The sequence below is a fragment of the Malus sylvestris genome, chromosome 3, assembly GCF_916048215.2.
Source record: "Malus sylvestris chromosome 3, drMalSylv7.2, whole genome shotgun sequence".
Classification (NCBI taxonomy): domain Eukaryota; kingdom Viridiplantae; phylum Streptophyta; class Magnoliopsida; order Rosales; family Rosaceae; genus Malus; species Malus sylvestris.
The window spans coordinates 15,154,119-15,226,207 of record NC_062262.1 but is presented as its reverse complement, the minus strand read 5'-3'; the positions used below and the strand labels follow the sequence as shown (position 1 = coordinate 15,226,207).

The 72,089-nt window shown below is 38.3% G+C and overlaps 3 protein-coding genes, 1 long non-coding RNA gene and 2 pseudogenes across 5 annotated transcripts; 4 read left to right on the top strand and 2 right to left on the bottom strand.

The window, feature by feature from the left end:
• Positions 1 to 11,928: 11,928 nt before the first annotated feature.
• LOC126616715 (uncharacterized) lies at positions 11,929 to 14,282 on the bottom strand (annotated as a pseudogene).
• Positions 14,283 to 31,469: 17,187 nt separating this feature from the next.
• LOC126617012 (uncharacterized) lies at positions 31,470 to 31,988 on the top strand (annotated as a pseudogene).
• Positions 31,989 to 38,797: 6,809 nt separating this feature from the next.
• On the top strand, positions 38,798 to 42,650 carry LOC126615663 (zinc finger protein WIP3-like). Its single transcript, XM_050283529.1, has 2 exons — positions 38,798 to 39,455; positions 41,605 to 42,650. Exons 1-2 carry the CDS (start codon positions 38,946 to 38,948, stop codon positions 42,031 to 42,033), a joined length of 939 nt encoding a protein of 312 aa, XP_050139486.1. The 5' UTR covers positions 38,798 to 38,945; the 3' UTR covers positions 42,034 to 42,650.
• A 5,886-nt stretch (positions 42,651 to 48,536) lies between these two features.
• LOC126615664 (uncharacterized) lies at positions 48,537 to 51,003 on the top strand. 2 transcript variants are annotated; one of them, XR_007620878.1, is made up of 3 exons: positions 48,537 to 48,871; positions 50,084 to 50,235; positions 50,746 to 51,003. It is a non-coding gene; the product is annotated as an uncharacterized LOC126615664 (long non-coding RNA). The 2 variants fall into 2 exon arrangements; XR_007620879.1 differs by having other exon boundaries at positions 48,537 to 50,235.
• Positions 51,004 to 63,177: 12,174 nt separating this feature from the next.
• LOC126615661 (protein ADP-ribosyltransferase PARP3) lies at positions 63,178 to 69,104 on the top strand. Its single transcript, XM_050283526.1, has 18 exons — positions 63,178 to 63,554; positions 64,593 to 64,876; positions 64,979 to 65,174; positions 65,270 to 65,383; positions 65,469 to 65,526; positions 65,615 to 65,684; positions 65,937 to 66,111; positions 66,211 to 66,344; positions 66,424 to 66,661; positions 66,731 to 66,858; positions 66,938 to 67,014; positions 67,091 to 67,251; positions 67,337 to 67,546; positions 67,646 to 67,748; positions 68,006 to 68,088; positions 68,185 to 68,328; positions 68,421 to 68,603; positions 68,680 to 69,104. The coding sequence occupies exons 1-18, from the start codon at positions 63,549 to 63,551 to the stop codon at positions 68,755 to 68,757; spliced, it is 2,442 nt and encodes an 813-aa protein (XP_050139483.1). The 5' UTR covers positions 63,178 to 63,548; the 3' UTR covers positions 68,758 to 69,104.
• Positions 69,105 to 69,153: 49 nt separating this feature from the next.
• On the bottom strand, positions 69,154 to 71,253 carry LOC126615662 (beta-1,6-galactosyltransferase GALT29A-like). Its single transcript, XM_050283528.1, has one exon. The coding sequence runs from the start codon at positions 70,638 to 70,640 to the stop codon at positions 69,357 to 69,359; it is 1,284 nt and encodes a 427-aa protein (XP_050139485.1). The 5' UTR covers positions 70,641 to 71,253; the 3' UTR covers positions 69,154 to 69,356.
• Positions 71,254 to 72,089: the final 836 nt, after the last annotated feature.

Here is a 72,089-nt window from a genome sequence, read left to right as displayed (position 1 = left end):
AAAAATAATATATACCTCTAACTTTGTCGTTCATCATTCACCAAGCGATAATCGTACACACCAACCCTATACACAACAAATTTAATGGCGTTAGTTTGAATTCACAACAAAGTTTTGAAAAATATAACGGAAACACTTACTGAAAACAACACTGAGGAAGGATGGCAGAGGCAGCGGCTGCAAAATTTGCAGTTTCTGCCTATGCGCCTGAGGAATCTGATTATAAAGATAAAGAATTTTTGCGACAAACAAGTTTTTGCCCAAAACATATAGGTCCGAAATATGGAGCCAAATATACCCGCGTTTTTTTACCAACTTACGTGACGAACAATTTGCCGCGCAAAACATATAGATTCGAAATATAACGGTAAACTTAACTGCTTTTTTACGCCCTTTGCACAACGAAACGTTCGTCACAAGCGTATTTGTGGGAGATCGTCGCATAAATTCTATGTGACTAAGTTTTGTCACGCAAAATTTATAGCAACGAACAAATACGTAATTAATTATAATTATGATGTTTATGTAAACATAGATCTTTAGTATCTATATTTACGTAAACTTCATAATTACAAATAAATATTCAATTATAATATTTATTTTAAAAATAATTGAAAACTTAAATAAATTAAATTAACCCATTTAATTATTTAAACAACAAAACATAAATCAAAGCCTAATTAAGTCCAAATACATAACTTAGAATAAAACCTTAAAATAATATATTGTCCTAAAAAACATAAATTTAAAACTACTGCTCTACTGGTTCTCCATTCGGCTCAACATCATAACACCACTACTTGTAACACCTCTTCGACGCCTTCTCCATCAACTTCATCAAGTCTTCGTTCGTATCATCATAAGTATAGTTACACTGTTACACATATATGCAAATAATTAATTACAACATATAACAAACAATTTCACAAAATTAATTGTTTTCAACATTTGCCACACTTACTAATAATTGATCCATAACCACCTTCTTCACGTCCTTGGACACAAATTTCCAAGAGCGCGCTTAGTAATAAGACCATTGTTCTGCATTGCTAAACCAATTGCATGCACAAACTCCACATATTTCATCATATCATGGAGCCCGGAGGGCATGCTCTGCTGCTGGTTTCTTTCCTCGATCCAAGCTCGAACCATCGCTTTCCTACTGTCATTATTATCTGCCATCAGGTCTTCAAAAGAATGTGAAGAAAACCGCAACATAATCTGTACTTATAAAGAACACGTAACATTTTACGCGACGAACTATTCGTCGCGTGTTGTGGACTACATACAACCTTTGCACGACGAACCTTTCTTCGCACAAAGTATGAAATAAATGTGCAATAAATGACACAACTTAAACACCACCAACCATCGCTTTGTGCGACGAAATCTCGTCCCTCAACATTCTGCGCGAGCAAACTTTTGTCACGTAATTAAACAATAAATATGCAGTAAATACAACAACTTAAACGCTAAGCAACCCTTTTACAATGTTTTTGCATGACGAAATGTTGTCTCGCAAAGGTTTTAGTGACAAACATTTTGTCGCATAAATCCTTGCACGACGATTAGAAATATTTATTTTATTCTGTGCCAAAAACAGTTTCTCAAAATACTAATGTCAATATTATAGTATTTTGAAAATTTGTTCTCAAGACGAAATAAAAAACATACAGTCCATATAAATTTATTCTTCCAAATTAATAATAATTCAGTGTCATTATTTAATAAACCATAAATAGACTACTAAAACAAATTACTCTAATCATCCGCTAGTCTAGCCACTCCGGGTCGCTCTGCATCACGTTCAACATCAAACTTCAACTCCCGGAAATGATACTTGAACACAACGTCAATGCACTTCATCAAATTTGCGTCACTTTTGTCAATATCCCAATTAGGCTGATATGCAAAAATAAATAAATTATACATATCACTATTATATTTTATCTAAAGAACAAAATTATTATTTAACTAATTAATAATTTACACGTACAACTAACAAATCGATCATGACCGTCTTTATCTCCTTGGGGACGTCTCTCCAAGACTCCCAATTCACTCTGCATCTATCACACACCAATACCTCGACGTCGCCCCTAAACTTTTTCACCATATCCGACTTCTCATAACCTACTAATGCATGAACTGATCAAACGCATATCGCATATCTCTTCTTTTTCTTGTCTACCAACAAAATAAAACTTATATTAGTCTACTTAAATATTTAATTAGTTTACTCAACCAACAAAATTTAGTACATATTAACTTTCTCTGAACCTTCGCCTTGAACTCTCTTTGATGAAGGACCACCAGAGTCTGCCATTGCGTACGAAAAAACAAACAAAAATTGGAATAATAATTCGGTGAAAGTAAAGAGTTTTCGAATTGAATTGTGTTGAGACTGAGCGAAATTGTCAATTTAAATGAATTATGGCTTCTTTGTGCGACGAAACCTTTGTCGCACAAAAACATGGAGTAAATACCGCATTCAACACTTTGACTAAACAACTCACTCTAGTAAATGTGTGAACCTTTGTGTAACAAAATATTGGTCGCGCAAAGTGACACACGCTGAATCTGTTTTTTGGTGCCAAAATACAAGCATTCATGAAATTTTCTATGAACCTTTGCAAGACGAAGGGTTTTTTTTTTTGTCATACAAAATGGTTTTGCACGACGAAAGATTGTGTCGTGCAAGTTGTTTGTCCCATTAAATTATTTTCGTCGAAGTGGCACAACAACCTGTTTTGCGCGACGAGTTAAAGTTTGGTCGTGCAAATAGTTTTTTCTACTAGCGTAAATAAATGTCTAGGAACATTGTTCTTGTCAACAGACGAGTTAAAGTTGACTATGATGAACGACATAGGCGTCCGACATGTCTTCAAGTTCAGGTTGTGTTGTCTAGCTCCATAGGTGCACTCCTTTGTACCCGGTGCTCATTACTACCCACAAATGGTAGTATGTCCCCCTTAATGTGAAGCACGACCTAATGGAAAAACTCTTGGTACGTACTTTATTTGTTTATATAATATTTTTATTAAATTTAATTATATATATAATTAGTAATTTTTTTTTATAGCTAACATTTGTTTTTTTTTTCTTTCTATTTCAGACCGAGTTCGATATTGACTGTGGTGTATCACAAATGTTTGACATTAATTCATTGTGGATGGCACATATTCGAGCTACGCAACTACTATGTTGATCAAGGAAGTCGTCAACAAGCTTTAAACAATCCTCCCAATGAATTTGAGGATCGAAGGGAGCAGTGGCATGGCTATGCAAGTTTTTTTATGGGTATTTTTTAAGGACAATTACTTGTTTTTTTATTTATCTACGAATGACAATTACTTTTGTTTGTACCATACTTGACCAATCCCAAAACTACTGAGCACCGGTCAACGTTATACCGTTAAAGACCCAGAAGAGCTTCCCTTCAACCAGGAGGCCAATCACAATGCGACACGTGTCGACATCAAAAGCCAATCATAGCGCGACACGTGTCAACATCAGAAGCCAATCACAACACGACACGTGTCAATGTCAGAACAAAACTAGAAACTCTCTTCTATAAATAGGGACCATTCTCCCACAATAATCTCGAATGTCATTTTGTACTAAACTATTCACTAGAACTCACAAAAGGAGAGCTTGAACCTATGTATGTGTGTAAACCCTTCACAATTAATGAGAACTCCTCTACTCCGTGGATGTAGCCAATCTGGGTGAACCACGTACATCTTGTGTTTGCTTCCCTATCCCTATTCATTTACGTACTTATCTTCACTAGTGATCGAAGCAACCAAGCGAAGGTCACGAACCTGACACTTTCTGTTGTACCAAAGTCCTCGCTGATTTTGTGCATCAACATTTGGCGCCGTCTGTGGGAAACGACACTTATTCCCACTCTCTTCAGCTCTGTCAAGCTAGTTTCCACCACTCGTACACTCTCTTCTGGCCAAGCATCTCTCTCCGACATGAGGAGCGAAATAAGCCATAGCACACAGAATGACACCCCCCTTGGACATAGTATGAAGCAACGAAAACAGGAGGGAAATAGAGTTACTCTTCAAGCTAAAATCGATGAGCTAGAGGTTCAGAACAACAAGATAGCGATGAAGAATGAGGTCCTCTAGGAACAATATGAAAAACTTTTCGAGATGCTTCACGAGGCTAGGCATGCTCAAACACACAAGCTCGTCGCCCCTGTTGAGGTCAACAATCATCTGAATGCCCCCCAACACGAAGGGTCACCGATATCCAACACGGACATCACTGATAGGGATCGAGCTACACATCAATATGATAATCAACATGAGACTTCTCTCAACCCAGCTGTTTCAACCTAAAGCAGAAGAAGTAGAGGAAAGCACCTCTTCACAGAGGGAGTGGAAGGATCAAAAGCCGTCTATCGCGATTGTCGAGACTTCCTAAAGCAACGTCGAGAGAATCTCATCCACATAAGCTCGAAGATCAATGACCCAAGAGTTTCTGAAAGACTCGGTCCTCTTCCACGACCCAGGCCAGCAACCAATCTAGGGAATGGGCAACAAGTCCCAGAAGAACATGAAGGTACAGGGGACTCGGAAATATTCCGACATACTCACTTAGGAGTTAGTGTGGCGAGTCCAAGGAAAAATCATGCTATCTTGATCAAACTTTCCTACTTACAAGAGGCGATGGGGACTTACGGAAGAAAACTTCAGTGGTGCACGACTCCACTCAAGACCCCCTTATCCTACAGTTCCTGGAGGAAGTAAACAAGTTGAAGGCTAAACGTCAAGGCGAGATACCTGACTGGAACCAACCCAGGCCTGGCCTCCTCACAAGAAGGATCATCAACACCCCCCTCCAAGCAAAGACAAAGCAGAAGCTTGGCTTACAACTCTATACTGGAAAGGAAGACCCGATTGAACACCTTACCGGAGACACACCGACAAACAACGGTGTCTTCTCTTCCCCTCCACCCTCTCTGGCGAAGCTTTAAACTGGTATTGTCGTCTTCCACCCGAGACGGTAGACTCATTTGAAGAGTTGAGGAAGCTGTTTTGTCTCTCAACACATCTTCCAGACCGATCGCTTGCATTCCGCAGATGACTTGTACACTATTCGCCAGAAGCCGAATGAGTCATTACGAAAGTATGCTGGCCGCTTCAGCCATGAGTATTCTCGTTGCGCTGAGGCAGATGACAAGACCGCCCTCAAGGCCTTCACGGCAGGCTTACGTGACTGTTTCTTCAAGTACATGATCAACGCCAACACTTGGAAGACTTACTCTGAGGTGATGGCACAAGTTTATAACCATGCCTCCGCCGAGGCAAGGACATATCAAGGGAAACCCCCTACAGTCACCCCTTACCTTCCAAACGGTAGCAGCACACCCCCTGCCTCATTTAATGCTTCGCCAAGTCAATAGACATATCAATCCCAAGGCAAAAGGAAAGATTTCCATCCTCATCAATCTCATTTTAATAAAAAGAATAAGGGGCACTATCGCGATAACTCAGGATATCGTCACAATAACGCCCGTCCCCAGGCAGTCAACGCAGTGGGCCAATCACGTGTTAAGACAAGCCCTACCCCGAGGTATGAGACATACACACCTTTGAACGCTACATGCGCGGCCATCTACCCCAGTATAGCTCACTTGATACCAAAGCCAAAGCCAAGACAACCAGATTACAAGTCCACGAAAAACACGGGCATGTTTTGTTGCTAGCACGAGTATAATGGCCATGATGGCGAGAAGTGCATCATCCTCCGTGATCATATTGAAGCTTTGGCATGTGAAGGAAAAATTGATCAGTTCCTCCTTCACCCTCTAAGAGATAACCGTAACCAACGCCAGGTGAATGTGATATATTCCATAAGCGGCGACACACCCATGTCTGAATCTTCCAATAGGGCCATGAAAAACAGTGAACGAACTTTGAGACCTGGCCATCAAGTGTTTCACGTGGAAGACATCAGGGGAGGCAAGTATCAAAAGCCTAACTGGGATCCAATATGTTTCTACCCTGAGGAAGAAAGAGGTATCATTTACCCTCACAACGACCCGCTGATCGTGGAGGCTCACATAGCAAATTTTGATGTGAAACGAATCCTGATAGACACAGGTGCTTCAGTCAATATCATGTTTGTTGAAGCTTTCAAGGCACTTGATGTGAAAATTACTTGACACACAAATTAAACCCTATTGATGACAATTGTAGTAATGATGTAAGTAGGGATCGTTCTAGACCGGGGATTAACTAGGGATGCTAATCAACAAATATAAGACTCAAAAACACTAAACTAGACTCTATAAACTCAAAACTAACTTAAAACACTCAAAACAGCAAATAACAATAAAAAAGATTCAATTCTAGACCTAACAAGTGATTTGGACAAAAATATAACTTTAAAAGACTCAAAAGATTTAAAGGAAACAAGTTTTGACTCTAAAAGCAAGACTTAAAAGCAAGGGGTTTTGTTTTGACGAAAATTGAACTTTAAAACTTTAAACTTTGAAAATAAACTTAAAACAAAACAGATTGTGATGAAATAGAATGATGAGAAACTAGTTAGAGGGTTCCTTATCCACACATGAACATATGCATATAATTTGATTCCCAGTTATGACTTCAACAAACGATGAATGACAATGTTCCAAGTTAATTAGGTCCGCTTAAATTAACTCTTAGATTTCCCTAGATTCATTGGATTGAATGGAATACGCATTACAACCAAATTATTCCTCATCAAAGTCCCTAACTATGGAATACGCATGATAGAGACATTCAACAAAGATCATTAAGTTCAACGGAAATCATAAACATTGACTAGGCATTCATAACTATGGAATACGCATGTTAATCCAGCCTAGGGTTTACTTAAACACAATCGTGACTAGCGATCTTTACTACTCATGAATATAAGTTCATAACGATTAGGTGAAATTCCCTTATATCCTAGCATCAAGTTTAGGCATGCAAATTAAGTGTCGACCCTCAACCCACATACATAAACAAGTTCTTAATCAAAACAGAAAAATAAACCACATCTAAAGTTCATGAATTCATAACTGGAGTAAAACAAATCATAACCAACATATGTCCATGGCTTCAAATTTGCCTCTAACTAAAAAGAAATTAGTTCCACATGTTTAACATAATTGAACAGCAAGTTAAATTAAACATGAACATAGAATTAAAAGAAGAAAGAATTCCAAACACTCTAATAGTTGCAGATTGCATAAGCACGGCACTACTCCTCCTCTCCTTCAATGGTGGCGGCACAAGGTGGTTATGGTGGTTGAATGGTTGGTTATATGGAGGAATGGATGGGGAAGGTTTAGATATGTAGGGAGAGGCAAGGGAAGGCTTGGAGAATGGTTAATTTCTGGATGATTTGAATGAGGTTGCTGCCATGGTATTTATAGGAAAAGGATGGACTTGTTTAACACAAAATTCTGGTGGAATTGAGTAGGTGAGCACGGCAAAGAGTGGGAATTGTTGGTGGGTTAGGTATTGAGTCATCCATTCACATGTCATGGTGAGTTAAGCATTGCATCATCCACTCACATGTCATGGTGATTTAAGCATTGCATCATCACTCAAATTTCTGGTGAAAGTGAATCAATGCCCACGGCATTGAAGAATTTCTTGGTTTTGAGTGAAGTTTTGGTCAATCCTTCTAGAAATTTATCCCTTCTTGCAACTTGTATTTGTTTCACCAGATTTTTAGCATGTTCATAGCCTCTTTTGTCTTCAAATTCGTCCATCCTCATGCCTCCATGCTTGCACAATCCAATCTTGGCCCAAAAATGCTCTAGAATGTTCCAAATTGCTTCTTTTTGCATACTTTGACACTAAAACCTGAAATTGCACGAAAATAACTTTAAACACTATAATTATCATAGTTTAGCTAATTAAAAGCAAGAAAACAAGCTAACTAAGTCGTATAAATATGCTCCTATCAGCACTTAATGTAGCTGAACACTTGCTCGATCGCTCGATTTCTCCTATGATAAGCTTCTCTGGCGATATCGTGCAACCTTTAGGGAGTATACACTTACCCCTCACCATTGGTATAGGCCCCTACGCAGCTACTATTACCACTAACTTCCTAGTGGTTAATTGCCCGACGGCATACAATGTCATCTTTGGGCGCACAGGCATCAATGATCTCAAGGCCATGGTATCCACACATATGTTGTTGATGAAGTTTCCAACCCCTTTCGGCAATGGATACATCAGGGGAGATCAACTTAGTGCTCGATCATGTTACAACACTTCAGTTAAGCAACAACACCTGCCTGTCCCCAAGGAGACCCTCTCTATACATAACCAAGTAGTAAAAACCAGTCTAGATGAAGCCAACTCGGATCTTCATAATGGCAACAGTCAACCCGATGACCCTCGAGATGACTCCTTCACCCAGCAAGCACAACCCGCTGAAGAGTTAAAGAATGTCTTTATCTCTAAAGACCATCCAGATCGCATGGTGAAGATTGGCACCACTTTGTCACCACCCCTTCGGTTGTCGCTGATCTCATTTTTGCAAGAGAACGCCGAGGTCTTCGCTTGGTCATTAAAGATATGCCGGGCATCTCTCCCGATATCATCTGTCACCACTTGAGTATTGATCCCAAGACCAAACCAGTAAAACAGAAGCGAAGATCTTATGATGTTGAACGATACTAGGCGATGAAAGCAGAAGTTGAAAAACTCAAGGACATAGGCTTCGTCCATGAAGTCAATTACCCAACATGGGTAGCAAATGTTGTCCTTGTTAAGAAAAATCCGACCAAGGAAAGTCTCCTGCTTCAAAAGGTCTTATGAAGAATGTGTGTCGACTACACCGACCTAAACAAAGGATGCCCGAAGGATAGTTTCCCCCTTCCTCTCATTGATAGACTTATAGACTCTATGGCAGGGTGTGAGCTCTTGAGCTTCATGGACGCTTATTCAGGATACAACCAAATCCTCATAAACCCCTCAGACCAAGAACATACAGCTTTCACTACTGACAGGGGACTATATTGCTACAAAGTCATGCCTTTCGGCCTAAAGAATGCAGGAGCAACTTATCAGGGACTGGTCAATTCAATGTTCACCGAACATATTGGGAAGAGCATGGAAGTTTACGTTGATGATATGTTAGTCAAGAGCAAACATGCTGACCAACACATCACCAACCTATCTGAAACTTTCACCATTCTAAAGAGGTATCGAATGAGGTTGAACCCCAACAAATGTGCCTTCGGCGTGGGCTCTGGCAAATTCTTAGGCTTCATGATTAGCCAACGAGGCATTAAGCTAACCCCGAAAAGATCAAAGCAATCCTCGACATGAAAGAGCCAGTAACTTCAAAAGACATCCAAAGCCTTACTGGCAAGGTGGCAGCCTTAACCAGATTCATCTCTAAGGCCACAGACAGATGTGCTCCTTTCTTCAAAGCACTCAAGGGAAATAAAAAGTACATTACATGGACGGAGGAATGTGCCAAGGCATTCAGGAACCTCAAAGAGTACATGAGTAAAGCCCCTCTGCTCTTCAAACCAAAAGTTGGTGACACTCTTATTATCTATCTATCGGTTTCGCCTTCAGCAATCAGTTTTGTTCTTATTCGAAAGGACAGTAGTGTCGAACGGCCCGTCTACTACGCTAGCAAGGCCCTACAAGATGTGAAGACACGATACTCTAACATTGAGAAATTAGCTCTAACATTGGTCATGTCTGCTCGAAAACTTCGCCCTTATTTCCAAGCACACGTCATCATCGTGCTTACCAATCACCCTCTTCAACAGATACTCCAGAGTCCTGACACGTCTGGGCGAATGATCAAATGGGCGATAGCATTGGGTGAGTTTGACATCTTCTACCAACCAAAACAGCCGAAAAGGGTCAAGCAGTAGCAGATTTCATCGCCGACTTCACATATCCTGTTGACATTGCTTTTACACCTGAAGCAGTAGCTTCATTACCATTGAAAGCTCAGAAGATAGAATCAACAACCCCAGCATGGAGTCTGCATGTTGATGGCTCATCCAACCAACAGGGCTGCGGAGCAGGATTAGTCCTCACTACCCCTGACAAAGTGGCGATAGAATACGCTTTTCATTTCAAATTCAAGGCATCGAACAACGAGGCCGAATACGAAGCCCTTCTAGCAGGCTTACGTTTGGCCAAGCATCTTTGGGTTAAACAAATTTATATTTTCAGTGACTCCCAATTAGTGGTCAACCAAGTCACGAACAACTTTGATGCTAAGGATAGCTCCATGGCAGCATATCTTGTGCAAACACGACTTTTGCTCAAGCACTTCCACTACCAGATCACCCAAGTTCCTCGAGCAGCAAACAATCATGCGGACGCTTTGGCTCGCCTCACCTCGGCAGTGGAAGACAAGATTGGGAGAAAAATCCATGTCGAATTGTTGGCAGCACCAAGCACCATGGTCGCGGAGGTGTGCAATTTACAACAAGGAGATGGTTGGATCACCCCAATTTATAAATTCCTTGCCCATGGCACCCTCCCAAATGACAAAGTCCAAGCTAAGAAGATTCGATACAATTCTGCCTGCTACTTGATCATTAATGACCAACTCTACAAGCGCGGTTTTACCCTGCCATACCTAAGATGCCTTACACCTGCGAAGGCGAAAATTGTCCTTCAGGAAATACATGAAGGAGTTTACAAAGATCATGCTGGGTCTCGATCCCTAACACACAAGACTTTTTGCCAAGGATACTATTGGCCAACACTCCACCAAGATGCCATCAGAATATCTCGCTCAAGTGATAAGTGTCAACGCTACGCAACTATCCCTCACTCCCCTCCCGAGCTGTTCACTCCTATGATCAGCCCTTGGCCTTTCGCCCAATGGGGACTTGATTTGATCGGCCCAATGCCTGCAGGGAAGGGCAAGGTCCGCTATGCAATCGTTGCAGTTGACTACTTCACAAAGTAGGCTGAAGTAGAACCCTTGGCAACCATTACTGAGGGAAAAATAGAAGACTTCGTATGGAAGAACATCCTCTGTAGATTCGGCATTCCCAATGCAATAGTCACGGACAATGGGCGGCAGTTCGACAACAAGAAGTTCAAGATGTTCTGCTCTAAGTTCAACATCAACTTATGTTTTGCCTCTCCAGCCCATCCCCAGTCTAATGGACAAGTCGAGGCCGTTAACAAAATAATCAAGCGCACTTTGAAAACTAGCTTGGACAAAGCTAAAGTTTGTTGGCCATAATTCGTACCCCAAGTTCTTTGGTCATACCGCACTTCATATCGGACTTCCATAGGAGAAACTCCATTCTCACTTGCTTTTGGTACAGAAGCAGTTGTCCCGGTTGAGCTTGAGCAAGCAACATACCGAATCCAGAACTACATGCAGAGTGAGAATGACAAACAACTCACCCTCAACATGGATCTAGTCGAGGAACACAGAAATCAGGCTCACCTGAGGAATGTCGCCTACAAGCAGCGCATCTCCAACTACTACGATTCAAGGGTCAAACCTCGCTCTTTCAAAGTGGGAGACTGGGTACTGAAGAAAATATTACTCTGTGATAGAGTTCCCGAGTGAAGGAACACTCAGTCCTAACTGGGACAGACCGTTCGAGGTCGTCGGCATCAGCCGCCCTGGCTCCTACAAGCTCAGAAGCTCCGACGGCAAGACCCTTGGCCATCCATGGAATGCTGACCACTTGAAGTACTATTACAAATAGACTCACATTATACAAGTGTTAAGCTATAGTCGTTCGGCATCCTATGTAACAAAGACCATTTGGTATGAATTCAATAAAAAGGTGATTTAGCCAACTTGGCCCTAAACTCTTTTACATTCTGAGCAATGAAACACTCAAGTGTTGAAGCTTCAACGCACATGTCAACAAGATTATACAAAGGATCTATGCAAACATAGCCAAACATTCATCAATGATAGGGCAAACATTTTAAGCTTGATAATGCAAACACTTGAAGCTTGATAATACAAACACTTGCTTGATAATGCAAACACTCATAAACACGCAAAACAAAAAAAAAACTCTCAAGCTTATAACATGGCACATGCCATACAAACAACAAACTAGTGCAAGTAGAGTACATGCAGAAAGTGAAAGCACTTCTAGTCATCCTCATCTGAGGTTGAACCCCTGATCATATCACTCTGAGTCCTACCGCCATTTTCTGCATCTCCAAACTCATCATCACCCTGATGACTCTGCTCATCAGCACTAGCCTCATTGCCAGACTCATCTGCACTGCTAGAATAAACTGCAAGGTCGAAGGTTTCACCTTTTCGATGATGCTCATCTATTTCTTCACGGTATTTTCGAAGAACGCTTCCATCATCATAACGATCAAGGACAACCATCCACTTTCTTTTTTCAAAGTGAACTTCCTGGGTACAGCGAGGTCTAAGGACATGGAGAAAGGCCTGGGAACCAAAGAACTCATTCACAACAGCTTCCTTCTCAGTCGGGTTACTACTCTTCAGCTCAGAAACCTCAACCAAGGCACTATCCAACTCCCATTTAACCTTGGAAACCTCGAGCATAGTTGTCTCCAACTGTTTCTTAGTCGTCTCCAATTGTACCTTGAGTCTCAAGTTCTCACCATTCCGCCTCTTCAAACTCTCAAAATGTTGATCCTTGACTTGGATGGCCTCAGCCAAAGCTTTGCTCGTCTTCCTAGCATCATTCACAAGCTGTTTATTCTCTTTTAATTTCACCTTGCACCGCTCAGCCTCTCACAGTCTGTCGTGATACTCAGCCATGACCTGCATGACAAGACGATCATCACTACCAAAATAATGCTAATAAAGAGGAGAAAACAAGGAAATGACAAAGTAACACTCACATATGAAGACAGCTTCAACATCCGGTCACAATCCGATTCATCTTTAGCTAAGGGCTCTCCGAGCTCATCGAAAGTGAATCGACGCCCTGCCAGGCAATTGTTGATATACCCAAAGTCCTTTGGCCGCATGGCAAACTTCAAATCCTTCCAAGGGACACTGCCAACCTCTTCCTTATCTTTACCCTCGCTGCTAGAACTAAGAGTACCTTTCTGCCCAATGTGTTCCCTAACTGGAGGAAAGATAGGATTGATAGTAGGAAGAGGAGGCAGCAATCGCCTATCTTCCCCAGCAACTATGGCAGCAGCACATCCAATGGCCTCAGCTTCAGCTTTCTTCGAGGTAGCAACCTTGAGGACTTCTTCTCGAGACTTAGTTTTAATGATTGGTCTCACTCGATGCTTGCGAGCTTCCTTGTGAAACAGGATGTCTTCTGAAGGAACTAACATGGGCACTCTCATTTTCTTGGTGCTAGTCTCCACTTTCTTGCCTACCTTCTCCACTGAACAAGGAAAATCAAAGTAAAGAATACCACATTATATATCTATAAAAAAAATAAAAAAAATAAAAAAAAGGAAGAACAAGGATCAAGTGAAGGATACAACTTACTCGCTCGTCTCTGGCACTCGGAAACTACGGGCTGGAAACCGTACTTTCGAAACAAGGGTCGTAGCTTACCCAAATGTCTATCTTCTTTGGGCACCCTCAGTACTTTCTCTACATCAGCTAGCTCCTGTCCGCAAAGTTTGATGGTGCCTCGTGTCACTGCATGAAGAAAAATCTTAGAAGCAAGAGAAAATCACAACAATAGCAAATAACGAGAAAATGGATACATTACAACCTACAGTCTGGAAGTGAGTAGGAACACGTCGCTCAGGCGTGACACCCTTAGCATGCTCCCAATCATTATAAAGAAAGCACCAACGTTTCTTCCATGTGCAGTATGCCTCTCTCTTATCAAAGACAACACGCTCTATCTCGCTCCGACCTGCACATTCGACATAACCAGTACATGCTTTCACCGGGTGCATCTTATAACAGTAGCGCCACTGATGGAAGGAAGGCTCACCTAATCCACACTCCATCCAAATAATATAAAACCCGATCAAGGTATCCCAGAAACCAAGGTTGAGTTGCCCAGGTGCATAACCAATAAAAGACAGCATCCGTTGCAATCACGGATGCAAAGGTAAATTTACCCCCAAGGTCACTAATGCTTGGGTATAGAACATAACGTGACCCTTGGGCGGCTCAGAAGGCAATTCTTCATAACTCACCAAACGTATTCCTACACTACGGGGGATACTACATGATCGCTTTAGGGCCTCAAGCTGCTTTTCGCTATCTAACAAGTTATTTTCTAAATGGTCCGTTGTGAACTCAGAGCGAAATATGGGTATGGCGTCACAAATAACCCCCTCACCCACTAGCATGGAGGAAGAACCAATATTGGCTAAGGTTTGACAATTATGAGAATCAGAACGAAATATGGGTATGGCGTCACAAACAACCCCCTCACCCACTAGCATGGAGGAAGAACCAATATTGGCTAAGGTTTGACAATTGTGAGGATCATCCAATGTTTCTTTCGTACCAGACTCTAACAAAGGCCATGAAGACCCTGACATGGCAGGCTCAAACCTAGAGCTAGAGCTAGGGGAGCCCTCATCACTAAGACTTCCAGACTTTGACATCTACAACAAACAGAAACAAACTCTATCACTACATGAAGGATCAAAACATAAGGAAGCTCATAGGGCTTGAAGAAAAGCTCAACCAGTTCATTATGTTCCTAACAAAATACATGAACACTCAAACAATTCAACAAGAATGAAAACATCCGATCTAGTGGAGAAGACTACCAACCTGAAGATGGTGCAGCAAAGCAATGCTAGAATCCCTCTCAAGTAAAGAGCACTCTGTCTTCAAAAATCACTACAAGATGAGCAAATGAAGGTAAGGTAAAGAATGGAAACTTATCCTTCTTATATATAGTTCAACATGGCTATTGACATTCAAAATTCAAATTCAAACCATGAGAAAGCCCCACATGGAAAATCTTCAAACTTCTAACACTAGGGAGTTTCAAATTTCAAGTGTTTCAGTTCCCCTCTTCAAAAAAAAAAAAAAAGGGATGGGGGAACACAGCAGCTTCATCAATGGGATTCAACTACCAATCTCAAAAAACTTCGCACTATCTTCATTAAGATAGTGCGAAGCACAATCAATTTATGGTGCCAACAAAAGCTTCATCAATGGAGGACAAATATCAATCTCAAAAGCTTCGCACTATCTTCATCAAGATAGTGTAAAGCAAGATCAATTTATGATGCCAACAAAAGCTTCATCAATGGAGCACAAATATTAATCTCAAAAGCTTCGCACTATCTTCATCAAGATAATGTGAAGCAAGATCAATTTATGGTGCCAACAAAAGCTTCACCTATAAAGCTTCAACCCTTCAACATCAAAGCTTCACCTATAAAGCTTCACCACCAAAGCTTCACCTATAAAGCTTCAACCCTTCAACACCAAAGCTTCACCTATAAAGCTTCAACACCAAAGCTTCACATATCAAGCTTCAACCCCTATGCTTCACCTACAATACAAAATTTCAACACCAAAACATATAAAATCTTCACACACTCTTCATCAAGATAGTGCGAAGCTAATTCAAGTTTTGTATCCTAAAAATAGCTTCAACTAGTCACGCTATATACCCAAGCAAAAATCTATAGTCAATAAACCTTACCTATTAAACTATTTTCCAAACACAAAACCTTGTGGCAAATAAACAAATTTTGTTCACAAAACCAAGATTCCCTTGAACCTGTACAAAAACACGGGTCAACGCAAACATTTGTTTTGTTCTACACCCACAACATCCCTGTCATAAACAAACAGGCAATTATGTATATGTTTCCAAACATATTATAATAAATCAAACAACAAGCCAAAGTCCCAAGTTTAACTAGAAATCCAATCCAAGCAACCTCTTTCCCTCTCTTCCTCTTCTGCCTCCTTTCATCTATCAAATTTCTGCAACCTTTGTTCTTCTCCAGTGCAGCTGAATTTTGGACACCCTACAGTTCTTGAGCAGATGAACAACTTTCAAGAAGGAATCGTTTCTTTTTTAGCAACGAAAATTAAAGTGTTGAGGCTCCAAACATGACAGTCGGATTCCCGCAAATTTAAAAGCTGCTGTGATGTTTCGAAGATCTGGAAATATTCAACCGTTAGTTTGTTTTGAATTTTTGATATGTTATGGAAGAGATGATGAGGAACATATGTTGATCTAAACAAGAGAAAATGAAGTTTCGAAGCTCACAATAAGTCTGACGGGTTAACAGAAAAAATGATGAACAGTCACTCATCATACCTGAATATCTAGAGTTGTACTACTCCGACGGATCTCAAATTTGTATATGTTGTAGTTCACAAGGTGAGGAACAGCTTCTATGAAGAAAGTATGTTGAGATGAACAAGAGAAAATGGAGTTTCGAAGCTCACAACAAGTCTGACGGGTTAACAGAAAATTGATGAACAGTTACTAATCATACCTGAATGTCTGAAGTTGTACTACTCCGATGGATCTCAAATTTGGATATGTTGTAGTTCACAAGATAAGGAACAACTTTCATGAAGACAACTTTGCGATCTGAGCTATAGAGAATTGTGTTATATTACAGCAACTCAGGCTGATTAGTGGAAACAAAAAGCAATTCCACCCAAAAAAAAAAGTAAACAGCAACAAGGGCAAGCTCCCATACACCAAAGAAAAGACGAAAAAGAAGAATAACACAGAAAAGGGAGCTGGGTAGGACACAGGGTGCTTATCAAAAAGAGAGAAAAGCTACTAATTGCACTTGATCTTGTCTAGTCAGCAGCATGCAGCATCAAACACACAAAAGTTGGAAATATTTTTAGATAAGGCATATATGAAGGTGTGACATCAAAACAAGGCTTCGTTACTTTGACAAATTAGTAACAAGCAAGACACCTCATTCGGCAACTCTCCTCGCCTGAAGACTTGGGGGAGTCCCACCATATGCTACTGCACCTTGATACTCGGAAATCTCACAACCACTCAATGACTTGGATTTTTCAAGCCTCCAACCGAGAAGTTTTCCTCACTCGGGAAATTAAGGAAACACTACCTCAAACTACATGCTTCACTCACAAAGCTTCAACAATACAAGTTTCAACAAAAGAAAAAATTCAGAGAAATTTCTGAATAAGGCTTTGGTGTATTTAACACAATACGTTGAAATGAAGCAAAGCTTATTTATTAATATTTCCGATAAGCTACAAATATGTACATATACATGAGTCAAAATAAACAAACAAGAGAGAGCCTTCACAAAGGTCGCTCAGGGGAAGTTTTAGCAATCGGTAGAGCCCCAGAAAGAGAAAGCACCGGAGGGTGGTTATCCGAAGCCTCAGTACTGGACAGAACCCCAGAAGGAGGAGGCATCAGAGGTTGATCATTTGGAGCTTCATTACGTGGTACAGCACCAGAAGACGACGGCAATAAATGCGTTTGGAACAAACCCACAAACCGCTGATGATCAAGTAAAACCTGACCATCAGATTCCTTCATCTGGTCAAGCTTCCTCTTCATGTTTGTAGCATAGTCATGTGCGAGCCGGTGCAACTGTTTATTCTCATGCTTGAGCCCTCTAATCTCCTGTTTGAGACTCATCACTTCAGCAGCCAATGATTCAACTTGGCGGGTTCTAGCAAATAGGCGTTGGGCCATATTAGACATAGAACCTGCACATTGAACACTAAGAGCCAGAGAATCCTTAACAGCCAACTCATCAGACTATTTGGAAAGTAGTCTATTATCTTTGGGAGTGAGAAGGTTCTTGGCCACCACCGCAGCGGTCATATCATTCTTCATCACAGAATCCCCAACGGTAAGAGGACCAGTAGGGGAAATGAAGGATGGGCGCCATATGTTGTCTGGAGAAGGCGTGGCTGTCTTTTCTCCAAAGTTCAAGTCAAAACGACGGTCGGAGGGGCCAGACATTTTCAAAGGTGTTGAAGAGGGAAGAGGTCAGACAAATCAAGATCTTAGAAGTGCAAAAAGGGAGTTTCTACTGGTGGAGATTCAAGTGTGTTGTGGAACTTAATGCCAGCCTCTATAAAAATCTGCACTCGACGGAGCTTCAGAAATCGAAAAGGCGTTTACTTTCTCAAAAGCTGAGCTGCTCAGAGACCACGAGGGCCGATCTAAGAAATCGAAGAGGCGCTTGCTTTCTCAAAAGCTGGGCTGCTCAGAGACCATGAGGACCGATCTCAGAAATCGAAGAAGCACCTGCTTTTTCAGCCTCGTCAACACCTGTCACATGCACACTCAGCTTTGCGGAAATTACGGGCAATCTGTCGAAGATTTCTGGTGAAGTAGAAAGCACGTGAATCTTACTGTTTAATCACCACTCTCCACACGCATCATCAACTCCTCGGGTACCACATATAACTTTGCTAAAGATCTCTGACAAAGTTTAGGCACGAGAATTTCGAAGTTCCAGCTACCCTACTATTACCCACAAGGGTAAAGGAACAGCACCACTGCTTGACAACTGGAAAGTCCCTATGTGTGTCGACCTCCGTGTTCCGGGGCAAGATAGGCTGGCAAGAACGTCCAACCTTTACTCACATTCGAGAAAAGACTCCCACCATAATTACTTTCTCAAAAACCGAAGCAGCACCGCTTTCCAAATCTCAAGAACCAGATCCCCGACGGGATTGCTTGTTCGAAAACCGAAGAGGCACAGCTCTCAGAATTTCGATAGCCAGATTTCCTTAGATAAAGCTTGTCTGTAATCTTCACACGCAACATCAGCTTTCCAGATACCACATACCATTTTTTCAAAGTGCTCTGACAAAGTTAAAACACGTGAAGCTGGCAGCTCCCACTACATTGATGTGACCAAGAAGGGTAAAAGAATAGCATTACTACCTGCTATTGGGAAATCCCTATATACGTCGACCTCCCTCCCCACGAACAGGCAAACCTGCAAAAATGCTCAACCCTTTCTCGCATTCGAGAAGGCACTCTCAACATAACCTCTCAAAATACTCAGCTTTATTTCCCCCCGATAATACCTCAGCAAATAAGCCACGCTAAGAACAAGAGTATCTCATATCATCAAGGTCGAAAGCAAGAGTATCCCATATCATGCTTTCTCCCTGTCCTTGTCTTTGTCCTTGTCCACACCTGCATGACAAGGAGAAAGAGAGCAGTCAGTCAGAACCTGAAATCAAACCTCCAATCTGGAACTGACTGCCTGAGACCTTTGCCTGGTTGCTTACTTAGCATTGCTCTCGAGTACTCATCCTCAACTGCTGTCAAGGTCATGAATTCCACCAGCAAATACCTCATGACAGTTGATCAGATATTGGCTCTTTACACTGAAGCTGCCAAGTGTGGACGAGTCACTATGAAGGAATGTTCTGAAGGACCATTTAAATGCAAAGGTTGCACACTACTTCTGCCATGCAAAAGATTGAAGCAGAAGGTTCAACGGTGAGCTGAAACAGATCACTACAGCACGACACATTTCCATACCACATTCACTATTCTGTCAACAGCAAAAGTATCCCATATCATCAAGGTCGAACGTACTCTAGATTTGATGGACTTGTTTTGATCCTCAAATTCTTGAGTCGACCTTATACTCTGGAGGGAACCAGAAAACCCTCCAGCCTAGTTCAAGAATAAGCATGTGGAAAGTTACTTCTTCAAAAGAAAAAGTATTTCATATCATCTCTTCTCCATTTGCTTCTCCTTATCCTTGGTGCTATTTACGACACAAGGAGAATGAGAACAATCAACAGGAAGCCGAGGTCGAACCTCCGATCCAGGTTGCTTACTTGGAAGTCTGATTGCTTACCTTGTCTGTTACCTCCTTCGACAAATCTCCTAGCTCGGCGACTTGGGGGACTCCTACTATAGGGTTTGTATCACGCTTGACCAAGCCCGAAACTACAAGTAAGCTTCAAGTGAAATTGATACATTACCTTGTGCATCTTCATCGGTTAAAGATACCACCCCTGGATGGAGGAAAAGTACTTCCAGAGAAGATGCCACATCTACATATGAGACAGATATGGCACGTGAAAATGATACCACACTTCGGTACTTAAAAGTTTCGTGATTACTCAGTGGCTTGGATCTTGCAAGTTCTCAACCGAGGAGCTTCCCTCACTCGGGAACTTAAGGGAGCACTGTTTGTACCATACTTGACCAATCCCGAAACTACTGAGCACCGGTCAACGTTATACCGTCAAGGACCCAGAAAAGCTTCCTTTCAACCAGGAGACCAATCACAATGCGACATGTGTCGACATCAAAAGCCAATCACAGCGCGACACGTGTCAACATCAGAAGCCAATCACAACACGACACGTGTCAATGTCAGAACAAAACTAGAAACTCTCTCCTATAAATAGGGATCATTCTCCCACAATAATCTCGAATGTCATTTTGTACTAAACTATTCACTAGAACTCACAAAAGGAGAGCTTGAACCTATGTATGTGTGTAAACCCTTCACAATTAATGAGAACTCCTCTACTCCGTGGACGTAGCCAATCTGGGTGAACCACGTACATCTTATGTTTGCTTCCCTGTCCCTATTCATTTACGTACTTATCTTCACTAGTGATCGAAGCAACCAAGCGAAGGTCACGAACCTGACACTTTCTGTTGTACCAAAGTCCTCGCTGATTTTGTGCATCAACAACTTTAATTAAATAATTGTGTTTACTACTTTAATATTAAATAAGTTGATTTAAAAAATAAACAAATTAATTAATCAAACATAATAATGTTTGATTAATTAATTTGTTTTTTTTATTTTTAATTTTACTACTTTTACCCGACGAACCATTCCGTTGGTTTCTTACTAAACATTAATAATGTTTGATTTTTTGTAGGCACAATTTACTAAACAATTATGGAGGCCTAAGAGAGAGAGGGGTGCGACATAGATAGAGAGAAAGAGAGAGATGTGTAATTGTGGGTGTGTTCTATTTCACCACATTGTGCCTTTATTTATAGTAGTAGGATAGGTAAAACCTTTCCCTTTAGGATTACAACAATTAATAGGTAATCTACTCCTAATAGGAATATAAGATACATTCCCATATCTACTAGGTTTTACACAATCACATTCCTATTCCAATAGGACTGCAACATTCCCCCTTGAGTGTGTAAATACTCAAGTAAATGGTGCATCAAGTCTTCAGTGATGAAGCAAGTATAGTTGATTAAGTCGTCGGCACAATGAGCAAATGCGAGTCTCATATCAACGGAAGAATGCATAAAAAATAAAACTCACGAAACCTCGCTATGAAAAACCCAAGATGGGGAAAAACCCATAGTCTAAGGAAAAACGTGAGAAGTTGCATTAAGTCAAAACTATATGTCTTTTGGACACAAGTAGAATAGCTCATAAAGGTATGATCAGCCTAGGATGGGTGCCTCGTTAAAACCTAGTTAGGTAGCAAAAACCAGTAGGAAAAATGCTCCTAATCGTAGGAAAAAAAGTACATTAAGGTCAAGTGAGTATACTTCTTGATACTCCCCCTGAGTTTGACATAACTTCCAAATGAGAACTACAAACATTGCATAGGATAGTTAGGCATACCAATTCCTTAGACAGGCTTCTAGAAGGTTGACTTCGGCAGTGACGTTGTGTAGAGGTCGGCAAGGTTGTCGGGGATCCGCTTGCATGACTTCAATCTCCTTATGCTTTGCTGATATAGATGTAGACGCAATATGTCTTGGTGTTGACTTTGTTGATGTATCATGGCTTGGTCGGGTTAATACATGCGGCATAATCTTCATGGATCGTCGTTGGGACTTAACGATGGATGAAAACACAGCAAGTACTTCGAATATGCTCAACAAGAACTCCTAACCATGTCTCACTTGTGGTGTAGTGAAGTGAGGTGAGTCTTGGAACGATTCGAAGATTTTGCAACTAAGGTCATATCATGGACCTTCAAGATATTGTGATATCCCTAACGGTAAAGACATAACCATTTGGGGATTTTGCCTTGTGTGGGTTTGATAAGTAACCTGCATCAGCATAACAAACAAGGCAAGCATCATTCTGAGGATTAGGGGGTTGGATCCGCTCGAGATGCGTTGGGATTTGCCCATGTAGTACCTTCAAGGTACGTCTTTAATACCAATTCAGTGGTTGCGTGTAGGCACGGTGCTGCATCTTTACCAAGATCAATAGCGAAGGAGATGTCCTGTCTAAATATAATGAGCTAAGTACAACGAAGCACAAAGTTGAACTTAGATATGGAATTTCGGATTCCATAACCTCTTCAAGGGTCTCATTTGCATATAACGTATGGACGATCAAGGGTATACTCAAAAATGACACACTCAGGGTGTAGTTCAAATGGTAGACCAAAATACCATCAGAACAATGCTTCAACTTCGAGTTAAGGCATAAACGACTTTTCCCAAGATCCTTCATCTCAAATTCCATCTTCAGGTGCGAGGCAGTTTTGCTCAAGCTCTTTCGGAGTCTTAGTGAGATTCGTGTTAATGAGATAAACTATAACTCTAGCAATTTGGAATAAGACTTCATAGTTTAACATGCAAGGGCATGATTCATATCCCTAACTGATCAAATAATCACGTAGACAGGTATACCACATCCGTCGGATTTTTCAATCCATAAGTAAACGCCTCAAAACAAGTTAAGATGATGTTCCGTGGTTTTGGAACTATTTGAACCAGTCCATGTAATTCTTCGAGAACTTACATGTAAAACTCTGTATCTATATCCCCATGGAGAAAACACTAACCACATTTCATAATGTTGTTATCAATCACAGAAAGTTTGAGAGAAACCTTACGCCGTAAGGCGTGCATCATACTGCACTATTTCATTCATCTCATAACGCTTCCTTTCCCACTTGTAACACAACAGGATTATCTTGGGTAGTGTAGGAACGACAAGTCTAATACACACTTTGGTAAGGAATTTGACCTGGATTGTAATTTCAGTTGTCCAATCAGTTTTATGTTGTCACTTAGTCAACGAAACACGGTTTGATATCGTCTTTTTTCATTTATGTCGGCAGCTACCATATAAGTGAAAACATCATCGATGATAATCTCATTTCAATTCCATTTAGCTTATCCAAACTAGTATACTGGACCAAAAACTTCATGTCTTGGGAGTAATCCGGATTAATCTCATAAGATGGAAATGATTTGAGACAGCGATCGAGTTTAGATTCATTGTTATGATGTATCTTCCTCTTCTAGGGAAGTAAATCTTACGAACCGAAGATCTATTGTGCTCCAGGCCAAGACAGATTGCTTGGCTATCCACCGGTGTACCGGACCATCCAATAGGGGTGGCACACCCTTTAGGGATATTGACTCGACGTCTGTTAAGTACGCCTATCCTTGCAGGCATGTTTGCAGCTGGTATATGATCTAGTCACTTTAGCTAGATCAGAGTAATGCGTCTAGAGCAACATTCTAAAAACTAGAATTCATCGCACTTGCTTATCATACTTATGCGGCATAGGGATCGAGATGAGACATAATGGGCAACGTCCATGCAAATTCACGTCGTTCTACAGGAACGTTGACGTTCTTATCTCCCCCTAACGGCAGGAAGATTGTCTCATTAAAGTGACAACCCGCAAATGAGCGGTAAAGAGATCACGTGCAAGGGCTCGAAGAGAGCTAGTGTGAAGGAGAATCATAATCGACAAAAGATACACATCTTTCTTTGAGGACCTATAGTGGTACGTTACGGTGGCGCAACTTGACACATGAAATGCTTACCCAAATGCGTAAATATGAAAATCGTCAGATTCGTACCCAGTGATCAACTGTAACGTCATATAGGTTGGGTGGCAATGGGCCTCAAGGTGGACCAACATAACTGCGTACAAGGATTGCATGGCCCTAGGCAGAAACTGAAAACTTGGTACTTTTACCAAAATTCAGGCGATCATTTAAATTGCACTTTATGATCACTAGGCGAGGCTCTTTGGGGTGAACATGGGAATTTAATGTTCAATTATAAACCCAAAATACATGCAATACTTTATTGAAAAACCGTCGATATAAACTCTCCAGCATTATCCAGTCTCCCGAACCTTAAGGGATAAGTAGGGTGGTGAACCCTTAATCGGCCATAAGGTTTAGCAGTAATGTTTGTGGACAAACATGTGACCAGTTTGTCGATTCATCAACCAAAACCATAAATATTTATATGGTCCACATTTTGGTTGGATTAGTCCACATATATTCCCTTGAATCCACTGTGAAAAAGGAGTCGTTTTGTATCTTTGCTAGGGATGATTTAGAAATCAAATTTCCCAAAACGAGCGGGTTTTGGCAAAGTGTGCTTGTAGGCACAAGATCTTTACTTCAGGTAAAGAGATGCATCGTAGCATCATTGTTTGACCTAAGTGTCCCAAATGGTCGTGCCAAAAACAAGTAAACTGCTCAATCACCCAGCTCCAGGCCGGCCACATGTGGCATGTTCCTAGTTGGGAGACAACCCATTGGCCCCAAATCAGAGCTTCAGGTTCATTTTTGGAGTGGTGCAAAGATATTTCACTCTATTTTCTTTAGGGGTTTCATTTATGATCATTGTCATCTCGAATATCCTTAAAAACTCAACATCAGGGAGAATTTAAGGTCCCTTAAATGGTGATTCAGTACTATTCATACAACGAGGAGCGTGCCAATGCTCTTAATCAGGTTGGATAGACCTGAAGTCGTTGTTAAAGATGTGATTTAGGTGTAAAGTTAGTGTACGTTATACGCATTCATCTAGACAAATAACTTTCCCACATTCCTACCTAATCACGTGTTTAATTGAATCGATCACATGTATTAAGAAACATGATTCAATTAACTCGTATTCGAGGAAAATATCAATAAGATTATCCATAAGTAAAATATACACCAAATGTAAATCCAATAACATGAAAAAATGTTCATAAAGTAAATGGTTTACTAAGGGGATTCGCCCAACAAGGCTATCCATGTCAAAATTCTGCTCTTCTAACGATGTTCAGTGGAGCAAAATTAGTCTCACATATTGACTATGAGAATGGTACACCTCAACAACATTGGTAGTGGCACAAACGGGTGCATAACCAATGATCTATTCCATCAAGACGAAAGTAGATTTTGTAGGGTTAAGGTTCGGGAATATTATCCCTTTATTCTTGAAGTTTTAGGTCTTAGATGCCAAGGATCATGTTTCAAGCATGATGCCACACCTTGGCAGGCCCTAATTCTACCATATGTTGTAAAAACAAACTCGAAATTGGATTGTGAGATAATATGTTATTCGGTGTATCCCTGCCGAAGCAATACATCACCATTCGATAGGCTTTGACCGAATTGGGTCAAGCCATTCGGTAGATTCCAACTGAACTGGGTCAATACCTTTCTCTCACATTTGTGATAGTAATCAGATTCGAGAATTTGGTAAACTTCCGCTATCTACACTACTACTTCAGGGGCAAGTTAGAAACAAGGACGAGAAAAGTATTCTCCAGTCAAAATTCAATCGGATTTATAAACCTCAAAATTGTACTCATTAATGGACGTAATCATGATGTGTTTTAGGCAATGTCTTTCATGATTAGACAGTCCGTAAGAGTGAGCCAAAAAGCCATGGAATCCTCGATCAAGAGGTATTTCCATTTGTAATGCTTTGAGCATAAGTCTTCAAATAAAGATCATGGCGGAAGCTTATTCAACTCTTCCATGCCATTCTTGGCTTCAATGGTTTCTTAGTTTCTTGATAGTCAAGTGGAGATTCACGTCTTGTACCCCACATAAAGTGGTTTTTATTAGAAAACGTCCAAATCAGGAAAATCGAACTTGTGACGGTTCAACAATCCACTGAATTTGAAGGGAACAAGATTGTGATTGGTGCTATAGGAATGAATCATTCATAACCATCAAAGTTAGAACATTCGAGTTCTAAGACATGGTTTTCATGAAAAACGTCGGGTTTTCATGGGTGTATTGTTTTATGAAAACTTTGGATTTCAAAGGCATTAAATTTGAAACTACAGATTCAATTTAGTTTATGAACGTTTAGTTCATAAAAGAGAGGTTCCTGCAAGAACACAGAATGCAATATACAACTAAGTGTAGTGGATTTGGGTTGCTTTAGGGACTACGAAAGTAAGTCAACGGTTCAAAGAAAAGAAATAAAATATTGAATCGTTAATGTCCAAAAGTGATCTTCAGGTTAATAATTTTGGATTCATTATCAGATTAATGGACTGCAAGTCACTTTTAATTAATTCAATAGATCGGGACCATTCAGAGTCAATCGTAGAAGTAAAAATAATATTAACATATGGGTTAAAATTATTTAGAATGCTAAATAATGGCATTGGATTCAAAAATATGTGGGCATGGGTGGGTGTCTTAAGCATAAGACACGGCCCAAAGGTCCTTAAATGGTGGCTGCAGGCCACGGGGTGGATGGGAGAAACCCCAGCCACAGCTGGGTTTCATACTTGGACCAAGGGGGCACGGTGCAGGTCCAGCAAAGCTGGCCTGTTGGTTGTTGCGCGGGGAAGCCCAGCCGCAAGGCTGGCGTCATATAGGAATACGGGCCGTAAGGACTTAAGCCCAGGCAATCTGGGCTGCAAGTGGAAAACACGGGCCAAGTTGCTGCAAGGCCCAGCAAGCTGTGTGGCTTGTTGACGTAGACAGAAGGTTAGGGCTACAGGCCATTTGCTGTTGCACAATCCCAGCAACCAAAAGGTTACGGCATGCAGGCCATAGGTTTAGGGTGTAGACAGGTTTAGGGCTTCACAAAGCCCAGAAAGCATAAGCTTGCTGGTATACGGACCAAGATAGCAAATTGAGGCGTGGGGCTTCAGGCCCTGCCTAGGTGAAGTCGATGCCGAGGCCTGGTTTTTGCGTCCAAGTTCCCCTTTTTTTTCGAAATTGTTAGGGTTTAGGAAACCTTAACTTGCTTCTAATTTAATTCGATACTTTGACTCACATATTCCACATAACAATTTAATTGTGCGATGCATGAAACAAATATATATATATATATATATATATATATATATCGGAAAGAAAATATAAACATAGGGGGGTCCATGCATCATCGGGAATGTTTTCATGCTTCAAGGTCGATTCAAATATCTTACTTTATTTTAAGCGTACCTGATTGGCAGAAAACAAATAAAAGCCTTTGAATTTGTAGAAGATCCATCTCGGAAAGTCTGAATTGCATCTCCAATGCGTTGTATCACGTTCAACATAGAAAAATTAAATTGAATCAATAGCATGTAGATCAATTCAATAAAATAATTAAGTAATCATAAAATGAATGATTAAAACATAATACTCCCCTGATTGAAGAATAAACTCTCCTTAGCGCAGCATTAAGAGCGTGCTGATAGCGTGTTGTAGGCATAATTTACTGAACAATTATGGAGGCCTAAGAGAGAGAGAGGGGTGCGGCATAGATAGAGAGAGAGATGTGTAATTGTGGGTGTGTTCTATTCCACCACATTGTGCCTTTATTTGTAGTGGTAGGATAGGTAAAAACCTTTCCCTTTAGGATTACAACAATTAATAGGTAATCTACTCCTAATAGGAATATAAGATACATTCCCATATCTACTAGGATTTACACAATCACATTCCTATTCCAATAGGATTGCAACATGATTAATTAATTTGTTAATTTTTTTTTTAATTTTACTACTTTTACCTGACGAACCATTCCGTGGGTTAACTCTTACTAGACCGACGAAACTGGACGCAAAGCATTTATTAATAATTTTTTGTGTTACCTACCCAATGGCAATGTCCGTCGCATTAAAACATATTATGGGACTTTTAGATTTTAGGGCCTAAATAAGATTCTTTTTACGTTTTAACCTGGATGGTTTTGTAAATCTAATTTAACTTCATTTTATTAAAACTTACCATATTTAAGTAATTATGGCATATTTATTATTTATAACTTACCATCCGATATTGTCTATCCGTCCATAATGAATGTATTTTCTTGTGCTTCAATCGTATAAATAGATAAAACTTATTAAAATTCAATTTCTTATAATTAGAAAAAACTCAACAATAATATAAAAAAAATCATATTTTTTTAAACAAACCTCACAGGTACGAAAGTATCAACATGTAAGTTAGTTTTGGTACGATGTATCAGTACATAAGTTTCAATATGATTGCATCGTCACATAAGTTTTGTTACAAATATATCAGTACATAAGTTTCGGTACGAATGTATCAATACAATTGCATCAGTACAAATGCATCGATACATAAGTTTAGGTACGAATATATCAATACATATATTTTGGTACAAATGTATTAGGTACATAAGTTTCAGCATGATTGTATTGGTACATAAGTTTCGATACGAATGTATCAGTGCATACACTAGTACAAAAACATGTTTGCATGATGGCAACTTGCGCGACGCAGCCAAATTCGTCGTGCAAAGTATGTTTGCGCGACGCTAAACACAAAAGGTCGCGCAAATGGCCTTTGCGCTAAACACATGCGTCGCGCAAAGCTTTTTTTGCGTGACATAGGTGGCGTCGCTCAAAGTAAACTTTTTTGGTCATGGTGGAGTTTTGTGAGATTGAATTTTGAAGTAATCTTTATTAATTTTACCTATTAAAAGGAGTGAGGCTATAGATATATTGTTGAAGACTTGTTTGGGCTTCATTTGGAGTTAGCATTTGAATACTTTATCGAGGTTAACTTATATATTTACATAGAAGAAATTGTAAGAAATGTTGCCTTCCCCTTGAAATTTCCTTAATTTGTGCTATACGGTTGAATTGAGGGTAAATCCAATGCACCACAAGTAATTAAGAATTATATAGAAAACCTACAAAAGCCATGATCTTCAAAGCTAATTTTATCATCACTATTAAATTCTCAATGCTCAGACAATAGGTTTTAGTTCAATAATGAGTGGGTTGATTTTTGTGAGCATATGTCATACTTATGTAGATAAACAATGGCTACGATTATCCTATTAAATCCTTGTAGAAAATCAATATTGTCTTCCAATTTTAATAAAAGTAAGTAATTCAGGATTCATTTTCAATTTGAATCCTTTGTAAACTTGAAGACAACCAAAACATCTTTCAATAAGATTTTTTAAAACCAATATCTAGCCAAAATACACATGAATCAGTTAGATATTATATTCTTGACTTTTTCGTTATTTTTTAGTGGATTTTGGAGATTTTATGGATTTGAGGATTCAATTACTTTCTATTTTTCTTATTTAGTCACCAAGTAATTGAAGTTGGAGTGATTTGTTGTTGACCAATTCATCTTGGCTATCTTTTTCTTTTGAGTTTTGGTTCAACCTTTTGAGTTTTTTAAAATATAATTTCGACGCCAAAGTGGGCCAATGCGTCACACAAAGGCTGTTTGAGTTTTTTTTTTTTTTTTTTATGGTACCCAGTAGTGTAAATATTTTAAATTGAAGATCGAATTCATTCATTGTATCCATATAGGGTCAAGAAGTGTATCTGAAAAAAAATCATCAAAATCGGAGTTAAAATAACCGTTAAATCGTGATTTTTTTTTTTACAACCGTCGAAAAGTTGTGTTCCGTTACTTGATCTCTGAATGTTTGTATTTTGCGATTTTTGGCGTATGCGATCTTGAAGCATATACAAACAAGTTTGACGGTTGGATCATTGAAATTAGTTTCATACAATGCGTTTCCCATCAAAACAATAGATTCACTAACACTTAGAGTTTATTTATACTTTCATTAAGTATAACATAAGATTTTGTGGTATCCACTAGTGTAAATATTTTAAATTGAAGATCGAATTCATTCATTGTATTCATATATGGTCAAGGAGTGTATTTGTAAAAAAATCATCAAAATCGGAGTTAAAATAACCGTTAAATCGTGATTTTTTGTTTACAACTGTCGAAAAGTTTTGTCCCGTTACTTGATCTTTGCATGTTTGTTTTTTGTGATTTTTGGCGTATGCAATCTCGAAGCATATACAAACAAGTTTAACGGTTGGATCGTTGAAATTAGTTTCATACAATGTGTTTCCCATCAAAACAATAGATTCACTAACACTTGGAGTTTATTTATACTTTCATTAAGTATAACATAAGATTTTGTGGTATCCACTAGTGTAAATGTTTTAAATTGAAGATCGAATTCATTCATTGTATTAATATATGGTCAATGAGTATATCTATAAAAAAATCATCAAAATCAGAGTTAAAATAACCATTAAATCATGATTTTTTGTTTACAACCGTCGAAAAGTTTTGTCCCGTTACTTGATCTCTGCATGTTTTTTTTTTTTTTTTTGCGATTTTTTGCTTATACAATCTCGAAGCATACAAAAACAAGTTTGACGGTTGGATTGTTGAAACTAGTTTCGTACAATGCATTTCCCATGATAGCGATAGATTTACTAACACTTAGAGTTTATTTTTATTAAGTATAACATAAGATTTTGTGGTATCCACTTGTGTAAATACTTTAAATTGACGATCAAATTAGTTCATTGTATTCATATAGGATCCAGGAGTGTAGCTGTAAAAAATAATCAAAATCGAAGTTAAAACTACCATTAAATCGTGATTTTTCGTTTATAACCATCGAAATTTTTTGTCTCGTTACTTGATCTCTGCATGTTTGTTTTTTGTGATTTTTGGTATATGCGATCTCGAAGCATATACAAACAAGATTGACGGTTGGATCGTTGAAACTAGTTTCGTACAATGCGTTTCCCATCAAGTTCAACGGTATATATATTTACTACGTAGTTTTTAATTTATTTATTTTTTACTTATAACACTTAAGAAATTGAATGATATATATGTAAAAAAAATTATTATGGGTTTTTTATTTTAAGGACATATCCCCCGAGGTCATCACCTACTTAGACGAGACCTTCGCAAACCGGTACAAAAATTGGAAGAGCGATCTTCATGCCTATTTTGAGGAATTTAATGATCCACAGATTGCTCACCTAAAGGGTTGCCCATCCGAGTTGGAGGACTGGCCGGAGGATTGGGAATGGCTCTGCAACCATTTTACGGACCCAAAATTTGTGGTATGTACATAATATTTTAAATAATAATTCATTATTGTTTTAGTTATTTTTTTAAGTTTTTTAAAATAATTTCTTTCAAATAGTTGCACTAACATGTATATTGTGTGTTTAACAAAAGAAATCTGTTGTTGGCAAGAGAGCTCGGGAGTCACAAACACTTCTCCGCCATTCCGGTTCGAAGCCCTTTTCGTATAGGCTTGAGGCACGACATCAGGTAAAATTATTAATTTTGAAATTTTATATAATTTATTTTTTCTTATTGATTAATAAAATTTTCTTAATGTTTTTTTTTTTCTTCAGGAGGGTTTTAAGTTCCCAGAGATTGATGTGTTCAAGGACGTTTACGTTCGACCTAACTATGAGACCACTGAGTCGCTTCATGTAAGTATTTGTAATTGTTATTATTCTTATATTTATGAATCGTTCAAATATTATTTATGTTTTGTTATTAAACAGTATATGTTTTTTCTTTATTATTACAGGCTGTTATGGTGGAAAAGGGCGCTGCTGTTCTCCACGAAGCAACATCGCAACTTCCCCCAGAGACCCCGATTAAGCACGTCACTGTACCTGAGGATGTAGGTTTTCAGATCATGACTAAGGTCTTGGATCAAAAGTTCAATCGTTGTCATGGCAAGGTTGTTTAGGGTATGGGGAAGGCACGGGTTCGTGAGACGGGTGCCTCATCTTCCAGATCAACCAAAGGAGAGGTCAATGCCCTGAAGAAGGAAGTGACAACCTTAAAAGGTTAGCTTGCAGCCCAGGACGAGCAAATAAAGGCCTAAACCGAGCAGATGAAAGCCAAGAATGAGCAGATGAAAGCCGAGAACGAGCATATGAAGGCCTAGGGTGAGCAGATAAAGGCCCAGGGCGACCAAATGAGTATGATTGTACATGCCTTAACGATGTCCGATCTCCAAATCCAACTGCCAGCACCTGATCTTGCTCCACCTTCGACCAGCCACTTCGCCCAGTCGATACCCAATAGTCTGATGTATCAAACCTAGAAGACTACTTATTGTAGTTTTTTCTTTTTTTGTTCGGACATCTTGTATGTACATTTTCATATAATTTATAATTAAATACTTTTCTTGGTTTATTATTTATTGTTTAGAATTGAATTACAATATTGATTAAAAATTAAATCAAAAATATTTTTGTCAAAATAAGAAAAAAAAAAGTTTGCACGACGAAGAAATTCTGTAGGTCACGCAAAGTGTCTTTGCGCGACGTAGGGAAATGCTTCGCGCAAACCCACTTTGCGTGACGTAGGGACAAGTGTCGCGCAAAGTGTTTTGTGCGTCGCACAAGGACACTTTGCGTGACGTAGGGGTGTGCGTCACACAAAGTGAGTTTGCGTGACGTAAGGACATGCGTTACGCAAAGTGTCTTTGCGTGATGCAAAACCCTATGCCACGCAAAGACACTTTGCATGACGTAGGTTATTTCTTTGTCGCGCAAACCCTGCTTTCATAGGCTTGGCGCGACGAAGGTTTGTTAGGCAAATTTTTGTGCGACGTTTTTTGACTTTGCTTGACGAAGGCCCTAGATCACGCAAAGTGTTTTTTGTACTAGTGATAAGTTTCAATACGAATGTATCGGTACATAAGTTTTGGTACAAAATATCTTGGCACAAAATATCTTGGCACATAACTATAGTACAGACATAGGTACGTATTATGCATATACATATATATATATATATAGATCTATTTACGCTCAATGAAGAATATTATATATATATATATATATATGGCCTTTTTTATTGTGCGATCTTAATAATAATTGTCAAATTTTTTTTTTATGAGGATAAATATATAACCTACATACAAATGCTGAATAATTATTACAAATATATTTGATCATTACAATTAAATGTCAAGGACTAAAGTTTGTTTTTAATCTTATATACGGTTTTCTTCTAAAACTAATATTCTTCAATGATTGAAATAGGATTTTCTATTAAATGAATTTAACTGAAGATTTGCCATCGGTCAGATCAAAAATAATTTATTGAAATCTAAAAGTAATCTTATATACAGTTTTAATCTAAGTATAGATAATATCATTGGTTTAACCAAAAAAAAAAAACAAGGGTTGGCACGACCACCAAAATTTTGTCGATTAAACTTCAGTCCGTCGTATAAAACTCAGGCAATGCAAGTTTGCCCGCCGGATTGTCGTTGCAAATTTCGTTGGGTAAATAGAAGTTAACCAACAGAATCGTGTTGCAGTCGGGAAACTACATTTACGACGGTGTTGACACGATTAATTTTGACTGACGAACTTCCATCGGGTAAAAGATGAAGTGACGACCCTTGATTTTAAGAGACGATTCTTGTTCGTCTCGCAATTTATTTTTTCCAGTAGTGAGTGCTCAAACCCGCTGAAGAATTTCTGGTCCCCATCTGACTGATTAAAATTCTCTGAGTCTAAAAAAAGGGGTAAAAGTTTTGATATATATGTCTAAATTTTGCTTCTTATCAAAATTTCTTTCTGGTTCGTGTCCTATGTGGACTTGAATAAATAATAATAATAATAATAATATTAATATAAACAAATTAGCTTGTCACATGCCCTTACTCTAATTGCCTAGCTCACAAGGTAAGTTATATGGATATGGGGAGTACCAATTGGCAATATAGAAAATAGTTTAACTTATAAATTTATGTAAGGTCTTTCTCCATATTAATGTGTGATCAATTCTCAACATGAGAAAGCAAATATAATTCAATTCCCATATGCACTGAATGTTTGGGATAAAGATGATGATAAACAAATGGCAATGAACTTCCGTCCATATATCTAACAATCTAGTACTAGTAGCAAAATCGGTTCTACAACCCTACGATATGGGAACAAACATCAGTAACTAGTAATTAATAGTTCAAAAATCTTGTTTATATTAACTGCAATGAAAAGGACAATCACGAATTAGCTATCCAAATTGTAATGGTTACAAATGTACAGGATCGAGTAATTTCTTGGTTCTCTGCTGGGGCTTGTGGATTCAAGGGTACAAGAAGGGGTACACCATTTTCCGCTAAAACCGCAGTAGGAAATGCTATTCGGACAGTAGTGGATCAAAGTTACAACGAGCAGGAGTTATGATAAATGGCCTGGGTTTCGGAAGAGATGCGGCATTAAAAGCTATAAATCTTTTCTACGTAAAGTATACTCCGAAGACATCGAACAAGTATTGTTCGAGGCGGGAATTTCCATGGGGAATGCTTCCTGGCCGACGAGCACACAGCTCCCCGAGAGGTTGGCGCCGGTTGATGCTTTCTGTCGGGCTTCTGCTTTACTGGCGGGCTTGTCGGGCAAAGCCTGTCGAGCAAGGCTGAAAGAGAATGACAGAGTTAACTTTGAAATGTGCCTTTGTGAGGCCTTAGGTGTAGGCCTTGAGGCTCACGATCAAGATTAACTTTGAATTGCTCAGGCGTGCCACTACCATCTTCAGCATGGCAGATGTAGAACGGATGTTTGAGTTTTAATTATATATATATTCGAGAGACTATGTTAGTTATTGACAGGTGCCTTTGTGGGGCCTTAGGTGTAGGCTTTGAGACTTCCCATAAATAACTAACTTAGTACTCAAACACATAAGGTTCCTTTTGTTGGTTATATGGGTCTTATAACCATCATACTTCTGATTACCTGAGCTCAAATAGCAGAATGAATCCAAATAGGTGCCTTTGTGGGGCCTTGAATAGGCCTTGAGGCTTCCCATCAGAATTCATCCCGTACTCAATGTTCTTGCCCGAGAAATAGGATGAATCCAAATAGGTGCCTTTGTGGGGCCTTGAATAGGCCTTGAGGCTTCCCATCAGAATTCATCCCGTACTCGAACGTTATATGGTCATCATAATATAACAGAAATAAAACTAAGTGGCAGGTCGATTACTTGCACCCCAAGTAACTTCGGACTTCTTGTTTATCAAAGCTTGTCGTGGATGGGTTAAGTCCACATCAGGTTCTTTTTTATGCCTTGAGGCCAAGGACTTTTTAGGGTGATCAAATCTTATATGCCCAAGGGATTAGAACTTAGATCTGGCTTGAACTGTGAAGACATATTCAAATCGGATTCAAGCGCTGAGAGAGTCTTTTAATAGCCATATTACTAGAAATAACTTGGATACAACTTGAAGTATACAACATATTGCTAGGCTAATGAATGAAAAGACAAAAAACAAAGAAGGTCAGGCAAGGTTTAACCTTGTCGGGCAAGGCTGATCGTCTTGCAACTTCCTATCTTTGTGGGTTAACAGAAGGTTTGAAAGCTTAGAAAAGGGGTTGGGAGGTGAGTTTGTAAAAAGAAAATCGATACTACAGCAGGCGTTGAACAGGGTAGCAGAGCTATTACAAAGGGTTTGTCCCGAAAGGGATGAAGGCTTGGGTTGACTACAGCTTCGTTTTGAAGGCAAATCTGGTTTTGAGCAGAGTTTGTGCTTTTGTTTGTTTGTTTGAATGTCCTTGATTCTGACTTCTCTTTCTCCTTTTATAGCCACCTTGGCTTGGCCTCCTGTAGCAATAATCTTGCCCGAATGCAGTTTGAAGGATAATGACTCATCAGCTATTTACTTGTACTGCCATTATAAAGTACTTTTGGGCTGATTAGCTGGCTGGTCTATACCACTTGGCCCTTGGGTAGGTGAGCAAGTGGTGCAAATGATCTGCACCTAGTCGGGAAAGGCCCTTTCTGCTTTCTAGGTCTGGGCTGAGCTTCGGGTTTTTCCTTCTCTTTTTGGGCCAACTCCCTTCTAAGCCCAAAGTTTAAGTTTCAACCCAAACAAGTATTTATCACCATGATCAGATCGAACAAGTATATATCCTATTATCCTGTAATATCCTTTACATATATATTGTTTGATGGCGTATATCTCCTATATATTTGTCTGAAATTTTGAGTATTTTAAATTGATTAAAGTTCAACTGATTACATCATATGCAAGACAATAAACAAATTGTTTTGCAGCTAAATTTGAAAATTAACTTGTAACTCCCATCAAGGCCACCTAACCACAATGCTTATATATTTAGTTTAGTATTTTTTTTTCTTATTTGATCCTTGTAATCTTGCAGTTCTCACTGAATTTGACTTTCAACAAAGTGTTTGAAGTCTAGTAATTACTTTTTGCGGTTTATTATGCTTTTATTTGTAATTATTTTGCAAAAATTCTTTTAGACTAACTCTAATGGTGGGCTAAAAGCCAAATTACCCTCCAAAATTTCCCCCAAACCCAATTCAACCCAAGGGGAAAATTTGGGCTAAATGCTAAATCAAGCCCAGATTCCCCTCAAAATTTAGCTCAGAAATCAGAGTGGGCTCCACCGAACTGAGTGAAAAAGGGCGTTTGTGCGCCAAACGCAGCCCACCCACTCGCCCAACTCGTGCAACGCCTCAGACAGCGAGGGCCCCGCCCACGTGGGCCTATCGGCCACGTTTCGCAACACCTCCAACGGCTATTTCCATCCAACGGTCACGATCTACAGGTCGTTGGTTAATCCAATGGCCTAGATTCAATTTTTTTTTATATATTTATATATTATTGAATTCAACGACTAAGATCGAATATAATCAAATCTAATGGTAAAAAAAGATCTAACAGCCCAAATTTAAATACAATGGCTAAAATAAAATAAAAAGTTAGTTTGAGAATTGAGATTTATATAAGGGTAATGCTATTCATACCATATTTTTATACCACCTTAGGTGACATCTGACGTGGACAACCACATCATTTGAATTAATCAGCTTTTTAAATTTAGTTCATTATTTAATAAACTAATAATTAAGAAAAATAGTTAATTAAATGATGACTGTGATATATGAGGAGCCTTTCTCCTTCGTTTCCTTGGGTTTTGCAAATTTTTCAAATGATGTGGCTGTCCACATCAGATGTCACCTAAGGTGGCATAAAAATGTGATATAAAAATATGATATGAATAGCAAACGAGATTAGGCATAATATACTCGTTAGTCCACAAGCCTATCATGTCCAATGTCAGTTTTGTTCTACCCGCTATTTCAGGTCATTGGTAAAATGTCAATGTAGTATGAGAAATGTGTGCACATAGGTCAAATTCCATGACATTATTATTAACACGAAAAAGAATTAAAGAAAATACATGTACAATTATAAGAAAAATTTATTGGGATCCAACTAAACAATTTTCTCTACTAAATTTTCAAATTTTCACTTAATAAATAAGAAAAAAAAACATGGTTGTTTTTCTCTCTACACCCATTAACCCTAATTAAACCCACCACACCATTTCTATTATGGGAAATTTTATTTAAACCCATTCAACCTCTTTTTACACCCAACTTAAAATTTTAAATGTTAATTGTCTATTTTACCCTATTGCATAATTACTATTAAGTACAAAATGAAATTAATAATAAAACTCAAACTTATCAATAAACCCAAACACTATAATTAAACCCTACGATCATTCTTTGTTTATCCTACGTTCATTCCGGCTAAAACCCTGATAGCTCTCATAGAGAAAAAATAAGTTTTTCTATTGATGAATGGTAATTTTGAAGTTTTGAATCCTCCAACCAAGGTATGACTCAATTTATGAATTTTTTGTTCTTTTGATTTCAATTCTTTAGAGTTTAGAAGATGAGATTGCAGGAATGCCAAGCTACATGGCTCCGGAGACATTTCTTACTGGAAGGGCTAATGTTGAGACGGATGTTTATGCATTTGGTGTTCTTATGCTAGAAGTTGTCTATGGACGAAGGCCTGGTAATCAAAACGAACAGAACAACTACAACAACATAGTGTATTGGTTGTGGGATCTTTATAGCAGAGGAAGGATCCTTGAAGCTGATGACTCTAGCATGGATGGAGACATTAACAAGGATGATATGGCATGCGTGCTGATGTTTGGGTTCACTGGCCTTTTCCTAGTTATGATCTCCAAAAGGACAACCCCATAACTATACACATCGCTTTTTGCAGTGATTTTTAGCATGCATGCATATTCTGTAAGTAACAATTGAATTATCAGCTTTTGAGTTGTGGAAAACCATGCAAAGAAATTAGGTCTAAACACATCAAATTTAGCTTCTAAAAATCAAATGGGTGTAAAAATAAATCTACATATTGAATTGGGCTTTTAGGGTATATTAGGTATCAAATTTGGGTTTAAAGAGATAATAATAGTTTAGTTAAAAATCAAATGGGTGCAAAGAGTAAATTGGGTGTAGAAATAGGTTAAATGAGTTTAAATAAAATTTCCTTTCTATTATTTCCTGCAAACTCAAATCAAACATCTATAAAAAAAAATTCCAAGGTCGTCTACGACGGTTAACTTCTTTTGTTCCTTTCCTTCTCTTTCTCCTCCTCCCTCTTCCAACCTTGAGAAGAATATGAACCATCAAACTCTGCTAGTTTTCGGCGTCGAAATCGAACATGGGTCCGCACCATTCACACTAATTCACAGTCGTCTCTCTTTTTCCTGATTGATTTGATCCAAGTTCACATAGAGAAGCAAGACAGTGAGAAAGGAGAGCATCAATTGAATTCGTCAGAGCTTCAAATGTGTTCGCCGAAAAAAAAGAAAGGTGTCTTGTTTTGGTGGGTAGACTTATTTATTGTTTTTTTTAATTTATTTATTTCAGGGAAAATTTGATATTGTATCAAACAAATTTTGAAGTTGGGTGGAATGATAAAATAAATGGGTTCAAATAGAATTTTCTCTTCACCTAAGTCTCAATTTTGCATGTCATAGTCTGTAACCCCACCATTACTACTCTCTCTCACTCTCACTTTATAAACCAAACAAGGGCCAAAGGTAGAAAATGAAAGGAGAAAAAAAGGTTCCAAAACAGACAAACCAAACCCCATTTCATAAATCAACCCTATAAGTGAAGCTTTCCCACAAAAGGTCTGGATAAATTCTCTGAGGAGAGAATTCATCAAAGAGCTCTCTCTCTCTCTCCCCCTCTACAGATGGGTTTATGGAACCATCATGTGGAAGACCAAAATTTGTGCTTTCAAGCACCTCCTTTTATTGAATGGCTGAAGCCATCTTCCGTTTTTTCATCATCATCAACATCATCATCGTCTTCCCCTTGTTTATCTGAGCATGACACTATACAATGCTTGCCTCTTTTAAGCCAGTTTACGGATACCAAGCCGGTGAAAGTAGAAGATCGCGGGGTGCAGGAAGAGGGTTTTGGAGTCAAAGAAGAGCAGATGGAGAAAGTTACAGTTGCCTTGCACATTGGACTTCCTAATAGTACTAATAGTACAGGTGATAAATCAGAAACATATGATAAAAATAAGGAGGTTTTGAATCTCAAGGAAGAACAAGTAGTCATGAAGAAGAGCATTCATGGTTGTTCGTTTAAGGCAGAAAGTAGGTTTTGGATACCAACGCCTGCTCAGGTTCTTGTTGGGCCGATGCAGTTTGCTTGCTCCATTTGCAGCAAGACCTTCAATAGGTACAATAACATGCAGGTTAGTATTAATTCTTACCCATCATCGATTTGTTTGAATAAATTTGTTAGGGTTTCGAAATTGTGGACCTTCAAGATTAATTTTCAGCTACAATCAAACTACAGCCTGAGTCAAGATACAACATGGAATTAAAAATAAAACAAAAATATAGAGTTTGTAGTGAATTTATAAATCATCATATACAGATTTACTAATTTTACTGTTGACTATGCTTAGACAAATTTTTATCATTGACTGTAAATTTTAACACAAACTGCTTTTCTGTGAGAACTGGTGGTTGTAAGTAAATACGTGTAGTAGCATATGCATACAAATATGCATCTCTCCGCCCTAAATTCTTACTTTCGTTTTGCAAGATTGTATTTTGCAATGGCTTGATAAAGTTACAATATAAGTTCCAATTATATAAATCTTTGCTTTTTGCTTGGCTTCATAAAGTAGTTCGACTTTTCTAAAAAGAGACACCGGATTTTGAGGAAATTATTAATCATTAAAGTTTTTCTTGTCTAGAAGGAGAAAAGGAACGTACAGATGAATGGCAAAAGAAAATTCTTGGGGAAATTAAGCACATTATAATACTAAAGTTACTAATATAGTGCTACAGTTTAGTTATATTAATCTTCTTTTGTAAGTTTGAGGTTTAAAGTTCTACTCATATGTTAATGTACGTATTTACTTCCACCAATTCTCAAATAAAGAGAGTTTGAAAACTAAAAACTTAAATGGTTAGTTACAAGACAAGGCATTTGTTTTCACTTTTCTTACAACTAAAAACTAAAAACTAAAAACTAAAAACTAAAAACTAAAAACTAAAAACTAAAAACTAACAACAAAAAACTAAAAACTAAAAACTAAAAACTAACAACTAACAACTAACAACTAACAACTAACAATTAACAACTAACAACTAACAACTAACAACTAAAAACTGGAAACTAGAAACTGAAAATTGACAATTGAAATGATTATCAAACGGATCCTCTATTAAATACTATTGTTGCTCTCAGTTTAGGTTCATATATAGTATTCTGTCCATTCAATTTCATTCTCTGTGGACAAATAAGAGGGTAAATTTTGTCCCTTTTCATTTTAACATGCAATGTTGGTTGACCCTGAGATTTTTTAGTTAACGATATTCTACTTTAATCTAACATGACTTATTAGGAGGTGGCTTCAAACTCGTTTATTGAGCTTTTGAGTCATTCATATCTTAATCCATGTCAAAATGAGGAAGAGATTGACACCGAATCCAAAAATCTCTAGACTCTATTGTGGTACCAAATTATTTTACAAATATACAAGGATAGAACTATAACAATGATCAACCCTCTGGCTATATCATATTAACTCCCATTGCCATTTCCTTTTCTTCTTCTAGTCCCTCAATGTTCAAATCTGAACTGAAAGGTGTGGTTTTAAGAAGCTGAAGCAAGTTGGGGAAGGCTTTTGGGCTTGTAAAAGTTTACATGATATAAATTGAGGGCATGAATGAGTTGAAGGGCAATTGAAAAAGAATAAACATACAAACAATTTTTCTTATCTATGTACATTGTTAGTGTATATATATTTGGTTCATATTTTGTTGATATTTGATAAAATCGGTTAATATCGACCAAAGTATCTATAATGTTTCCCTTATTGTAGATTATTACTTGACACCAGCCAATCACTAGCCTACAACAATTTTTACGTTTAGAAGTTCTTTTTGGGTTCGTAAATACTTTATATATATGCTTGCACGCTCTTTTTGTCATCCTCTAGTATTTTTATTGTACATAGAAAAAGGAAAAACAAAACCAAATGTGAGGGTAAAAACTAGTAGCTAGTGAACCTTCCAAGCTAACCGTGAACTACAAAGTCCAGTTTGATTTACATTTGACCAAATATAAGGGTGTGTAACACACCCCATTTTACTTCTCTCACACCCCTTGTTAATATCTGTCATTTGATCTTCTTTAATTCATCCGATCCGATGGCCGAAAATTAAAAATATGTGAGAGAAGTAAAAAGGGGTGTGTGAATATCACACCCCTATATATAATATGCATGTATAGAAGATTTCTTATGCATGTTAATTTGAGTTCCATTAATGAGTTTATAAGCAGCTTTTTTTACAAGTCAAAGTACGTACTGTGTATTCGGGTTACAGATGCATATGTGGGGCCACGGATCTGAATATAGAAAAGGGCCAGATTCTCTAAAAGGAACACAACCAGCCGCAATGCTGAGGCTACCATGCTACTGTTGTGCTCAAGGCTGCAAGAACAACATCAACCACCCAAGAGCCAAGCCACTCAAAGACTTCAGAACTCTCCAGACTCATTACAAGAGAAAGCACGGAGCAAAGCCATTCATGTGTAGAAAATGTGCCAAAACATTTGCAGTTAAAGGAGACTGGAGAACCCATGAAAAGAACTGTGGCAAGCTGTGGTATTGCACTTGTGGATCGGATTTTAAACACAAAAGATCACTCAAGGACCATATTAGATCATTTGGTAAGGGGCATTCTCCACACCCTTCTCTTGATGGTTTTCACGAGGATGAGAAGGAATGTGTAACTGGTTCGGAAGAGGAATGAGTTTTTATCCAAACTAGCCAAAGTAATTTGCCCCTTTTTCTGAAAAAAATAAAATAAAAGATTTGTTCCTATCTCACATGTCACATTACAAGTAACAAAATGTGTGAGAGAAGAACAACTAGGAACGAGGGGTAAACTTCTGCTAGTTTTGATAAAAACTCAAGGTGTGGACATTATGGAGCTTAATATATCTTTCTTTTGGGTTTACGATTTCAAACTATCGAAGCTCAGAGAATGAAGGTAATTAATTAGGAGGGTACGTACTATATATATCCAAGCTAGTGCTCTGTAACAAAAAATTCTCAACAGCTTGCACACCATGCACCGGGAGCGGTTTGCTACGGAGCACTTGCTGTGTGATAGGGAGTAGTTAATAACTCTAAGCAGTTTGCTTAGTGGTTTAAATATAAATAAGTAGTTGATGATTACTTGAAGCGATGAACCGGATGAATTTCTTTCTCCTATCAACACATGGTAGGTATCATGAAGTTAAAATCTTTTGTAGCATCTCCCCATGGAGAAAATTTATCAGCTTCATTGTCAACCGGTAATCTATTACATGATTGTTGTATTATCAAATTGAAATGTTTGAAATCTGGATAATCTCCTTTCTCTCACTCTCTCTCTCTCTCTCTCTCTCCCTGCACTTTTTATTTTATTTTTTCTTTATTAATGATAAACATTTCATGCTAAAGAGAATGAAATCTTTGACTTTTCTCTAACGTGTGATGATCTTAATATCTACTTATGACTAAAATAAGAGTACGTAAGGGGTAGGGTACAAATATGAGGAAAAGGATCCTCGCCGGATCATTTTTCTGGGGATCCTAGGGATCCTGTGATCGTGACCGTTTATCGTACATTCTGCGGTCAGTTTTTGTTAAATACTATTTATATTTAATTTTAAATTTTAAATTTTGAAATAATTTCTGACCACATGATATACGATGAACAGTCACGACCACGGGATCCCTAGGATCCCCACGAAAAGAATCCAACGAGAATCCTTTTCCCAAATATGAAGTAAAAAAAACCTCTCTCGGCACACAATTTAAAATTTTAAAATTTTAAAATTTAAAATTAAATATAAATAGTATCTAACAAAAATTGACCGCATAATGTACGATAAACGGTCACAATCACGGGATCCCTAGAATCCCCAGGAAAATGATCCAACGAGAATCCTTATCCCAAATATGAAGTAAAAAAAAAAAAACGAAGGAAGGATAATTAATTAACTAATATGGATCGCTTTTTGGCTAATTCCATGATAATCCTTAATGGCTTGCTTTCATAAATTAATAGCTAGAGAACAGTACTGCCATTTGTTGTTTAAAATAAAGGGGGAGATGCATATAGTTTCATCAACTTTCTCTGCTTTGGTTGGCAGCATAACTACAGAAGATGCATGTACGTAGATGTGATAATGTTAAATCATTACCAATATGCTTCAACATAAAATAGTTTTTTTTTTAATTCATTATTTCCAATTTTTCAGTGGCAAGGTGGGCATCCAGTGTGAGTCCAATTTGGGGGCCAATACCTAATCACCCATCGAGGTTATAACATCAATTATATAATGATTGGGTGTTGATTTGTTGAGATGGATATACGTAGAAAAACTTTAATCTTACCTTGAGCATTTTCATCCTTTAGTTATTAAAATTTAAATTAATACCCAAAAAGTAAACAAAAAACCGAAATGTGTTTGTGTGAAAGGGAGATTTGGCACAGACTTTTTATAAAGAAGACGCACAAAAAAGAGTGATGGAGAGAAAAAGGCGCTTAAAAGATGTTGAAATTTGGTTTCTTGTGAAGTAGGCTTGACCAGGTAAACAAAAAAAGAATAGGAGAAATGTGAAATGGTGTTTGATTTTTTAAGATAATTAGGGTCCTCCACCATATTTTGTCGGGTGAGAGAAAAACTTGAGAGGAAGTGAAAAACTACTCCTTTTTGTCAATACGTTAGGTGTTCTGAGGGGAGGGAGGGCAAAGGGGGTGGGGGAACTTCGAATGGGTGAGAGAAAAACTTGAGAGGAAGTGAAAAACTACCCGTTTTTGTCAATACATTAGGTGTTCTGAGGGGAGGGAGGGCAAAGGGGGTGGGGGAACTTCGAATCCTGGGTGCTTAATTTCTGTTATAGCACAAGTCCTCTTCAACAACCACCCATTTTGTTTGTACATATTTTTTTAGCTATGTCCTTTCACATTCAACCATACATGTCATATATGTATACTTGCATGCACCAAAATTGGACCACTTTCAAGGATAAGTCTTCTTGGTGATGCTTTACACTTACCCTCTTAGACGGCTTAGCCTGATGTCCAATAAAGGGCCGCCAATTAGGAGAGACCAAGGCTTACTTTCTGTTCATCTTTATCCTTGCCTTAAGAATGAAAGCAAAGCCTCGAAATGTAATCACATAATCTATGGTAGCAAGCTAGGGTCAGTTAGTTAAATTGGGGTTAAGGGGTGTATGGGAGTTAAATCATATTCTATAGTACTCTGAGCCAAGTGAAATAAGCATGGTGTGAAACATATAGGCTTGATGCTCTAGGTATGTGTTAGCATAATTAGAAGGGGATGAGTTCATTTTTTCATCTCATCAGCATCGATTTAACTTATTGTATTGTTCAATGCATAACACTTTGATTAATCATAATAATTGAACTTGAGGGTTGTACATTTCTCCATGGGCATAAAATGCTCACCCATATTAAATGTCGCATGCACCTTTACACATTTTGAGGAAGACAACGTCGCACTAGACGCCTATATGAATAACTTGTGTTCCTGATGCATAATCTTATTAAGGAACAAATGTTGGATGTCCTAAGAAGTGAGTTGGGTTAAACCGAATCATCCTTAACCCTAATATGACTCGATTTTTTATTAAGCTGACAATTGCAATAACTCTTTTTGTCTGATAACGTTAAGGTGAAATTATACATTAAAAACTTTCACTATGAAAAGAAAATCTAAAGGTAAATGTTAGGGAAACCAATATTTTAAAACACATTTTGCAAAATAAATGATGTGGTTGTTGATTATTGGATTATTATATTTAAGTGTTAATTAACGTGCTTATTTCTTATTAGTGACACATCATTTGATTTGCAAATTTAATTTCAAAAATTTGATCTACTTAACATTACTCAAATTTAAAATACAAAACTAGAAGGAAAAAAGAACTATACATTAGTTGTGTCATTTTGCACATTTAAGTTATGTTTTAAGAGTTGAGCGTCATACCCATCATGAAAACTATACATTTGTTGTAAAGCCTTTTTTTTTTTTTTTTTTTTTTGAACAAACGATTAAGAGAGAGAGATAATAGGCTTAGATTCACAATGAGCTAACAATAATGTGGTTCAAATTCAACTTTGCAAAAATCGAATCTAATACCTCTCACTTACAAGTGAAAAAAAATATCACTAAACCGTAGTACTAAGTTGTTTGTTGTAAATACTATTAATTGTGTGGTTGTCCACTTTAGATCAGCATGTAATTAATTAGTTAGTATATTTTATATACAAAATTCTAAACCTTTAAATAGGCACTCTAATAACTACTTCTCCTCACAATCTCTCTCTTGTCTCAATTTCTCTGTCTTACTCTTTATTTTATTTCAAACACGCTATATTCAAACACGAAAGTGGCTTCGATCTGGGTGTTCGGGTGGTAACCGACGACGTTTTGTTAGACCCAGTTGGTGGCGTAAGACTGGGACTTGGCGACGGTGGAGAGGAACTCGCTGGGGAGGTCGACGGTGACTTTGATGTCAAATTCAAAAAGTCCTGGAAAACGGCTAGGTTGGAGTTGAAGGCCTTGACCTACTCGAAACCTTGGATTTTCAGATGTTGCACTACCTTGTGTGCCGATAGAGGTTTTCAAGTGAGAAAGAGGTAGAGGTATGACTGAACGGTGGGGCTAGAAAAGAGTGTGAGATAGGAGAAAGGGAGGTGGAGAGAATGGTTCCAATGTGGCAGCTAATAATTGGCCATTCAATGACAATTTAACTTAAAGGACCAAAAGCACTGCCACGTAAGCCAAGTTAAAAATCCTTAACAGAATAGGCGGAAACACGGCAAAGCAAATACAAAACGGTGTTTCAGGGGAAAGTGAGACAAACTGCATTTTAGGGGATAAACCGATAAAGTGACACTACGTAACAGTTTAAGGGGGTGTTGTTGTAAGCAGTGGGAATGTATGCCCGCATACCAACGGTAACTTTTTCACATGCCTAATAGTGTTGTTTTTGTTTGTTATGTAGCAATCATCCATTTTCTTTAAACTAATCACGAATGTTATTGGATTGGTCACGGGTGTAATTTTCATTCACTGTAAACCTACTGATGTGGTTCTATAAATAGAGCACTCCGCAGATGATCAAGGGACAACAACTGAAAGAGAAAATAACTGAATGCAATAATATCAGTATCCCTCCATTTCTCTCTTTACCTATAATCAGCGGCGAAGCTACAGAGGCGCAAGGAGTGGCGGCCGCCCCTCCAGTTGTCAGAAATCTCCACTGAGCGTGAGGATTCCGCCCTTCCGCTCTTTTAAACCTGCTGGTATTTGGGCTGGGGCGCTGCAATGCTCTGCTGGGTTTTAATGTTTTCAAGGAAGAAGACGACCTATTGTTGTTTAAAAACAAAACGACATCGTCATATGCTATTGTTTATAAAGCTATGTTCCCTTTAATCAAAGGGTGTGGATTGGTTGGTTCCTTTTAGTTTTATTTTTATTTTTTAATTTATTTAGGTGGGCTTCCTTTCCAACCGCACTACCGTTGGTTTAGTTGATTAAACATTATTGCCCAAAGAAACCAGCCCACCATTTAAATTCTCTTCCCTCTATCTCATTTGTTTAGACTTAAGAGCAACAATAGGTTGATGTTTGTTATTGTTCCTTTTTAGTTCTTGTTATTATTTTCAGAATTTAAAATTATTTCATTTTATTTTCTTTTAATCCTTGAGAGATAATGATTTTGAGGACTTGTTTCCTAATGAACAAAAGAAATGTGAGAAAAATGATATTAATGTTCCTAACATGATGGACTTGCATTTCGCATTCGGAAAATTAAAGCATGAAGCTCCAAGACTCACGAACTTCAATTATTATCGTGTGGACCTCTATTTTCCGTTATATGCAACTTAAAGGATTGGATGATCGCTTCAATAAGGTAAATATTGAATTGCTTCTTTTGTATGACATGTTTGAACCCGGTGAATAATTTTGCATCGTTTGACCAACAAAAAGTAGATCATTTCTCCCAACTTTATCCTCAAGATTTTAATCATGTGGACCTCATAATCTTCTAATTCAACATGATAGTTATATTCATGATTTGAAGATGCATTGTGAGTTTTCATCATTAAAAGAAATAAGTGATTTTTCAAATGAATTGGTGAAGACTAGGAGGTGTGAAAGTTATAAGTTAGTATATAAACTTCTTACATTGGCTTGGGTGGAGAGCCTTTTTTGCTATGAATATTGTCAAAACACCATTATATAACAAAATAGGAGATCAATGGTTGAATGATAGCTTGGTTGTTTACATTAAGAGATATGTTTTTGTTTTTACTAATAATGAGTCTATTATGCAACGTTTTCATGTAACTTGTTTGTATTGATAAATTATGAATGACATTAATATTGTCTACTATCTAAAAGGCTGACTACATTTTTTTAAAACCTTTTACGCCTTTAAATTTTGCCCCTCCCCTCAACATTTTCTGGCTTCGCCACTGCCTATAATCCTTTTGTGTTACGAAACTAAACAGTATGATATTTTGCACCCACTTCGCTCCTGTCTCTAGCAAAGATTATATCTCTAACTTTTGCCTATTTATAACGGGATGTTTCAATATATAATCATTTTTATTTATTAAACAATGTCATTATGTTCCTTTCGATTTTGTTTTTTATTTTATTTTTGAGTATTATTGTGAATTCTTATTTCAATATCTTTTGTCTGAGAAGCTATTTTTTTCTTTTATAAGTTGCATCGCACAATTTAAAGAAGTAGTGTACGCTTGTAATCAACTAGAAGTTCATTGACAATGATGACTTGAGTATCTTGGCTATTCTAGATCCACAACGACGTGTAGGATTACTACACATCCGAACAGTCATATTAAGACCACAATATAGCGCATTTTTCACGTCCTTGCAAGCACTACTAAAAAAATAGCTTTTCCTGACGACTATGCTGGTGAAAATTTGCGCCATGATAGGTAATTTTGTTACGACCCGTTCTAAATTTACGATATTTTAATCCTCAATACAGGAAATATCCAAAATGCCCCTAGTGGGTATATGTTGACTTAGTAGTTGAGACAAATGTGACATTATTTAGTATGTTATTACGAATGCGTAAGCACATGCAGTACAAGATTTGGAGTTAAAATGAAGCTTTTACGGAACGCTAAAGTCAGAAGCATTTTTGTAGATTTATTTTTTATTTTAGAGACTTCAATTGGTTTTTTGGGTTTACTAGGGCCCAAACCCCTCTTTTTCTTCTGTATTTTCTCTCTGCGGAGGAGAACTCTGTTGAACTCTCTCGCTTTCTCCCTTCCTGGAGCTATGCCCATTGAGCACCACCATCGCTTTCTCCCTTCCTCTCATTAAGTAGATGAATTTTCATATATAGTGGGTGTGAAATGATGAAGGTTTGATCAAGGGAAGATTCTGGGTTTTTCAGCGACAAAATCCAGATTCTGGCAAGAATCTGGCATTGCAGGGAGGATGAACTGGGTTGACCCAACCTGAAAATCCAGCCCAGATCTAACCCAATCCCAAAACGGATCTGACCCAATCCGTTTCCGAGTTTCGGTAAGAATATTCCCTGAATTATTTCATTAGATTGAAAGGAATATTTCGTCCGGCGATGAAATATTCCGTTGATTCTGATTATTGATCGTTGACTTCCGGTTTACGCCCCATGACCCTTCTAAAGGTATTTCCACGTGTTGATTCAAAGTTCACTCCGTTTCTTCAAATTTGATTGTTTGAACACATTTCCAAGATTAACCGCCATTTGAATTTGTAGCAGGCAGAAAACCTACCGTTGGATCATTATAAAATTGTAATATGTTATTGTAGTTAGGAACTTATCAATCAGAAATTCAATTTGTAGATCTTTCGGAATAAGAATAATTAGGGTAGTTGGCTTCAGTAGAAACCACTTGACTTAGAGCATCTCCAATAGGGACTCCCACCACCAACTTCGAGTACTCATTTAAGGACTTAAAGGAATCTTTGTGACCGTAAAGGAATATTGCCTCTAATGAGAGTCCTTATAGCAGAATCCCTAAATTTGAGGTTTTTTACGATTTTATGTGATAATTTTAGTAAGTACACATTTTTTGTTTATGTTAACCTTTTTAAAATTAATTTAACATAACGTTCTCGTACAACATTTTTGTGAACATTTTGACACAAAAAAATTCAAATTCTAACACCAAATTGTTTTCCTTACAGAAACGTAACTAGAATTGCTTCATTATTAGATTATGTACTTGCAAATTGATTAGGTACGTAGTTGGGCACATATGGAAAAAAAAAATAGGGTTCATATATTGTAATGTGCTAACCTTGTTTTTTTTATTTTTTATAATTAAACTAGGTCAATGGTGAAATATGAAGAATAATTAGGGACACATAAAGATGGCATTAGCTTACTATTAATTAAAAGAAACACATTGATTCAATACCCACTGAGCAAAACATTAACTTAGTACTTAGTTTAAAAGAAATACATTGCTACATAATTTACGATGAAGGTGATGACAGTGGTGCGGGGTGGTAGTCATAATCAAAGCTTATAGTACGAGTTGGCCATTTTTCTTTTCTCTCCTTTTTTTGGGTATGTAATCCACGCCTATGAATCTGGACTCATATGGGAAGTATCGGCCAATATCGCCTTCAAGTCTGCCTTTTTTCTCAAAACTTCTTGAAATTCTCTCATTTGTTTTGCTACTTCGCTACCTTCATTCACCTTCTTTGCTTTTCTTTTTAGCTCTTTGACCTTTTTGTTACCCATAGGCCTATGATAGATGTGGAGCCAAAACTAATCACAAGGCGACACATGGATTTTCGGACAAAGAAGACAAAAATACCCTTGAGGTGTATCAGGATTCCTACACGCGCGAGTAACGGGCAATCATCCACAACCAAGTCAGAAATGCTCAAAATAGGTAACAGTTCAAAACCTATTTCATTCCATATATTTCTTACCTCTTTTTTCCGCTCTTTTAGCTAATCAATTAGCTATCATTACATAACCTTCAAAATATTCATTCCAAAAATATGTTAATTGACTAATTAATGGATTAATTCTTAATTAATCCATTAAATTTCAATTAAGTCACCCAATTAACCACATAATATACCCAAAAATCCCAAAGGGCCGGTCACCGTTGTTGATCTCATCATATTTACCTATTTTATCATATTAATTAGCTAGTTAATTTGGCAATAATTCTATTTGCTAAATTAACTAGTCAATTATTCCCATTCTCCTATAAAAAGGCTCTTATTTTCTCCAAAACACACTTCCAACTCTTGCTAAAATTCTCTAGAATTCTCAAATACTTTTCTCTCTAAATTCTAACTTTGACATCGGAGGTTCTTCTGCCAAAGCCCCTCCATTCATCGTGGGCGCGTGAGACTCTTAGCCTTAACCTAAGGTGTTAATTGTTTTGTAGGTGCAATTTTGTGCAAGATCAAGGAGGAAGAAATTTGCATTCAAAATAGAGGTTTTGGATTTCTGTACACAATAATCGTTAAAGGACAAAATGACATGTTTGTAATTATTATTTTAGGTAATAGTTTCGTAAGGTGTTAAAAGGAAATCAGATGTTAGATAGGGTTCTTTACAAGTTGGATATTTTAAGCGTGAATATTGTGTTTAATGAAAAATGATAAATTAATTTGTAGTAATGAAAATCACCGACAAATAATGATTTAACATGTGGACATGAGCCCAAGTTGATTGATTTACCCTTCTAGTACTTGGAGCAATCCAAGCCTAGGCTTGTTTAACCATTAAATGAAGATGAGACGTGGCCTCCAGAAACTCACTTATCAAAGGAGGATCCTTTGCCGGCTTCATGTGTTGGGTACACATAATCCAACGTAACAGACCCATTTAGCTCAACATATATTAGGCATTAATAACTTAGCAAGAGCCCAAACTCCCTCCACATACCTAACAAGAATTGATAGAGGAATTAGCCTAGAAAAGTTGTATAAGGACATCTCCAACCGAGCTGGTCACAGGGTTATAGGTCAAAATATAGCCTGTTTTGACACAAAACTCATCTCTAATGAAGGGTTGTGCCAAAAAAATTTAGGACCCACTAGGCCAAAATATAGCCAAATGGCCAGATGGCTAGGCAAACATAGCCAACCAGCTAGCCCTTAGAGTTGGGCCCAACTATGCTGCTAGCTAACGTCATTTAGCTTTTTTTTTTAAGACAAAATTTAAAAAAAATAAAAAAAATCTAATTTTTTTCCTATAAATACGTAAGTCATTTCTCACACCCTTTTCACCATTTCATACTATCTTGCCTCATTTTAATGTCTAAATTGTTAACATGCAAGTAAATTTAAAATATTTAATAACATGAAACTTAAAACAACATTTACCGAAAAGTGACCCTCATAATATGTCCAAAATAGTTTAATTCAATTAACTGATAAAATTAAAGAACAAACTTAAAATAATAAATTATTGAGGGGGCTATTTTTTAGCCCTTTCGGTTGGAGATTGTATATAGATATGGCTTGACACTATTCATTAAAAAATAATTTCTTGCAGGGTTATAATCTAGACGAGGGCTAAACGTAACCCCTTCAGTTAGAGATAGCCTTACAAAATTGTCATGCAAGATAACAGTCTTTATCGTAGCCCAACCATAGGCCAGAATATTCAACGTGGTCAAAAGGCCTCACTAAACAAGACTCTTTATTTACGCAATTTGTCATATCTATTTGTCTCAAATATCTACTAACTTGAAAGGTCATATAATGAGGTTTGAATCACCAAATTAGGAAACACCAACATGCTTTACTGAATCACTTGTAATCTCATGCTTGCCGTTTTACACCAAATTTAGGCATCAGAGAGCACTTGGCTTACTACATTGGTATGAGGACTAACCTGTTTTTTTATTTCTTGGTTGATTGGACACCAAATAATGAGAAGTTCTGTACTACATTATTCACAACAACTTTATCTAAATTCTTCACTCTTTTTATAAATTAGATGTAAATATAAAAAGTTTAAAAAGAAGAAAAATGAAAGAGAAAGAAATTGGAGTAAAATGTGTGTGTGTGAGAGAGAGAGAGAGAGAGAGAGAGAGAGAGAGAGAGAGAGAGAGAGAGAGAGAGAGAGAGAGAGAGAGAGAGAGAGAGAGAGAGAGAGAGAGAGAGAGAGAGAGAGAGAGAGAGAGAGAGAGAGAGAGAGAGAGCGTGAGTTTTTCTATTTTATTTATTTTATTTTTTAAAGCATAAGACAATTTTGATGACATGTACCCAAGGAAAGAGAAAATAATAGTAAAATTCTTTTTGTGTACAATTACATTACTGCCCATGATTTTTCTTTTTGATATTTTTATTCAACTATGAACAAAGAATCAAATTGTATTTTCACTCGTATTTAGTTGTGAGGGTTCTCTTAATATGGTGTATAGATATCATTTTATTTGAATAAATAAATAACATATGATACAGTTAAAATGTGCAAGGTGAAAAATTAAATATCCAATTCAAATCAAATAAGGCTTAAATGTTGAAATGACATATATTACTCTTTTTTTTTTTAACAAATGGTATTATCTACACCAACGGGGAGGACGGGTTCAGACACAAAATAGGCTAGCACTAATGTGATTCAAATTCACCTTTGGCGAGAATCGAACCTAAGAGATGTCTCACTTACAAGTGAAGAGGAATATCACTAAACTGTAGTACTAAGTGGCATATTGCTCATTTGGCTAATTTAGTCTATGCTTTCAGTTAAGTTGTTGTAAAAAGAAGACTTCTTAAATTTAGTTTTATGAAATTATAAGGTTTTTTCAATAATTTAGAAAAATATAGTAATTAGCATTTTATAAAACAATTGAACAAGATGGAGTACGGGAAGAGGACTTAGAGGAGATCATGATAATTCAACAAGGCGGAGAGACTAGGAGTGGGAGATGTTGATGATGGGCGAGAAATTATTAGATGGTACATGTGATATTCCGTTTTCAAAATTAGTATTTTATTTTATTTTTGACGTATTTCGGATATTTAACTGAAGTTAGTTCGTTAAATTCTTCGGTTTCGAGAAAACAAAGTGAGGGGTATTTCTATCATTTCCAACTTTATTCGACCTTTTCGGTCAATTCTTGAGTTCGTTAGGTAGAGCCTGATCCCATGGGCGCGTAGGCACAAACAGATCTCAATTTCCGAGTTATAACAAAGAGGTTAGAAACGTTTAAAGTGAGGGATATTTTGGTATTTAGAGCTTACCATAAATAGTAGGCTTCCACAAGTGGATACCCAGATTCTTGAAGGTTTCAATTTCGAGAAACTGTACCCAAAAGCCCACAAACCCAACACAAGTGACCCACCGCGACCCATAACTTTCTGATGCCAATTTCAGCCAACTCCGGTGGAATTTTTCGACGCCACCACCACCTTTTTAAAGCTCTCATTTCCCTCTACAAAGAACCACCTTCATAAACCACCGTATGTGGCGGTGCGAGGCCATAAAAACCGACGAAAACCAACAGTGCTCCAACCACCATTTTCATTTTTTCAGTGAGTTGGCAAAGCGATGGCTGATGCCACCACTTGCAACTTGTAGCCCATCATCCCAGGAGTAAATCCTGACCAGAATTAACCCCATTGGACCACCATAGGCGGCGAATCAACGCCAGGAAGCTTTAGGCATCTGCCGGCTTTATCGGATTTTGTGGCAGGTATAAAACTTGTTCCTCTTATTGAGATATATCTTCTTGTAAATTTTGGTAGAATTTGGAGTAAGTCGAAAAAGTGGGTTTCCGATTGCCGGAAACCACCACACGCGGCGATGCGTGGGGGAGAATCTGTTTTCATGGATTTTGGATAGTGAGACGTTCTTGATGTCCTGAGCCCATATCCAAAGACTGTTCGTTGAAATTCGAAACGATGGTTCGATTATTCAATTTTTCGAATAAGTGTACCTCTGTATAATTTTAGTAATTGACAACAATCCAACCGTTGGATCGTCATGTAATTTTGTGAGCGCCTTATTTATCAATTGTTGGAACTTTGAGAACTTACGGATCGGAGGTAGATCTTTCAGATTGAATAACCTTAGATTGTTGACCTTAGTGGACCTTATCAACGGTTAACGCTCTAGTCAACATGTTTTACTCTAGAGTGTCGTTTATCTTTAGTTTGTTGTTAAGGCTTGATGGAGCTTAGTTGGCTCATCACGATGATGTGTCGTTCTCAGTTGACGTGCATCTCGATTTACGTGCAAGTGGCACTTGGCCTCATTTTACATGACGATCTTATTAAGTTTCCTAAGTGGGATTTGTGTGTTGTATTAGGTCCCTTGGAGCGGAGTTGGTGAATTCGAAAGTGCAAATAACCAAGGTGAGTGATATTAATATTATGTTATATGGTTATTACCCATGAAATTCATTGTTATACACTATGTGGATATGACATGGATTTCCAAATGATTATTTGGAAATGTGTGCTACTATGCTATGTTTACTTGATGGTGCTATCGAAAATATGTATATGCTATGCTTGAAAAGATTATGATATGTGAGGGCTAGTAGAGGACTGCTAACGCAATACATGGGGTAATGTGGGATATATTGGAATCTGCACCATGTAGTAGTGGTACATGGATGGTCCTGCTTGGTTAATCCGCAATGGCAGACCATACTATGGGATCATGCTTGGTTAATCCGCGATAGGTGTTCATTACTTATTAGTATCCATAGGAGTGACTTTGCTTGATTAATCCGTTATGAGGGGTCACTACCTACATGGTGTTCTCAGGAGTGGTTCTACTTGGTTAATCCGCAATGAGGGTCCACATCCTGATCAGTTACTTATTGTAGGGTTTGGCCGAATTGTGTCTCTCTATAGCCCTAGATTATTTTTTATTACATACATGAAAGATGAGATTGAAGGCATTTGTGGCTCAATTTAGAAAGTGACGATTGAATGAAATAGTTTACATGATGGTGTTGGCTAAAAGAGATCAGATCCGGATGTGACTCATTCCTACTCGTAGTGAAAAGACTTAATGATGAAAAAGATTCCAATCTCATTCCTACACGTGATAGTATTATTGATGTGGTCTCATTCCTACACAACTTCGAGTTATGTGATGACTAGATGTTATCTTGATAGACGTGTGGTGAGATTCGATATCGAATAACCATTCCTATACGTAATAATGAGGTGTATGGTGGTTATATTAATAAATATGAGACAATTAGACCTTTTTTATTATTCGAAAATGATGAAAGGCGAGTGGTGAGTCACAATCCGAAGAGAATGACAGAATAATAGTGATGGTGATCACATTGACGGTTGATACGGTATATAAGAGGAAGTGTCATGTGTGGACGTAGCACTACTTTGACATTTAATCATTTGATGTTATTTATATTCACATCAATGGTATTATTGTCACTCACATGAGCTTCGTAGATTATCCGGGTTTGGCTTTGCCTGGTACGCCATTCCCACGATGTAGGGTTATTTTGCAGAATAACTGGTAGCGATTAGAGGAGAAGATTTCAGGTGGTGTAGCTGTAAGCATGGAAGAAAATATCGATAATATCGGCGAAATATCGCCGATATTATCGTTTTTTTGGAGGTCCGAAATTTTTTTAACTATCCAAATGATTTTCGTCAAAATATCACGATATTATCAATAATATCACGATATTTTCAATATTATTGATAATATCGCGACATAATACTAAAATAAACTTAAATATGTTGAGAAAACTCAACACATACTTCACTTAATCATAGCCCAAAGGCCGAACAAGCTTGGATTTTCTCAGCAGGGGGGATGTGGGTTTTATAGGAAAATTTGCTTGCTCACTGCCCTCACATGGGCGATGTGGGACTCGCCCAATGGGAGAGAAAATCAGAATTTTCGGTCAAAAATTTACACCCACTTTAAACAGCCATAACTTTGTCAAAACTCAACGAAATCAAGCAAGACAAAAACGAAAGTTGTAGCCCTCGAAGAGACGAAGAGAATGGTACCTCACACGACGTCTGAATCGTCGTGGTTTGGCCGGAAATTTCCTCGAAAGTCACTGAGGTCGCTGAAAACTGGGTAAGATTCAAATGAGTATAACTTTTTCAATACTCAACGGAATTGAGTGAAACAAAAAGGAAAGTTGTACTACTCGACGAGACAAAGAGATTGATACCTTTAACGCCGGCCAACTCGCCGTGGTTTGGCAGGAAATTGTCTCGAAAGTCACTGAGGTCGCCGGAAACTGGGTAAGATTCAAATGAGTATAACCTTTTCAATAAGCAACGCAATTGAGTGAAACAAAAAGGAAAGTTGTAGCCCTCGAAGAGACGAAGAGAATGGTACCTCACACGACATCTGACTCGTTGTGGTTTGGCCGGAAATTGCCTCTAAAGCCACTGAGGTCGCCGGAAACTGGGTAAGATTCAAATGAGTATAACTTTTTCAATACTCAACGAAATTGAGTGAAACAAAAAGGAAAGTTGTACTACTCGACGAGACGAAGAGATTGATACCTTGCACGCCAGCCAAAATTCAATTGACACACTCCTGGCTTCCAAAATTCAATTCTTTTACTTTATATAAACTTGAAAAAACATAATCGGCATCCAAATTAAAGTTTAGTCTTATTCAATGTATTGATTTTCAATCGTTAATTGATATACTATAATTTGGAACTTCAACGCCTAGACGCATGCTTATGTGTAAGAAATTTAAAGTGTCAAATTCGGCACATTATTCTTCATCATTTTATTCACTTCCCTTTTTTTTTTTTTTAATATCCTAAATAAAACCTCCAAATATTGTACTAATTAATTATATATAAATGATTATGGTGTGTTTAAACTTCTTTCATTAATTACTACATATTTTCTACACTCACAATGTTTGCCAGCTCGCTATATAATCAACTTAAATCAGTTAAATCCATCATGCAATGCATTTCCTTCCAATTTTTTGTGATAAACTAATAGATAATTGACTAAATAAACATCCTACAAAGTTTCATTAAAAATTTCCAAGTTTTTCTTACAATTTCCGTGGTTTCCATGTAATTTTTATCGATATCGATATTATCCCGATATTTCCATCGATATTTCCGTGTTTTCGGACTACCGATATTTCCGATATTACCGATATTTTCTTCCTTGGCTGTAAGGACAGTGCACTTGAGAATATGTATTGCCATCCTTTGTTGTAAGTTATTCCACTAAAGCTCTAATGTATATCATATGTATGAGTCTCAGTGACTCTATGTATTCTATATTGAACCGCTACTATCCTTCCGTCACGCGTCGATTCCGAGCATATCTTGGGATCGAGGCATGACAGTACAGTATTACCACCTAGCACTGACAACTGGTAGTACCTACCAATAAATGCATGACATGTGGTAAATTAATTAATAGATTAAAATTGATGGCAGGTTTTTACATGATTCTAACTCCGTTAGGTCTCTGCCAAAACCAAAATTGATGCCTGCCTCTCTTCCTCCTCATTTTCCACCAAAACTAATTCCTCATATCCCACTCTCCTATTTCGCCAAAACTAAAAACCTTCGCTCCTCCCTGTTTACTTGAATCTCATCCTAAAACTAAAACCCACAAATTGCAAAACCTAGAAATCTCAAGCTACAGGTACTGGAATTTTTTTGCTTGAATCTAATTGCAATTGCAGGAATAAGGACTACAAATACATATTCTTATTTAGCAGAAGCAGTGTTCTAAAAATCCCCGCCTAGTGCCACTAGGCTCGACCTAGGCGCTCGGTGGCTGGTCACCGCCTCGATTAACGCATAAGCGCTTGAAAATTAAGAAATGACGCATAGACCTGCTGAAGCGCCCGCCTAGACCACTTAAGCACCTGCCCAGCCCGCCCAAACGCGTCTAGGTTGCAACTCACTTAGCCAGAAAATAGATAACTTTCATTATGCATTTTATTTTTTTCAATAAATTGTAAGAGACTTGTCGAATACTTAAATAAGCACACATTATTGCTTGTTCCCCATGTTTTCATTATGTTCCAATACTTCATAATATATATGTCATTCTACTTTGTAGTTTACGATGAAATTATATATATATATATATATTAAGTATAAACATACACTTATTTACATGAAATATAATGGATTTAGTTAAATCCACCTAAATCCTGCCTAGCTGCCAAGGCGCTAGGCCCCAGCTCGCCGCCCAACTAAATCCTAGCATCTTTTAGAACCTTCAATAGAAGAAACGTCTCAGAATGTAGGTTTTACACAAAGAGATTGCTACAATATTGGGAATAAGGAAAAAATGGGCGTGTTTGAAGCTGGGGATGCTCAAAGTTTGATCAACCTTTTCAAACACAAGCAACAAGAAGATCCTAGGTTCTTTTACACTAACAAGTGGATCGAGAAAATCGAATGACAAATTGTTTTTTAAGAGATGGAAGGTTGCGACTTGGCTATGAATGCTAGGTGATGTTGTAGCATTTGATACTACCTATCGTACCAAAAAAAACGTATTGTTCAGTTATGCTTTTTTATTGGATGAGAAAACAAAAACGTGTAGTTGGTTATTTGATACCTTTTTAGAATCAATAGGAGGTCAGAAGCCAAAGACAATATTTATTGATCAGTGTCAAGAAATGGCAAAGGGCATAGAAAAAGTTTTTTCTGACATGGCACATATCTTAGAATTGTGCAAAAAAAATATGTTAAGTCTTATTTTAGACATGTTCAATATATGGCTTAAATATTGTCAAATAGAATTGGAATTCCAACCGATTTGGGATGAGGTAGTTGCAGAATTCAACCTTATAGGTTGCTGACAGATGAAAACATTGTATGCCCTTTGTGCCAAATGGTGTTCTGCATTTAGCCACGATACTTTCACATGTCGGATACAATCTTCACAAAGACCACAAATAACATTTTCCACCAAATTTCTACCAAGACAATGAGACCTTGAATTTGTGGATCATTATATAAGCAAGCAGCAAAAATGCGTACAAGTTAATCAAAAAAATCTTCTCATTGCAATCAAGGTCTCCCTTTTAGAGTTGCCCAAATGAGTGGAATTTTGAAGTGTTAATTTACGAAAATGCCCTTCGAGGTAAAAACGTTGACTTTTGTTGACTACATTGTTGTGACATGTAAGATTCTTTTTCTTGGCATATCCTTGAAGTACTCGTCGCTGCGAATGCGTGGGCGCAAATGAAATTGAATTTGGAGCTAAAACAAAGAATTTACAAGAATTGGAACAATAAGACATTTTGGTACTTTTACAAGTTGAGATATTCTCCACCTTGGGCCACTCCTAGAGTGACACGTGGTAGATTTCCTTCCCATTTATGGGGTGCCCATTTTCCCTCTTCTGTTACTTCTTTCTCTCTCTAGAACTATCTCTCTTTAACTCTTTCTCCCTCTTCTTCTTTCCCGTGACACACATTTTCTCACCTTCAGCTCTTATCTCTCATCCCAGCTACCTTTCCTTCTCTTTCTCCCTCATCTTTGCAACCTTTCTCTCCGAACACGCCCACATACCACATCCTTCCTTCGGCGAGCCACCCTACGGACCACCATTTTTACCAACCTTTCCCCCAACAAATCGATGTCAGACTCTCGAAATACCAAGTTTGGATGATGTCTCTATCTCTTCACAGTGGCAGTATCACTGTTCAAAGGTTTCTTCGGCGAGTCCTCGCCGTCTCCAACGACAGTGAGCTTCAGAAACTCTCCCAAACTTCCTAAAGTTTGTATTAGAGTATGTTTAGGATGTTTTTTTTTAAGTTGTTTAGGTTGGATCGCAACTATAACTCATGAGAAACATTTCCAAATTTTCCAGCAAGGTCTGGCAGCTTTCGAGCCTTTTTTGGACGATTTCCAACCACGGCAAGGGACCACAAAGGTATAATCTCAATCCTTATTTCCCTACCTTCATTTTGGCTTTTGAATCGTTGAAAATGGTTAAGTTTTGACCGTGATTAGAGCTCGGAAGTTTCACGAGCAAAATCCGGTGTTCTCCTTCATTGGGTCCGGCGACCAGTTATAACCCACAACCCGGCTTAAAACCTTAGGCCTATGTAATCCTGGCACTAACCCAATGACTCAGAACCCAGGCCCAAACCCAGATCCGACTCGAATCCCAACCTAGCCTCTTGGGCCTGCGCGTGGGTATGCGTCATGGCAGGTGCGTGGAGCACACGCGTCTTTGTCGCCGTCCATGGTGGCGCCGGCGATTTTTCTGGCGAACTTTCCAACGACTCAACTCGGCGCGTGAAGGAACCCGAGGTCCCTCCTTACGTTTTTCGACATGCCGAATCAGAATCCACCTTCCATTTTTTGAAATTCGATCGTTTTAATAGAGTTTTATTAAATGGCCTCTATATGTGTTTAGGTGCATCAGTGGTGCTGGCAACATTCTCGCTAGTTTGAGCGGTTTTCAAGCAACAAATTATTTGTTAGTGGATCCCTTCTTAACTTATATGTTTTTATAAAATATTAGCCTAGCATGCATTTCATATTTCATGATTTGAGCATGTTTTATAATATGTTTTACGAGTAATTTATGATTTCTTTAAATTGCGTTTACGGAATATTTATAATTTATTGACATTACGTTTTTACTAAAGATTACGAATTAGTGGATTTGCGTATATAAATTTCTATGGATTTTGAATATGATTTATATTCGGATTTGCGAATATGATTTATTTTATGGATTCATGAACATGATTTACCATGGATTTATGAGATGTGGCTTAGAGCCTTTGAGCTCTGGATTTGATATGAGATGTTTGAGGTACTTATCTAGTGGGTTATCATACAACACATCCACACAACACGGATATGTAGATGTCTATGGCCATTGGACACAATGTGATGTTATATATCCTCTTCTCCGACGTAACCTGGAGTCGTGCAGCTTCACCTTCGAGTGATGGACCCTGGTTTCTTCACTGGCGTAACCCAATGTCGTACAGCTTCACCTTCGGGTGATGGACAGGTATTGCCTTCGGGCGATTATGATGATACCCCCAGCTTCATTAGCCTGCGGCTACTGTCGATGTGTGATGTTATATATCCTCTTCTCCAACGTAACCCTGGAGTCGTACAGCTTCACCTTCGGATGATGGACCCTGGTTTCTTCATTGGCATAACCCAGTGTCATACAGCTTCACCTTCGGGTGATGGATAGGTATTGCCTTCTGGCGACTATGATACCCCTAGTTGAGTACATCATTGATGAGATTACGGATTTGCCTTCAAGCGACGATATTACCATTTCTGAGCATTGGTTTTACATACATGTTTTACGAATGTTTTGCACGGCAAGCTAGGATTTTTTTTTATAAAGCCTACTATATAGTATTATATATGTTTTCAAAATACGGGGTTAGTATGTTCAGAAAGAAAATGATTTTTGTATTAGTCATATTAATATAAATTATGGTCCACTCACCTTTTCTGTTTTTGCGCTCCCTCAGGAGTTAGAATCGAGCTACACGATCCCAGCGTCAGAGAACTTCCGCATGAATATCTTCGAGTCTCCTCATTATAGGACCCACCCCTTGGTTCGTACCTTTCTATTATAATTCTTTCACTTTATTCTTGATTAGTTGTATACTCTGAACACGATTATGTACTAGTGTATCTCTTTCTAATTATATCGCTTATTTGTATGCATGTTTAAAATGGCTTCGTCACCCTTGGGTGTCGGCCAACACGTGCCTACCCTGATATTTGGCAATATCGGGGTTGAGGCGTGTCAAATCAGTTTTGTAGCAAAAATACCAAATTACAGTCAGATTCAAGCAAAAATATTAAATTCCAGTTAGATTCAAGAAAAAACTCCAGTACATGTAGCTTGAGATTTCTGGGTTTTGCAGTTTGTGGGTTTTAATTTTGGGATGAGCCTGGCCACTTAATACTACGGTCTAGTAGTATTCTTCTACGCTTATAAATGAGAGGTCTTATATTCGATTCTTGCCAAAGGCGAAGTTTAACCATAATATTATGGCAAGTCCATTACAAGACTTAGTCCTCTCCCTGATCCCCTTAGTTTAGATACTATTGTTTGTTCAAAAAAAAAATTATGGGATGAAATTCAAGTAAACAGGGAGGTGGCAAAAGTTTTTGGTTTTGGCGGAAAAGGAAAATGGGATACGAGGAATCGGTTTTGGGGAAAATGAGGGTGTAGACGAGGCAGGCAACAGTTCTGGTTTTGGTAGAGACCTAACTGCATTAGAATCATGTAAAACCTAGCCATCAATTTCCATTTATTAATTACTTTGCCACATGTCATGCATTTATTGGTGGATACTGGCTGTCAGTGGCAAGTGGTAACACTGTACCATCTAATAATTTCTTGTGATGGGCAGCGTAATGATGCGGTTGGGGTGACACCAACAATGTGACATGTCGGGGAGAACAACGCGCGATTAGCTCTCAAGAACAGAATGACCAGATCGAGAGAGGGGTGACGGCTGGAATAAGGTGGGGTGGTGATTTATGCTGTCTTTTTTTCTATTTAAAATTTTTAATTTATGTGTATTTCAATTTTTTTAAAATAATTTTAAATGCCTTTTAAGAGAACTTTTACAGATTAGACTGAATTGATTAACTGTAATAAACACAAAGACTGAATTAGTTAAATTAAAAACTCTGGTACTAAATTTATTAATAGAATAGAACACAAACGCCGTTTTAACATTTAAGCAATCAAATAAAACATGATAACTTCCAACACCTTGACCTCGACAACTCCAAGCCTTGTTTGTGCTACTTTTGGCCTCATCTCCACAAATCCCGAGGAGACAAAGCCGTGTTATACAAAATCTCAGCAAGAATTAAACAAAAAGGAAATTTAATCTTGTAACACTCAAAATATGCAGAAAAATTAAACATGGATTTTGCATGCAAGAGTAGGGCAAAGTCTCTCACATTCAACTGTTAGATTTCCACATGTCAAAAGGCCGAAGCGGCTTAAAACTTCCGAGATGGACACGTTTAATTCCACAACACCTGTCGCACAAATGAAACGACAGAGAAACCGAAGGCCCTGCAGGAAAGGAATGTACGTGTCCTTTTGGGGTGTCTTCATCTGCTTATATCCCCCAGCCATGCTCAACTATTTCGACCTGTTGTTTTGCTGTTGTAAAAATACAATTCCACCAAAGCGTAAGTTGTAGATTGTGCAGAAAAAAATACCCAGTTCTTAAATCTGTTCCTGCAGAAGAACTTGTTGCTGAAATATGAAGGTATGTGTTTCAGCCCTTACTTTGTTGTCTAGTTGAAGCTCTTAGTGTTACTGTTATTGCAACACCAATTCTGGTTTATTTGTTCATGTAAATTGTGAACCTGAGTTTATTAAATTCTTCTGAGCCAAATTTTGAAAATATCTTTTGGGATTGACGAGAATATATTTATACAATCAGAACATCTTACAAGTCACAATAATTCATATGAATATATTACAATTATCATCTCACCGTCGAGATGGTGATTGTGTCAAATACATAGAAGTATTGTAACTAATATCTGAAGTTCTTTGTAACTAATATTTTAAACTTAAGTAAAAAAAAATTAAAGGAAGGGTATTATGTTTTACAAATTTATGCTAGCTAGTGGGTTCTTCCAGAAGGTTAGGAGGATTTCTTCCCGGCCATAAAACACTGGGTTCTAGTTTTTCTTGAAACATTATTGAATTATTCATAGGATCTTAATAAGAGAATATACAGCCAAAAACAAAGACAAGGAAGAACAAATTATGAATACTTTCAGAAAAGTACCTAGAGTTAAAAAAAAAAATTGATGGAATACTAGTTACAACCTTTACCTTTTAGGGCAAGGATCCTCTCTGGATCCTCTTTGTGGGGATCCGGAGATGAATCAATTGTGTCCGTTCATCGTACTGTGGTCAGTTTCTGTTAATAACTATTTATATGCAATTTTAAATTAAATTTTTTAAATACTGTTAATCGCATGATGAACGGATACGATTGATTGATCCTCAGATCCCTACAAGGAGGATCCGGAGAGGATCTTATTCATACCTTTTAATCCAATTACGCCAGGTGTTCCTTTGTTACTTAGGTAAAATTTGGCACTCTTTGTTTAACTTTAGCTTTTTTATATCTGCAAGAATATTAAGGGAAAAAAAGGCAAAAAGTGTAGCTATAATGTTAAAATTTCTCCCCATTTCCTTCTTTTAAGAGTAGGGTTAAGGGTAATATAAGGCCGTTAGCAGCTTAGCAGCTTACTAACTATATGTTTTGTGTAAACTAAACGTTATCAAGGTCCATGAGACAAGGTCTCATTCTCATGGAAATGCTGAGGAGGACAAAGTGACGACGAGGAAGCAGAAAGCCGAGAACAAGGCTCATGAGGCAGAGCAGTCTCCAAAGAAGGCCAAATCTGAAGGTGACAACGCAAATGGAAAGTCCGCGGAGAACGTAGTTGCCGAGTATGAGAAGCTCTGCGCAGCGGTCAAAGACAACCTTTCAACCGAACAGATGCGCGAAATCTTGGAAGCTAATGGCCAGGACTCCTCCGGCTCTGATTCCACCATTCTACGAAAATGGTTAGTCCTTTTTTGTTTGCAATTAATTTTATTTGCTAATGTAATGGAGTATTGCATGATTATTTGCAACTGTTAATCATATTTGATTCGATGTTTGGACAGCCAAGACTTGCTGTTTTATGGTCCATTAGATAAATGTCCAGCATGCAATGGGGATTTGGAGTTCAGGGTTATACGCTATTTTTGCACTGGATCTTATAGTGAGTGGGCAACTTGTACATTTAATACAAAGAATCCGCCAAGGAAACAAGAACCAATCAAGTTGCCAGATAATGTCCTCAACTCTCCTGCATCCGATGTAATTCGCAGTTGCCTCTTCTTTTCTTTTTAGTGCGTCTGATATGTTATGCCCCTAATGTCTATGTCAACTTAACTAGCTCATCTGTGGTTTAGTTGCTAAAGAATTACGAGGACCCAAGTCGCCGTCCTCACAAGGATTTAAGCATCCCAGTTAAGCCTTTTACTGGGATATTGATCTCGCTTATGGGCCGTCTTAGTGCATCTCATGTATGTATCATGCAGTCATGTTGTCGTTATCAGTTGCGCATTTGCCAATTTGTGGTGCTTACTGATTGTGTATCAATATTTGCAGCAATACTGGAGAAAAGAAATAGAAAAACATGGAGGAAAACTTGCCAACCATGTGATTGGTAATTTGTGTTTGTCTTGTATACATATTTGCTGCAGATGGAAGTGTACTCTGTCTAGACTTGTAATTGGTATTACAAACACTTGTAGGTGCAACTTGCCTGATTGCATCCCCTGCGGAGCGAGACAGAGGCGGCACTGGTAAACTTGCTGAAGCAATGTGCGTAATGGTTTCTTTCCCTTGGCCCTAAGCATTGAAAATTTCTCTTGAGTTATGCAATAGGTCTCCTTGAGTGTATTGCTGTCCTGTTGCCCATAAGGAGGATAAGAAATTGTCTCCCAGCATTACCATTAATTCCACCATGAGAATAGCAGTGTTTTTGAGTTCCCCTATTAATTCTGCTGTGAAAATAGCGGTGTTCTGGAATTTTCATGTGAGAAGTATCACTTGAGAGTTCTGACCCTTTTGCAGGGAAAGAGGCATTCCTGTAGTAAGCGAAGCATGGCTGAAAGACAGCATCGAGAAACAAGAACCCCAGCCTCTCGAAGCTTATGATATTGTTAGTCATCTTGCTCCTGATGGAAGAGGAGTTCCATGGGACAAAATGGATCCAAGCGAAGAGGCACTTGAGTCCCTTTTGACAGAAGTACAGAATTTGTACCTCAAAGATATCTATAGCACTCCATTTGAAATTTCATGTGAATATTTATATCTGTTAACACAACAACATCGTATATGACTGCAGCTGAAGATGTATGGGAAGAGAAGTGTCCACAAGGATAGTAAATTGAGGGAGCGAGATGGGAAGATCTTTGAGAGAGACAGCATATTATACAACTGCGCCTTTTCTCGTTGTGATCTAGGCAGAAAACTGAACGAGTAAATTAGACCCTCTCCAGTTATTTGAGTTTATTTGTGATGATGTCAAGTGGCCTTAATTTTCAAGTTTCTTCTGCAGTTATTCCATCATGCAACTTATTACGGTACCAGAGAGCAACCTGCATTTATACTACAAGAAAGGGAAAGTTGGCGATGACCCTAATGCGGAGGAAAGGCTTGAAGAGTGGGATAATGTGGACAACGCTGTCAAGGAGTTTGTGAGGCTTTTTGAGGAAGCAACTGGAAATGAGTTTGAACCATGGGAAAGAGAGAAGAAAATCCAGAAGAAGCCGCTGAAGTTTTACCCTATAGACATGGTACCATGTCTCATTTCCTTCTTTTTGCAATGTTATTCTGCCATGTGAAACATTTGTTACTCTGAACAGGACGACGGAGTTGATGTGAGGCATGGAGGGCTTGGGCTTCGCCAATTGGGAGTTGCTGCCACACATTGCAAACTTGAGCCGATGGTTGCAAATTTCATGATGGTTTTATGCAGTCAAGAGATTTACAAGTATGGTTTCTTCTCCAGGCATTTGACTTTCTACCGTCTTTTTACTCTGAAGTCCTCAAACCAGCTGTTTCGAATGTAGATATGCTTTAATGGAAATGGGTTATGACGCGCCCGAACTTCCAATGGGGATGCTTTCCGTTGTCCACCTAAAACTATGTAAGGAACTTCCTCGAATATCCTCCTTTACCCTCCTTGTCCACTCTTTTACAAAATGACAAACGTGTGTGTTCAGGTGAAGAGGTTCTTCAGAAATTCGTGGAGACATTGAAATCAATGAAGGATGCAGGGCCGAAGGCTGAGGCAGTTTGGTCAGATTTTAGTCAAAGATGGTTCACCCTTATGCACTCTACTAGGCCTTTTATCTTCAAAGACTATCAGGAACTTGCAGATAATGTAAGCAGAAGCAAATCATATGTCACTTGTTTGATTCTGGATACGTCCACTACACTGAGAAATCATTTCCGGTCTAATCTTGCAGGCTGCAACTGCACTTGAAACTATTCGAGACATAACCATGGCTTCCCATCTCATCGGAGACATGGGTGAATCTACCCTTGATGACCCCTTGTCCGAGCGATACAACAAATTGGGCTGCTCAATTTCTCCACTGGATAAGGAATCTGATGACTACAAGATGATCCTGAAGTACCTGGAGAAGACCTACGAACCTGTCAAAGTTGGAGATGTTGTAAGCATGCATGTTTAAGATAGATTTGGAATCATTAAAACCACCAACTACTATGCAGAATATGGATGTGTGTTAGTAGTAATAAAAAATGCTTTTCAGGAATATGGGGTGTCTGTCGATAACATATTTCTTATCGAATCAAGTGCTTGCCAATCTCTGGATGAAATAAAGAAGTTACCGAACAAAGTGCTCTTATGGTGTGGTAAGTTCCGTAGTCCTGTTCATTTACTTGAACAGATTATTATTTCTTTACACAAATAAGCACTTTCCAAGAATGAAGCTCGATTTGTATTAACATCCTCCAGTAGGGTGAGTGGCTGGTAGCCTAATAGAGATGTATACAGTACTTTGCATGGTGGTGACTAAGCGAGCTCCAATATATTGGAAGGAAAATAATTTGCCCACTGCAGGTTGAACAAAAACAAGGATTTTACTGTACTTTCGGTTTTTTGTCTGCAGGAACACGGAGCTCAAATATGTTGAGGCACCTGCATAAGGGTTTCTTGCCAGCAATATGCTCTCTACCTGTTCCAGGCTATATGGTAATATAATTACAGCTACTACAAGTCCTATCTCGGTGTGATTTAATGTGAGTAAGCTCTCTAATTGAATACTACTCTCTGGGTTTTGGCTCACAGTTTGGAAGGGCTATTGTGTGCTCTGATGCTGCTGCAGAAGCTGCTAGGTACGGGTTTACTGCTGTGGACAGACCGGAAGGGTTCTTGGTTTTAGCTGTAGCTTCTCAGGGAGACAAGATCACTGAGGTTAAGACCGCACCGGAGGTAAAACCTGAGAAAATGGTTTTAATTCAAGTTCTGGGTAATGTTTCCATTAAGTTTTAACTCAAATGGGCTTGTGCCATTCAATGGCGCAGGATACCAACTCTTTAGAAGAGAAGAAAGTAGGAGTTAAAGGCTTGGGGAGGAAGAAAACTGATGAATCGGAGCACTTTGTTTGGCAAGACGATATCAAAGTTCCTTGTGGCCGCCTGGTACCTTCAGATGATAAAGACAGCGTTCTCGAGTACAACGAGTATGCTATTTATGATCCGACACAGGTATCTGTACTTGATAGAGTTTACAGTCCAGTTTTCGAATTGGTGCATGGCTTCTCAAGTATTTCTTTTGTTTCAGGTAAGCGTCAGGTTTTTGGTAGCTGTGAAGTATGAAGAGAAGGATTCAGTGATGGAGCCTATGAAGCCGGAGGAGTGAAGGGGTCACCGGAAGGAAAGCCAGGGAAACGGAGGAGAAGTATAACGTTGCGCAGATCTTTTGACTTTTTCTTTTGCTAGAAGTATGGAACGGGGTAAGAGGCTGGATAGCCTTGGCAGTAGGTATGTCTTTGGGAAGGGTTTGTAGATGAACTTTTGTTGTATATAACGTCATCACGAATCTTCCAGTCGGTCTGTAGTAATGGTGTTTCTCGGCACCTTGAAATTGTAAAAGCATGTGAATCCGAAGACTCAAAAAGTGATAGCGGAGCGTTACGATACAAAATGAAATACAAAAGATGAAGACAGCACGGTAACATCACATGGAGGCCGGTTTCAGTTTCAAAACTTGTTATGGTCGATCAAGCGTATGATTTCAATGTCGAAATCCAACGAATTCAATCAAAAAGCAGATGATAACCTGATTTGGATTCCAATTTTACAGTTGATATTTCCCAAAACTATCTTAGATAGTAGAGGCTCAAGGTGTTAAACATAAATCTTCAACAACTGTTGTGGAAGACTAGAATTACGACACTAACAGTACAACAATTCAAACCAACTGATTCCACAAAAGCAAATGATTCAACTCCCAAAATGTCATTGATATAGAACCACAGGAGGAATGTTGAACTTGTCCGAAAGGAACGGTATTACCTGCGGTCTCTCAGCCAAATCGCGATAGAACGCGTACTCCGCTGGATAATCGTGCAATCGAAGCTCGGCCTTCTGATTCGTGTGATAATGATGCTTCGCTGAATCCGACTTCCCAAATCCAAAAACACTAACTTTGTCACAAATTCCCAAAGCAAGCATAATAGCCTGCATACCGGAAGAGTAATGAAACATGGAACCATCATGAACTGCCTCCCACTCCTCAAACGACTTCCCCGTCTCCTCCACAAACCGCTTCAACGAATAATACTTCACAATCCTCGCGCACAACACATCAAACCGAGGATCAGTCACGAGCAACGGCGCTTTGTGGGACATGTTGCATATCGTGTAATCGAAGAGATGCACCGGTTGACAAATGTACATAATCATAGGCACATTCAGTCCATAAGGGTGGCAAAAACAACCATCTCTCCGAGCACAAAGATGCAAAATGTTACTATTTACAAACGAAATGCTTGTTTTCGACCCAACTTTCTCCGAAAAACTCTGGATCCTCGCGTTGTTCAATCGAATGACAACCTCATGACTATCAATGAGAGCTCCATGATTACTCTTCAACAAAATCCCACTGTTTCCGACAACCGCACACGACGAATAGCGCCGTTGCTCGGAACCCACTAAGCCATTGTGCCTATCAATGGGATTCCTAACAAGTCCAACTAAATCCAACATAACATCACCATGAAACCGTTTGTTTCTCGACCAATCACTCAAAACCCTCCTAAAATCCAACCAATAACGATAGAATCGGGGAGAGCGGAGCATTACCGGCAATCCAGTGGACGTCTTTGCTCTGATATCATGGTGATTAAATCGCCTCCACGAAGCGAAAGTCCGGTACTTTCCGAGACTGGCAAAGTTACCCTCCAACAGCTGCTCAATCTCCTTCTTGGCTTGAGCTTCACCTGCATCAACGGCGGCGAATCTGAGCAGAGTGGCATTGAACACCGGCCTCGACGGTTGGATTAGCACCTTATTCTCGAGCTCAAAGCTATGGCGGACAGCGTTCCGGCAGCTCAGCGTGGCGGCGAACACAATGAGGAGGAGAATGCTGAATAATGGGCGGACAGAGCGCTTCATGGGAAGGGTGAAGAGATCGTTGAAAGGGTTGATGGGTGTCGCTAAATGCGGCCAGAAATAGATAGGAGTGCAGATCTTGATGCTCTGCGTGTCGGCTTCATCCTGGTTTTCTACAGATTTTGGCATTAGGGAAGTGAGGATTTTCAGAGAGGGATTTGGGAAGCAGATGGGATTTGCATCTGGGATTCTGCTGAGGAGTGTTTCAGTAGAAATGAGAGTGAGAAATTGGGATTTGGTTGAGAAATGGAAATTTCATGATGCTAAATGCTAAAGGGAGTGTGGGGTTTGGACCTGGGAGGGATTAGGAGGTGCTGCCACGGAAGAACCGGATTGGAGAAACCAGCAGGTGACAAACCCCATTGGAGGCGAAAAGCGTGAGACTTTGAAAGGCGATGGGATTTTTTTAATTTTTTTTCCTGGGAGTGGTGGGAGATGCAATGCAGTGGAAATACAGTAAAAATTTGACCACTTGATATATATTTAGGGTATTTTGGTGGTGGGATGAAGGTTATTGATTGGGCAGTTGAAAGGTGTGATTTGGATTTGTTGAGGATTTGTGTAGTGGGAGAAGGAGAGTGTTGTGGAATAGTGGAGGCATGGTCTCCTCTCCTTTTTGCAGCTCAAAGCAATGATGGAGAGTGGGTGGGATTTGGGGTGGGTCTATTTAGGGTTTTTTGCTATTTCTAAGAACCCACATCAATCTGCTGAAAAGCAAAAAGCAAAAGAAAAACAAAGTGAGAATGAAAGGAAATTCTACCAACAGAAAATAGAAGAAGATTATGCAAGTGATTCATATACAGCACTTCTTTCTTTTATCAACGGTTCTACCAACGAATATTTTTCCATAAGTAATTAAAATTCAAAGAAAATCAAAATCACAAATGATGAAACAAATTTGAAAGGAGCATGAAAAGAACTAATAAGAGAGAATTCCAACCAGCAAAATTTGAACCTTCCAAAATGCTTGGATTTTGGAAACTATCTCAGTCGGAGCCTTTGAATCACCTTCCACTTGAATCTTGTCAAACCCTAATTTAGAATCCATTTCGATTCTTTGCAATTTTATAAAGTGAAAATTTCGGTTGCAAAGACCGTTACCCTAGATTCTTAACTCTCAACAAATAAAGCATATTGAGGCTAAATTTGTTAAGATAACCAAGCCATCAAAAAGAAGTTTCATTCTACCTATCTTTGGACTTTGTATGATGCCACCTAATATCAAATGATTTTTCAAACACATAACTGTTCTTACAAATACAGTTCAACATTTCTAAAGTAATACTCTATAATGGAATAGCCTCCTTACAATCATAACAATTCTAGTCCCAACTTGAGACCAATTATGTATTAGAGTAAACTCCATATATAATTTTTTTGTCCCATCTTTTTCTTTAGGAAAACTCAATATTTTATTGAAATCAAATGTACTACATCAACATCTAGCTGAGGAGGTCCTAAATGAGATTAGGAGGGTCCTCTAACCATACAAATTCATTGCCAATAGAAATGCAAACTTAGCTAATCTATGGGCAACCCCCATTACATGTTCTTGGCACGTGCACAAAATGGACCGGG

Excerpts from the sequence above, each read along its gene's own strand:
- LOC126615661 (XM_050283526.1), top strand. Across the intron at positions 66,662-66,730 it reads AGTTTTACCCTATAGACATG|GACGACGGAGTTGATGTGAG; the intron begins GTACCATGTCTC and ends TACTCTGAACAG. Across the intron at positions 67,749-68,005 it reads CAAAGTGCTCTTATGGTGTG|GAACACGGAGCTCAAATATG; the intron begins GTAAGTTCCGTA and ends TTTTGTCTGCAG.
- LOC126615662 (XM_050283528.1), bottom strand. The coding sequence starts at position 70,640 with ATGCCAAAATCTGTAGAAAACCAGGATGAAGCCGACACGCAGAGCATC.
- LOC126615663 (XM_050283529.1), top strand. The coding sequence starts at position 38,946 with ATGGGTTTATGGAACCATCATGTGGAAGACCAAAATTTGTGCTTTCAA. Across the intron at positions 39,456-41,604 it reads ATAGGTACAATAACATGCAG|ATGCATATGTGGGGCCACGG; the intron begins GTTAGTATTAAT and ends TTCGGGTTACAG.